The sequence below is a fragment of the Halichoeres trimaculatus genome, unplaced genomic scaffold, assembly GCF_033239565.1.
Source record: "Halichoeres trimaculatus isolate MK-OKI-2021-1 unplaced genomic scaffold, fHalTri1.1 fHalTri1_scaffold_12, whole genome shotgun sequence".
NCBI classification, from domain to species: Eukaryota; Metazoa; Chordata; class Actinopteri; order Labriformes; family Labridae; genus Halichoeres; species Halichoeres trimaculatus.
In genome coordinates, this window is record NW_027437190.1 from 18,117,634 (window position 1) to 18,189,722 (window position 72,089).

At 38.4% G+C, this 72,089-nt stretch overlaps 2 protein-coding genes across 2 annotated transcripts; both read left to right on the forward strand.

The window, feature by feature from the left end:
- Positions 1-27,078: 27,078 nt before the first annotated feature.
- LOC141800602 (uncharacterized) lies at positions 27,079-34,672 on the forward strand. The gene is made up of 14 exons (XM_074683265.1): positions 27,079-27,221; positions 28,277-28,338; positions 28,502-28,784; positions 29,045-29,208; positions 29,303-29,585; positions 29,828-29,991; positions 30,078-30,360; positions 30,608-30,741; positions 30,967-30,970; positions 31,717-31,746; positions 32,140-32,406; positions 32,645-32,808; positions 32,903-33,185; positions 34,501-34,672. The coding sequence occupies exons 1-14, from the start codon at positions 27,079-27,081 to the stop codon at positions 34,670-34,672; spliced, it is 2,436 nt and encodes an 811-aa protein (XP_074539366.1).
- A 666-nt stretch (positions 34,673-35,338) lies between these two features.
- Positions 35,339-41,641, forward strand: LOC141800603 (uncharacterized). Its single transcript, XM_074683266.1, has 15 exons — positions 35,339-35,444; positions 35,536-35,818; positions 36,045-36,208; positions 36,324-36,588; positions 36,806-36,969; positions 37,061-37,340; positions 38,446-38,609; positions 38,726-39,008; positions 39,237-39,400; positions 39,489-39,771; positions 39,993-40,126; positions 40,250-40,532; positions 40,691-40,836; positions 40,973-41,255; positions 41,464-41,641. Exons 1-15 carry the CDS (start codon positions 35,339-35,341, stop codon positions 41,639-41,641), a joined length of 3,180 nt encoding a protein of 1,059 aa, XP_074539367.1.
- The last annotated feature ends 30,448 nt before the right edge of the window (positions 41,642-72,089 follow it).

Below are 72,089 nucleotides of genomic sequence, written 5' to 3' on the forward strand. Positions count from 1 at the left end.
TAAACAATGCAGCCATGGTTACATGTAGGATCTCCAGACAAACACAGGAGAAAAGTAGTAAAAACTACCGCCGAAGCCACAAAAAGTTTGGTGTCCGTGACCGACAATGAACCATACAAAGTGATGATCCACTCCAAATACAAAGATGACGAAAAAGAGACGAAAAAATTAACAAGAAACGGACAAAGACGAGAGAGCTGCTGCAACAGGCAGCTACTTGGGTACTAGTACAGTACTTGGTATAAATGGATGTATTTGATTTATTGCACTGGATTTAGTTCAGAAACAGCATAATAATACTCAAATTAGAAATATACTCTGGCAAAATGCGTATTTGGTCTAAATGGAATCACCATGTACGTTTAAATTTAGTTAAATTGTTGACTATACTACATGTTCAGAGTCTCTGTGATGTCCATCCATTTCCTTCAAAAGAGCTGTCTTTAAATCCATCATTGATGGTCTCCACATTGGAAATGCTGACTCAATCCAACTTTCAGTCAATCTAGTTTAAGACAAAAAGAAGGCATTGAGGCAGGCCTTGAGACTTTTCACCAACAGAGTTTGTATGCTCACCTGTCAGTCAAGTAAGCCATGACCTTAATAAGAAAACTCATAAGCGTAACATCTTAACTAGGGCTGTCATTTTAACGCATTAATTAGATTAATTAATAACACCGCAAATTAACGCGTTCTAAAAATTAATGCAGATTAATCTGGATCCCAAACCCGCGAGGCGTTCAAAGACGCACTTATTTTCAAATGTCTAGCATTTACAAACTGTTTGTCCTACATGGAAAAAGTGGTGTTCTCGTCAGGTTTTCAAATTTCCGACGGTCCCTGAATGTATCACACCTGACATCAGCAACATGCTTTGGGAAGAGAGAGCGCTGTTAAGGGGACTGCCGTCCACATCTCGTTTATTCACACGTCTTTTTTGAAAATCTACAGAAAATCAACCGTTTGCTCTAGCTCAATCCTGTAAAAAACAGGTAATTTTACACTCTTTACTGCATCAAACAAGCTCTGAATGATCGATAAATGTTTTGTATTTAAATCTAAAGAACTCTTTGAAAATTTCCTTCCATCTTCCTGGTGTCATGTTTCAGCTTGGGGCTGCTCTGCACCAATGAGCAACAGTTTGTGTGTTCACAGCATGTAAAACTGAAAATAAAGTGTTTTGTACATAGTTCCTCACAGTTTTTAGCCTTTAGCCCTGGTTCTCCTGACCTCAGAGAAGTATAGAAGTTCATATTGCAGTGAAAATTGAGTCCACATCGAGTAAAAATGTGACAGAAGCAAAAACTGTCCTTAAAATCAAATCAGCTTATCTTAGGTGCAGGACTGTGTAGATTTTGTAAAGATAGAACCATAACACTTTTTTCATTTGTTCCTTATGCCTCAGGGTACCTAAAAATGTGTTGTATATATTCCCACCTTATTTTTAAATGTTTTTAAGGTCTTTTAATGTAATTTTAATGTCCTGGAATTCAAATCCTTTATTTTGGGACCTTAAGCAGATATGAAATTAAAATGCGATTAATTAGATTAATTAATTACAAATCCTGTAATTAATTAGATTAATTTTTTAATCGCCTGACAGCGCTAATCTTAACATATGACAAGTACAAAAAAAATGCATCGGGTACAATTTGTGCTATTTTGAATGGGTGCGATGTGGTTTTCAGAGCTTTTGCTGCCACCTTTAAGTGGACACTTGATTAACTTACAGTTTAAAAAAAAAAAAAAAATGCATTTGATTCATGTTTCGAGACCTAAGGTGGCTGTTTGAGTTCAACTCAAGCAAACTATGCCCAGATTTAGTGCACATTTGCACTTTCTTCTGCTCACCACAACTGATGTTACCAATAATCCTATGTCATGACAGAAGACATAAAAACTAATTACTTTTATTACAGTTGCCTTGATTTGCAAGCAGCGACCTCCGGTCTAAGAATATGAGACAATGTAGAAGTGCTAAAACCTGCTGTTTTTCGAGTGTCTGCTTGAAGCTATCTAAGTATGGGAAGTCACATTCACACCAAGCCAAAAAATGATGTTTTCACAGCAGAAATAAACCTTTTTGCAGCCTGGTTTAAAAAACGTCTCCTGTCTGAATCATTCATTTTACTACCCGCACACACTGTATGGGGGGTGAATCTTTTTCTAACTTGACAGTTCAGAGGATATTAAGATCACAAGCTCGCCCAATCAGAGGCACAGCTCAGCTCACGTGACTGACAAGCACTCATAGCTGTACTTGAAGCCCCCCTCACTTCCAGTATGGCTGCTCTATTCGATTTGCTTTAAAAGACTGTATCAGAATATAAGGGGGACGTCAGGGAGTCCATTAATTATACAGTCTATGATTCAATGTACTTACATTGTTTCAGCTCATATCTTGTTCTGGAATGTGTTAAGTGTCAACTTTTTTAATCCTCTTTCAACATAGCCCCTCACTCTGCTGTTATATTACTTGACACAACTGCATGTGTTTCTTCTTAATGTCCTTTTGAAGAGTACGCCCAGAAATAGAATGGCTGAGGGGATTTGGGCCACAGGTTCAAGACAGAGCATGTGCACGTTAAAAGAGAGCAAGTGTGTTTGTCTGTGTGCTTGCATTGGGTTAGTATATGTGTGTTGTGCGCCCCAGGGAGTTGGACTCAGACAAAATTACCTGTCAGGGGTTGACATCACCTACCCCCCAGCCAACCATACACAGAGGACAACTGGGCCCTGCTCCAAGGCTCCTGTGATCTGTCAGCTTTGCTGGCCTCTCCTTCGGTTTCTCTATCTATCTGAATATGTGTTATTTCTTTCTTTATTTTCTTACTCCTTTTTTTCTTTTCCAGTTTGAAAGTATAGGTCAGAAAAGTCAGGACATTTCTGGACAAAAAAGATGCCCAATGTCTCCCTCTGGTGCTTGTTATTATTGCAGCCTGTTGCCACAGGGGTGCTCAAGACATATAAATGCTGGTGTCTCTCTCTGACTCACAAACCTGGAGGAAGATGTGTCAGGGGCCGTTGTACCCTCAGGTCTGATGGCCTCCAGGCTGTCCCTCATCATGCCACTATCACCAGTTGTGAATGAATGCCCCCAGACATGCAGATACTCATTCAAACACTGAGATACCACAAAAATTGCCCCCAAACTAGAGCATATAAATACACACACATAATTGAAAACGTCACCCATAAGCATAATAACTGCACAGGATGATACACAGCTCTCTTTCTCTCTCTCTATTTTAGGCTGGGGCTCTCTTTCTCATGCACACCCCATGACCCCCACGGTCACCAGAGAGTGAGAAAATGGAGCCTGAACCAACATGTCTGATTGGGCTGCACTTGTCAAAACAGCGGTAGAAGGCAGGGAACTGGGCTCAATGTTCTCAAGACTCTTCTCTCAAGGTCACAGTTTTTTTTTCAACTAGACTTCCTACAGGGAAAAGGCTTGACTGACTACTGCCTGTGCATACAGTATGTGCTGTGTATAATGTATTTTTAACACTACAGGTCAAAGCTGGAGCCAGATATACTCGCCTGTGGTGAATGCAATCCTGTCCAAGAATTGCATGGGGTTTTTTTTCAGAACAGACTTCAGTAACTTGCTTCAACAATCTGCACTAAAACCAACAGCCAAATTGTGTTCTGTACATAAAAACCTTAGAAAATGCAATTTGATATATTGTACAATAGCTAAAAGTCTTTGTGAGGATTGTTTCCTTAAAACAGTATACCAGAACACTGTCACACACTTCTATCATTTCTGGGTAGTACTGGACAATAATGAAAACTGTCAAGATAAAAAAGTGTCAAACGAGTTGATATCCATAGTAATCTTGAGTAGTATCAAATCAATACTAAACTACTTAACTCCAAAGCCAGACTTTCATCTCACTTCTCAAATCCCCTCTTTGTTGTGTTGTAATAGTAAGCACGTCTTTTGAGTAGGATACAAATGTTTTTAAAGAAGTTTTAGCAAGTAGACCTTTATTAAAGTGGAGCCAATTTGTATAGTTAAACATAAATTGTGTTTTGTTGTTATCAGTTTTTATTTTAAATAGTAAAGTCTGTTAAGGGAATTAAAATATATATATATTGAAAGCTACTTTGCTATCAAGAACTTAAAAATTGTGGATACTTTTAATGTTTTGGGGCGTTTTCAAAGGAAAAACGAACAGTTATTGTTGCCACCAGCTGTTTTCAATGTGTAATAAGGGTTAAACATTGACCATATTATCATCAGAGCTGAGCACATGTCTTACAATCTGTTAATCGTTAATATATAGTATACATCAAGATCAAAATGTATTCTGTTTGATTAATGTAAAATAAAGACACAAGTATTAGTCATGGGTCAAGACATTACAACGGACAGCTGTAATTGGGCTAGGACCATTGGTTTTGAAATTCATTATAAAAATGAATGTATTGACTGTTATCCTGCTTGATGCCCTAGTGAACTCCTTAACAGTTAATATAGTTTTAAAAAAATTATCAACTTGACTCAAACTGCAACCACCTTGGCTTACCATGAGCAAATCAAGATTTTTTGTGTGTTTCAGAAGGGCAGCATACTTCTTATTATTTTTACCCGTCACCAGTTTTGTTGTACTTGATGCAGTAATCAGAAAGGTCTATCTTTCAATCCATCTTTCAACTGCTTTTTTTGATGGGGAAAAAAAAAGAAAAAAAAAGTTGTTAATGGATTTTGGCTTTCCAAAGCTGCTGCATGTCTGGCCATCTAGTATCACATGCTTTCTGGAGGAAAAGAGAAGAGAAGATATTTGTTCATCTCAGAAGCCAGTGGGAGTTTGTGTGATGTCACTGTAGATATGGCAGCCTTCGCTCTGCTCCCTTGCTACAGTTATTTGCCTTAACAGGTTAAAGTTTAGGCTTGTACTAAAATTTGTCTCTGGACTCTTTCATTGCACTTCAATGAAAGAATAAAGAATGAAAGAATGTCATTTCAGCTATGCCAACAAATTTAAAATAAACTTTAAAAAAAAAAAATCAAAACAAAACAACAGCAACCAGAGTAAGACTGGCTCAAGAATTACAGTGTTATGACTGCAGCGAAAAAGGGAACTGATCATGGGTTGGAGTTAGGGTTTGGAGAAAGACATTTTGACAACCCATCTGAGTAAAACCACCAAGACACATCCTCCAACCATTTTCTTTACAATCACCATCTCTGCACTTTCTCCAGACACCTTGGACTCACTGACTCACTCGTAGCATCAAGTTTCATCAAACGTGGACCTGCAGCTTGTTGCTGTTGACTTCCTTTTTTAACTGTTGTCACTCTACCATGTCATTATAAGATCCTTCCTGACTCATGGCTCACTCGATAACAGAATTGTGTGTTAAAATTTGCTTTATCAAGAAATGATAAGGTCATGATATTAGAGAGGTCTCAGCCTTGACTGATACTTGAACTAATACCAACTTTAAAGTTCCAGAATATAGAATAAAAGGCATCTATTTGTGGCATTAACATTTGACAAAGACATTAATCATATTGTGTATTAATTTTTCGGACTGCCTGCCATTCTACAAAACATATTTACAAAACAAAGTGAACCCAGTTATGTTTTCTAAAAAACCTGTGATTCTACACTCAGGCTAGATTTATGTAGCTACAACTGTACAAACTCTGCAGGGTGATAATGCTGCCGAAATACAGTAAAAAGCCAGGCAAAGGTCAAGACAGAAAGAAAGATAAAAAAATCACCAGAAGAGCCAAGGGAGAATTAGAGGCAGTGTTAGAGCAGAAAGTAGAGGAACTTCAAACCTTACTAGTAAGATCACTGGAGTTGTCTGGGATATGATGTGGTTAAAGTGTAGTATTTTTCAAAACCTGTCCATTAATAGCAGCATATGCAAACAAGTAAGTTGAAAGTAAAAGGGATAAAATAAATAGCACTTTTTTTTCACTAGGACATAATACTATTCACTTTAATAATAATAATAATAATAATAATAATAATAATAATAATAATAATAATAATAATAATTTCAAAAAATGCATTTCTTAATCGAGAAATTGCCCTTTTAATTAAACGTTGCATGTTGAGTTTAAAATTATCCATACAATCTTTTTTTTTTTATTTAATAGTGTCTCAGACAGTTTTCACAATGTGTTTATATTGCAAGCTAACACTTCAATCTTTTTCTTAATGTTACTTTTGTACTTCTCTAATATGATTACTTTTTTTCAACTCTTTTGATACATACATAAGAAGTTGTATGTGTAAAAGGCAAACAGCCTTTAAAAGAGGAGGATACTTTTTCAAGGCAGTAGAGCAAAGCAAAACAAACACCTAAGCTTAATAAGGGATTTTTGCCACACTACTGATATTGCCTGATAAATCAACTCCTGCATGCACACAGAAATGCATCATCTGATTTATCCAACCACCGTGAAAGACGGAAATTGCTTTTTTCCTGTGTGACAACACTCCTGCTCCGTGCTGAAGGGCTTCTTTTAAGACCTAGGAGCTTCAAACAGTTTTTTCGATGTGTCAGGATTTCTATTCATTTGGAGTCCAGGCATGTAAAACCACCACAGGCTCACCCAAATGTAAATGCTGTCAGTACAAGTCGACATAAACCTATTTCCAGCCAGGGACCGCTGGACTTAAAGTTATTTAGTGATGCTGTCAGCCGATTTATTCCTACTTGGTCCAATTTACATGGGGCTTTCTCCGTCTTGAGCTCTGCGGCTTCCTTGTTGAGACTGTACATGTTGGGGAAGATCCATCCGTTTAAAGCAGACTGGAGTTTCAGCATTGAGTCTCAGATTGACTAGCTGTCACCAGATATTGATTTCCTCTCGCCTACTTAGTTCACAGCAATAAGCCAGGGGTAAATCCCTGGGTACCACACAGCCTCTGCACGGACAGGAGCCTGCAATTCACTAATGCAGTGTTTTGGTCTTATTTTTATCTGGTGATGTAAAATCCATGTAACACTAAGGAACTGTAACTCCGCCTGAGCGCTCATAACTTCCATGGCACAGGAGGTAGGTATCAGAAAAAAATAAGTTGTAAAACAGACAGTGAGATTTTTTTTTTTCTCTCTCTGCACAGACTGAACAACAGAAATCCAGAGACATGACCAGCTTTTATGGCCTGAAGCTGGCAGTACACAAACAATTAAAGGTTTACAATTAAAATGTCATCAGGACAAACAAGTCTTACAAGTTTCTGAATTATGATGTTGTAGTATTCATCAACTGATTAGCAATCATGATTGGTGCGATCCCAGTGGTTAATCAGCTCTCTAAAAGAATAATGAGAGGACGCTTGTTAGCAAGCCAAACACCTGCAAGGGCAGACGCTCTGACTATGTCTGCGTGTGCGTGCGTGTGTGTGTGTATGCGAGGAAGAGAGACAGAGAGTGTGTGTTTGACTGGACGTGGTCCAACTGGAAAGCCGATACCTGCCCTCGTGCCACTTTAATAAGAGAATCTGGCACCGACACTGCTACAGTCATCATCAACAGCAAACAAAAAAATATTTCTGCCACATTTATTGCTTCTTCTTTTTTAAACCATGTGATACACACTGCGAGCCTAACACAACCATTATTTTGTTCTGAATGAAGGTTATTAAAAGGAAAAATACACAAGCTGTAAAAAGGAAAGCATCAACAAACATAAAAGAGATGAACAAGATGAGGGATACCTTTAAAGATATATATGTTATCACCTTGGCCTCCTAACCCAAGTGCAGTCACATAGAAAGAAAGAACAGGACATGGAGGGAAATATTGTAAGCAGTGTTTTCACTGTTGTGGCAGCTCAGCAGGGGGGCAATAATTTTTCCTCCTAGTGTGAGCCTGGATGACTAATAAACAATACATACAATAGTGCATGTGCACTTTTCTGTGTGTCTGTGTGTTTGCACAGTGGGGGTGATTTGTGTTTATGTGGTGGGGACATAGTTATGTATGCAGGACCACTGAGTCAGATCAAATAGATGTCTAGCATCCTCCAGATCCATTCTGCTCCAGTCAGGGAGCTTCCTCTTCTGGACGGCAGCAGTGGTGTATTTAAACTGCCCAAGGAGAGAAAGACCTCAGTTTTACACAATCTTGGCATCTTTGAAATCTCCATGAAGGATGATTTAAACCTAAGACATTAAAAAAAAAAAAATAGCCACAGTACAACCTCCAGCCTTCCCAGTGTCGGTTACTGATCTGGAGCCCTCTTGGCACATGGTTTCCTAAGGAAAGCCCCTTTTCTGCATTGTTTCCCAGTGAATGTCAAACCAGATTAGGGCCAATGCAGAGGGACAGTGGAGGGTGAAGGGGTGTATTTGACGTGCATCATGGGTCGGGGCAGGCAGACCCCCTGCCGGGTGGCCTCGGCTGTCGTAACCTTTAATTATAGCTACATTGACAAGGTTGCAGATCTGCTGAAGAGGAGGAACAGACGGGATAATACATACAGAATCATATCTTTCTTAACCTCACTTCCACTATGGACATCTTTTATTTTAAAGTAACAGTATTTTTAAACACCACCCATTGTGCTTGCTTTATCTATACAGCCAGAAGAGAGAAACAGTATCTCATTTTTTTGTATGCCCTATTTGCGCGATATGCCCTGTTTATATAGAAAATGAACAATAAAAACCTTAGAATACTTGAATTGAATCCTTGAATCCTGATATAAGAGGTAGTAGAGGCTTTCCTTGTGGTATTCAATCCTCTCTTATTGTGTTCATGTTGATTCTTACTCTATGGAAGAATGATTCCACTTAGTGTTGCCCAGTTGTTTTGGAAAAAAGACTTGTTCTCAAACTAATTCACCTGACAAAAGAAGGTGAAAAAAAGAAAAACATTTCAAAGTTGAAGAAACCCGAGCATTAGACAGAACATGCTTGTGTTCTTCTTATGTACATAATTTTGCCCTAAAGTGCAGGGTTTTTTTTTTCTTCTTTCTCTTCTCGTATAAAAACCGAAACGGTACATTCATGCTCCTGACAGCTCCTCTTCTCTCATTCATACAAACATTCGTTGTGCTTTCACTTCAATGAGATGTTCGAAGAAAAATCTCCCAGTAATTGATGTCATTACCATGCATCACCTGTCAGTGCCTTGCTTAATGCACAGAGACAGAGATTCACCTAAATGGCAGCGGGAAACTGTCACAATCGGAGAAGGTGGAACCAGACAATGGAGTGCTCTTGGATAATAGTATGCATTTGTGCTTTTGAATCACACATTGAAGTGAGTGAAGACAGAGAGAGAATGAAGCAAAGGGGAGAAAGACAGGAAAGAAACAGAGAGGAAATGCTAATGAGAGAGAAGAGAGCAATCATTTCTTCAAGTGATTGCAAAGATGAGGGATAATTCATTATGAATGTGTGCCTAGCTTCCCTTGACTTAGATGCATTAGCTTTGCCCTCACAACTGTTTCTCAATAGATCGCTGGTGTGGCAATTTAGTCCCCCAGTATCATGCAAATGGCTGCATTGGCCAGCTCCTAATTCATAGATTGCACTCAGCAGCCCCTGGCCACACCATTGTCCTATAATTAATGACTCTTTTCCACTGCGCTCCTCCAGTCTGGTTATTGCTATTTACAGTTTAAACCTTGGAGTGGGAGAAGGAAAGAAATCAGAGACAAAAATGAATTATTTCACTACAAATAAGCAACACAAATATTAATACACAGTGATAAAAGAGAGATTATTATGGTAAAGTGTTTCACTGTAAAGTCCCTAATAATCTATATGAAAAACAGCCATGTAATCAACACAGTATTATTTCAACACAAGTAGATTAGCAGTTTATGAAATGATGCATCCAAGCAAATTGAATTATACCATCTGTGGTTTATGTGGTTTTCAAGGCTCAAGGGACAGCTTAGCTTGCTATTGACATGTCGCCATTATGGTAGCTACAGTATGTCTGTACGTCTGCTCTGTATTCCAACACATATCTGGAGACATTAACATATTCACAAACACATGCAACTCTGGCCTTTAAGGAGTGTAATATCAGGAATTAAGGATTTTTTTTCTTCAGCTTAACCAGTACAAAAAAAATGAAAACACATGAAGTCTGGTTTTAGGTGGAGCACACTTCACTCTATACCCACAGATGGGTTGGCATGGCTGTAGAAGCAGTTTTGCCACTAAAAGTGTGACATGCTGAATCAAATTCGCTCTTTCTCTATCTTTAACAGAGTCTCTCACATTTACTTCTTCTTCCCCCCAAAATACGCCTGCTTTGCTTGAAGTATGTGCATCCGGTCTGGGCCAAAAGCCAGTGCTGTCTCACATATTTGCAGAGTCTCACAGGATTAAACAACACTGAGTCTACAGTAGGAAATGGTCCAAGCAGAAATCAAATCTACCCCTCTGAATAAATATCATCTCTCTGTCTGAGGCACAAGCCTTCAAGATAACCTGTTCGCTGAGCACAGCTGCTCGACACACATACACACATGCATGCACACGAAAGCAAAATATGTTGCTTATATATACTTGCATGTGCACCCGCGCGCACACACACACACACACACACACACACACACACACACACACACACACACACACACACACACACACACACACACACACATCTGAGCTGGGTGAAAAAAATCAGGACTTGGACATGACAGGAATGCAGACAGACAGCCATGTGTAAAAATGCCTATCCATCCATCCATTTACCCATCCACTTATCCAACCATCCATTTGTTCATCCGTCCATCTGTCTGCCAATTCGTTTATCGGTCCATCGATCCCCCCATCCATCTGTCTGCTCACCCATCCATCAAACTTGGTTTAGAATTAAGGTCTGAGGCTGCAGCTCTAGCCCAGAGGCCAGGGTGATGTGGCTGGTTGTCTCAGATGATGTCCTGAGATGTGAATAAGGTAAAAGGTATTGATGATTTAAAAGTACATTGTCGTTCCTACAGTGTTCAAATAACTGCTTTCAGCTTTATGAAACCAATAGTGATTGCTTTGGCTTGGCCCATGTCAATCCATATTGTAAGCATTAGATAGTCAGATGTTAAAGGTGAGCCTTAGTCATGACTTGAATTACTGCTTCACTGTGAGTCGAGTAAAGAGGAAAGTAGGAAATTAGAAATGAGTACAGATCGTTTTGCCGTCTTGGCAGGTGCAAGAGATCTTTTCGTTCAGTGTTTGGAGCTAGGTTGACTGGTGCAGAGAAAGAAACTGGACATACACCCCTCAGGTATTTTATATAGAAACCCATAACAGCTAAAACCTACTGTAAAAAAAAAACTGGTGCATCTGCTATCATGTGTTTCATAATGGACGAATGATCAGTGCACAAGTTCATGGCTGTAAAATGGGTTGTTTCTGAGCAAGCTGTGTTCCGATACATTGTGTTCTGGCTTTATTTGACTGTGGAAGGAATTTTCTAGTCTGGATATTTTGGCCACAAGCTGTCAATAGACAAGTCAACTAAATGATGGTGTGAGTATCTGATGAAAAACCAAGTACTGGCTGTGTACAGAAGTTCAAACAGACTGAATTAGAAACTTGGAAATTGCGCGTTACGAATGTTCCAATTATGTATGTGTGTGCTGCTGAAAAGTATGTTCTTGTGATACAACTCAAGAAAAGTACAATTAACTCCACTGTTTCTTCTACCTTAAACTTTTTTAATTGAAGATGAGAGAGTTTAAACTTGTTACAAGTGATTTCTTTTGTTCTCTGAGCTTTACAACTTTCTTTATAACTTGTGACTAGTTAAAAAAGAAGTAGTCGTAATCTGTCCTTCACACTGTTCAGTTCACCGTCAGTGAGGTGAGACTAAAATCAAGAATCAATGAACCATTTTAGAGAAACATCCCAAGTTCCTGAATTTATCCAAAAAGTGCTCTGCAGGCCATTTTTCGATCTACTGAATGTTTTCTCTCTTTTTTTTTTAGTCAGTTTAGTACATGTTGCCATTTTTGTTTTTCCAAGCAAATACTCATTTATGCTAGCAACTTCCTCCTTTTTTAAAGCATGAGTGAATGTTCTCATGTGTGTGTTACAACATAAGTAATAGTCCCTGAGTTATTCACTGTCAGAACAAATGCATCAGGTGTAAATTTGTAACACTGGCTGATACAACAAAATCATTCAGTCTTGGGCCAAAAAGCAAACTTTGATAGCAAATCTCACTGTTGGTTAAAACAGTGTGGTTGGTTTCACTTTATGACTGATTAAAGATTTCTGAATTTAGCTCCAAGCATGTGACCAATTTAAGATCAACATGTCAATAACGTTTGTTCTGAGAGCCAGTCTGCATGTGGTGCCAGGTCCATTCATGAGAACAGCTTTAGCACCAATAAAAGGAGCTATTAGGAGTCAAGACAGGTTAAGCCAAAGCCCATCTATTCTCTCTCTTTCTATCTCTCTCTCACACACACACACACACACACACACACACACACACACACACACACACACACACACACACACACACACACACACACACACACACACACACACACACACACACACACAGTACATAATGAGTGTATATGAGTGCCTGCAACAGAATATGTGTACACTTGAACATCTTGTATACTTACACACACACAAAGACATGAAGTAACCTGCCCACAGCCAAGGTCAGAGGACTGCAAAATAGATGAGCATATTTGATCAAACTGGGAGAGGTTATGCAAATAGGATCCACGCAATTAAACCAAATTCATGCATAATACATAAAGCCTCTGCACTGATCTGTGCATATGTGTGTGTGTGTGTGTGTGTGTGTGTGTGTGTGTGTGTGTGTGTGTGTGTGTGTGTGTGTGTGTGTGTGTGTGTGTGTGTGTGTTGCAAAGCTTGACTGCCTATGTTTTGATTCCTCAGGACAAAAAGGGGTGTGTCAACTTTTTCCAAGTACAGTACTGACATGCAAGATAAATGATTTGAGAACCTGTGCACACTTCAAAGTTTGGTCTGCGCAGTTCAAGACCTAGACTTTTTGTGTGTACAGCTAAAACCTACAATAAATCTGGTGCAAAACAACACCTCTTAATTAAATACACCATCCACCTCAGATCCACCTTTGACCTTTTAAGCCCAAAGGTCCCCTAACTGGGGGAATTTGAGGTCACTCCGAAACAAAAGGCATCAAACAAAGCACTTGTGTCATGTCTAATATACATATTACATATCAGAATAAACAGGAGGAACTTAGCTATCAAATGCCTTCCAGTTATACTTCAACTTCCTGTTTGTTTGAGTCGTACTCTGAGCTGGTGATATAAATACCAATACTGACACCTTTGAAAATAAAAAGTGTTCTCTTAATTACAATACCGGAACGAAATAGACCTTGTAGATGCAGAGATACACTCTGCTAGAAAAATGACAATTGAACAGAGACCCAAAGAAGAGGCCGGGGCTTAGAGGGTTAACACAGCATCATGAAACCTTCTTACCTAGTGAAAACAACTTCTCGAATAGATGTTTATCAAGTGAGGAACACAGAACCTTTCAACACTCTGTCAAACAGATAACGCTGTATCAGTCTCACAACACATGAAGTCCCAACTTATATTTAACTCAAGTCTGTGTTTTATTGCAGCTAAACTCAAAACCACAGCTGACAGCCACCTATCAAAAACACCCCAGGACTCGACAGTGTTGGCTGGTAGCGTTACTTGAGTTTTGCTATCATAAGCAGAAATCAGCTCACAAATTCCTCACAGTATTAAAAACTATTTGTGTTTATGGTGGCCCAAGTAAAAATTACCATTTGACTGTTTAGCTTGGGCAAGCAGCTGAAAAGTAAAGTAAATATTGTTTAAAAAAGTTTTGTTTGTTTTGTTTGTCACTTGTAAATGTGAGATCAAAGGTGTGTCACAATGACAAGTTTTAACCAAGCAGAAACCATATTGCTTACTTGACTGGCAGGTGGGCACATAGTTGCTGTCTGTGGCAACTGGCCTGTATCTTTATGTCATCTTAACCAGAACAAAACTATGTTGAGTCAGCATTTTCAATATGGCCCCTGTCGACAATCTGCTTCAAAACTCTGCATCAGAAACAATAAGATGCCTTCCCGTCAGCATGAAAAAGATGCCTTTCTGTGTGCTAGCTCTGCCTATGCATACTTCGAAAGTGAGAGTGAGGAGCAGCAGTGTGGGACTTGAACAATCCACATGAAAAAAAACTGTCCTGTTATGTTAAGTCGATGTTTATAGATAAAGAAATGACTGACAAATACTGTAGTTTTAGCGGGAGCTTGAAAAAGTCCAAAAACCTGAGCAGAGCAGGAAGATGAGATCATCGAATTCCCTGAGACTCATAAGAACAGCCATAAAAGACAAAACACTGAACATGATCCAGACTGTACAGTCAGTCACTGATCTTTAACTTGATTCAACTGGTTCTCAATATTTCAAAGCAAAGTCAAATTGGAATGCCTAAAAAAAAGCATTATCTTGGTTAAAAAAGATACTTTATAAGGCTTTTGTTGATTGATGATAAAGGAGCGAAAGTGGCTTCAAGTGCAGACAGAATCATAGTTTGGCACTGAGTAGAAAATGTATGCAATTTTATTTTATTTGTTCCTTTTTATTAAATCTGTGAAGACCTATGATCTGTTGCATCCTGTTTTTAACATCTCCCTTTTTTTCCTCCACTAAACAAACTTCTCTCTGCTTACTGATATGATTATTCCTGAGCAACAGTGTGTTCCTCATGGCAACTGTGTGCCAGCAAGAAATAAGAGACCAAATGAAACGTAACAATGTAACAACCAATCAGAATCCTGTGCTGAACACAGCCATGTAATAAGAGGTGTTAACAAGGCAGTGGTGTCATCAAGTGTGGGAAAATAAAGTTAATTTTATTCCATTAAATTCATACCATCCCTATAGTTACATTTGTCTCATTTGGTATCAATATACTTGATTTGATTTTTTTGACAGGGAAAATGCGCCAACAACAATATTGTGTTTTTTTTTTTTTCTCAAGGTGTTCATAGTGCATAATGCAGAACTTGTTTTAATTGTAATTTAATAACTGTGTTGTGGTTTGACTGTTTTGGTTCATCTGGCATTATAGGAGGGTTAGCAGGTGCAAAAGAAAACAGTGTGCACCTGTAACGCAGGTACAGGTGAACACTAAACAATCAAACTGTTGGGTGTTTACTGTGAATGTGATGCTTGTGGACAGACCAGGAGACAAATTGTAAATAGAGGACTCAACAGTAAACAGTGTAAAGTGTTCTGTGGTCAAATTTTGCAAACATCCTTTTTGTCTTTGTACTCATGCAGACTTTTAAATTGCAATATGTTGTTGATTTTTCCCTAAACACAGTTATAACTCCACATCTCCTTTGGTCATACGTGCACTTTGTCATTAAAACCAAACACGTTTACATGTCTCTCGAGTGTCTGTCTAAAGCAAACAGATTCCAAACCCAACAGATGGGATGGATACAAGATAATTATTTCTTCAGAAATTCAGCTTCCAAATCAATTAGCATTGTTTAATATGCATATACTTAGAAAATACTTGAACATATAGACTACCTTGGGTGAGTACTCACATCAGGCCATATGCTGTGTTAAATCAGCTGAAAACCCAGTTCACTTCATTGAATGTATGCCAAGTCAAGTCAAGTTGAACAGACTTGAGGCTGACATGTTCACATGCATTATGTAGCTCTACTGCACAGAATGGTGTTACTATAAAACAATAAGTACACAAATATAACAAACTGTTTATCAGCGAGATGCAGAAGCAAACCTTTGCAGTTATTTGAATGACGATTAAAACAAACAATCATGTTCAAAAGTTAAGACCTAAACAGCAGAGAAGTGATATAGAATTTATTCATCAAAATATACAGTTCATGTTTCAGCTGTAAATTCCACGCAGACTGTTTACAGTATCTGTCTGGCTGGGACACTCGCTTACAGACCTCCACAGTCCCTCACTGCCTGTCTATCTCTCTGTAATTATGCTTATCCTCTTTTGGGGTGACCCCCACTCTTCCAGCCCCATTTGCCCCTGAAATCTTTATGGATCCTGTGCCGGTTGTCATGGAAACAGGGAGTACGCCAGGCACATGGTCCCCCCCACCCCTTTGAATACAATTAATATGCAGCCTGATTTATCCTTCTTTCTTAGGAAGGGGTGCAGGGAGGGGGAGATGGGAGGAAGAAGGGGGGAGTCTGGTAATTGGGGTAAGAGAAAAAAAAAGAGGAGAGGGAAGAGGGGAAATGAAATTAGCAGTTTTTTTATTTAATGCATCTGATTTTTAGGGTGTGAGGATGTGAGGCGGTGTGAGGATGGGTGGGTGGGAAGACTGATGGGTAGGGATAAAAGAGGATAAGGAAGTGGAATGGGATGATTTTATATCAGTCTCTGGCTCCCTGCAAAACAGGTTTTTTTTTTCCTCCTTTCATTTTGAATATGTGACAGTTGTGACAATGTAAGAATGGGCGGGTGGTTAGCTGGAGGAGAGCCGGTAAAAAGAAGGGAGTATCGTCATCCATCTGTACAGCTTCTTAAAAAAGTGACTTTTATCCGTAGCTTAAATTTTTTGAGTTGTAGGCACAAAAAGAGTAATGCAGATATAAGAGGACAAAAGTCTTGGTTAAAGTAAGAGCATCTTTACAAGGAAATAGAGCTCAGTGCTTTAACTTCCAGGGTCCAAAATCCAAAACCAAAGAGATCATTTTACCAGAGTGTGGATGTCTTGTTTATTATTATTTTTTTATTGACTATTGTATGTTATTCAAGTAATTTCCATTTAGCTTGCGTGTTGGGCTGTGCTCTTTGAGAATAATAAAAGTTAACTGTGACACATTTTGTAAAACTGAGAAAACCATCAATTTTTGTGCATCAAATACCTACATGTATAATGCTTACATTCTTAAATATGTCTATTCCTGTTTCTCTCTGTCTTTCTCTCCCTATGTCTGTCTGTTTCTCCCTCCTACTCTGTCTCATCTTATACACCCATCACCTACAACAGCACACATTATCCTCCCTTATTAGACGCAATGTGAGAGTCCTTCAGCTGCAGCTCAGGGCTTGATCTTACAAGGGGGCCTCGACACAGGGAGCAAAGTGAGAGAAAAAAGGGGGACAACCATTGAAAGAGGGAAAAAAAGGGGAAAACAAGGAGGTGGGAGAAGGTTGTGAGAGAGAGAATGAGAGGAGGGTGGGGTAACCAAAGAAAGAGAAGTGGGAGCGCGAGCCAGGTGACAGCCACACAGAAGCAGTCGGGTGGAAAGAGCCAAACGCTGGAGCCAATTAATTCCCTCCACATGTTTTGAGACAAAAGCCTGTGCACTTGACCCTCCTGTGAGCAGGGGGAAGAGAGGGATGGGTGTGCATTAGGGAGGAGGGTGGGGGTGACTAACTGTAGAAGGGGGGACAGGATCAAGAGGCTAGAAGAGGACGATAGCAGAGGGTGACAAACAAATGAAGGGGAGTAAAAAGAGGCTGTGTAGGAGAAGGAGGGGGGGTGAAGGGACACAGATGTACAGAAGGAATAGAGGGATTTTAAGGCTGTTAAAGTAAAAACTGTATCCTACTGTACAGACAAGTTGTATTCTTTCAATAGATAAAGGACTTTTTTCAGTAATTATTCCCTTAAGATGTTTTTCCCCAACATACAAAACTGTTTTCAAATAATCAGCAACACATTTCCTGACCAGCCCACCTGAAAGTCTTTGAAAAAGACCATACTGCAGATATTGCCTCTTTTGAAATCCATGCCAAACTTGAACCTAAACATCTGGTTTTATAGGGTTTGCACGAGTTTAATTATTGCAGTTGTAAAAATCAATGTGGCTGAAAAGTTCGTCCAAATGTTCTATGTCTGACTCCAATTTAAAAACTATGAAAAGACAGTGTGAACTGTTGAGAGTAGCAGGTTAAAAGTTTTGAGCATTCATTGTGAGAAATGCGGGAGGGTCAAGTTAAGGGCTTCTGCTGTTTTATCAGGCCAACGTTGAAACCTGATGTTCTTTATGTCATGATTTCACAATGTGCTCAGCTAAAATGACTGAACAACAGATCTGTGACTCTGATTACAGCAGATTAGTGAAGAAATGTCAGAGTGACGAATCAAAAGTCATCATACTAGCCTCATTTTATGCATTAAAGAGTTAGAGTGGCTCAATAGATATAAAAATATTGAGATATATGTACTGTGTAAAGAAATGTAGCAAAAAAATACATTGCAAAATTAGTCAGAAGCCATACCATCTAGGGATGTGACAACTTCTGAATATCACAGATGAACTGTGCTTTACTTCATATGGTACTGTTTGTTAAAATCTATGGATGCCATAAGTGCACAGCTATACTCCAAATTATTTAACCCCAGTTGCAAATTAGACTCATTGGCAAATTAACAAACTTAAAAGTGTTTATTGATGGTTACATTTGCTAGCACATTGAAAAGGTGCCTAGTACAGAGACTTGTCCAGGCGGTTCAGATAAAAGTTTAGTGCCTAGCACAAGAGAGGGGATATACAATGATCTCAGACAAATGTATCTAGAGAAACAGCTGAAAGCTTAGGTGGCAAGTAAAAAGTTGAAAGAACATTAACACATTTGTTTCGTTTAACTTCAAGACACTTTTTTCTGCTGACCCTCAATAGTAATAAAAGTCAGCTCCAGCATGCAACATATGCATAAAACACATACATAAGCAGCAGACGTTTTGAGAGTCTGTTTTGTGGAGCGATGACAAAAAACCCTGAAATTTCTAGGACCTATGATTCAGCAGCTCAAGTTGAAAAGAACACCATACCTGCAGTGAAGCATGGCAGTTGCTTGGTGATGCTCTGGGGCTGATTTTCTTTTCTTGGCACTGAAATTCTGCAACATGTGCAGCGCAAGATGGTTACAATCAAGTACCAGGTAACTCTAGGAGAAAATGGCATGCCATCTGTGGGGAAGCAAAAGCTTGGGTGTCTTTGGACCTTCCAATGGGACAATGATCCCAAACAAACCCCAAAGTCCTGGAATATTCTAGAGTTGCCATCATAGTCATCTGACTTAAACTCCAAAGAAAATCTGAAATGGAACTTGAAGAAGGTTAATTCTAACAATGAAAGCAGATATGCAACATATATAATGGATTCAGAGTAGAATTTATGTTAAAGTTTGTTTTGTCCAAAAGATAGAGTTCAGATGCTGATTTCCCCAAGTTTGTTGATGAATCCTCTAGCTGTGCTACTTTGTTCCCTCCTTCCTTTTCCCTGGGTTAAATCCTTTATTGTCGCTCCCCTCAGAAGAAGAGGTACTGTGAGGACAAGTCCTATCAGTGCTAAATTGGCATTTAGTCAGCCAAAGAAGCAAAAACAAATCGGTTTTGCTTGACATTATCGGCTCTAAAAGGTGATTTGCTTAATCCAATCAATCTGATACATTTGGAAAGGAAATGACATTTAAAAGTTTCAGAAATGCCACATAAGGCATGAAACCATCTCTGCTACAATTCAGGTTCTATGCTGGCGATTTGGATGACTGATTGCTGCCACCAGGCTCAAGCGGCTGGAACAACAGCCACAATGGCAAGTAAGACTAAAGGAAAAGGACAAGACAGACATTTTAATGTGGTTTTTGATTGCTTTATGTGATGTATATAATCAGAAATGCATATATTTAAATGGAGTCATGAACTGTTGATGTCATAGACTAAACTTAAAGAGAGCTCTCAACAGATAGAGGTTACAGCTTTGATTTTAACTTCGTTTAGAGTTTCTTGGGTGAAATGAGGTTAAATTCTGGTGTATTACATCACCGTATAAAATTTTCTATTCCATTTTAAGAATTAAAAAGGAAAGAATTTAAAAGGAAAGACCAAAGTGTCTTTATACAGACAGAAGTACAAGTCCTGCAGAGAGGAGGAAGAGCATTGGTATTCAGGTCTGTGTAAAGGTGAAATGTAAGACAAACAAGTTGAAAATTTCCCAACAATCAAAGAAGGTAATCCTTATGAACCTGATAGCAACTAACGTCAGGACCTGTTCAGTGTTATTTTTTTTTTCATTCATGCCAAGTCTTTCCATTTTCTCTTGCAACAGAAGCCAGAAAAAAAAAAAAGGATAGAGACGCGCTATCAAAAATGATTGGAAGAGAAAATCCTATCATTTGATTGTCTGAGAGACTGCCCCCTCCCACCTCCACATGCTCAACACCCCATTTTAGGAACAGCTCTCTGGAAAAATAGACTGAAACAAGTACTCTAGCAAGGGGAGGCAATCTGGTGCTAGAGATGTCATTAGAGGGGACCTGAGAGCAAGCGATTGAGCAGAGAGTGCTTCCCTGGAGAGCCCGTGTAGAGTCTGTTCTTTCACTGAGATTCCCTCTTAACACCCCTTTTTATCCTTCTTTCTGTCTTTCTTGCTTGCTTCTGTCAAATATGTGGTGTCTTCGCAGATGCAACGAATACATTCTGAAGTATACGAGCACACCGTAAGGAGTCATCCTTTTGAAAAGAAAGGCTGTTGTTGAAAAGGAGCGGTTTTCTGCGCTACTGAAAGATCTAGTTATTACATGTAAGAAATATCTGCACATATTCAACTGAAACAAACTCAAAGAAAAAGAAAAAAGAAAACAGTAATCATATTGTAATCAACCTAGAATGATCAAAAGACTATGTAATGAGATAAATGTTGCTTGATGAAGTTTAAACCCTTAGCCCTTGTGTCAGAGGTGAGTGTGCTAACTCAGGTTCATTGCCAACCCTTTGGTTAAAGTACTGTGTTATGCTGTACATTTAGCTCACTGGTTACAGGCCAAATTGGATATGACATGATGTGCTTTTGCTCCGAAAAACTTTCCTTAGAGATAGATACAGTTAATAGACCACTAAAATATTTATTTATTCATTTTTATTCTGTTTTATTTTAATCAATCAAAATATCTACACAAAGGCAGAGGAGAGGGTTTGAGGCAGACACAGACACTGACACACATGTAACGAGGCCCAGAAGTGATGATTTAGCAGGTTTATTTCTAAATTGTTTAGTTTTCAGGAAAATCCTGCAAACTACCTACAATAATTAATTAATTTTTTTGTACAAGAGAAATATATTCATGCAATGGGCTACCTCTCTTTTCTTTTTATTTCAGCATGTGGTGAGGCTCTATTCAAAAGAAAACAAGTGTTTTAAATAAATGAAGGTTTATCAAACCACTTGATCATCTTGAGTACCTTTGGATATTTTTTATTCTTCAAGAGGCCAGGTAGGGTGTCTTCTTTTGGGGTTTTCAAATTATGGTCAGCCTATGCAGTGGTAAAGTATTTCAAATACCATATCCCATTCTCAGTACTGACCCCTCAACAGTGAAAGTAAAACGAAATCTAGTTTGACTAAGCAGAATCAATGGAACTGATACAGACTGAAAACTTTATACCAACATGTCCTTTAAAATCAAGTCATTCAAAATTTTAACGCAATCCAAGAATTAACCATTAGTTGTTTAGAATAAGAATTTTCTGCAGTTCATGCCTGACTTTACCCAAATAAATAGATCCATCTCCACTCATTTCTAGTGCCACGTAATGTGTAATGACGTTTCCAGACTGTGGACAAGCTTGTAGGAAGGGACCAGATGGTGTGAACATTAACCATATCACAGACCATTTTATTACCGCCCCCTTCTGTAACAAGAGGTTAAGTACTCAGAGAAAGCAGTCGATGTGGAGTCCCTTATGGAAGACTGTCAGGCAGTGGACACAGCAATGTCTGGGTGATTTGACTGCTCTCTAACATGTGCCAACGTGTCATATAGACATTCAGGTTTATAAAAACTTTTGTTATCATATGCTTATATATATATATATATATATATATATATATATATATATATATATATATATATATATATATATATTATATATATATATATATATATATATATATATATATATATATGTGTGTGTGTGTGTGTGTGTGTGTGTGTGTGTGTGTGTGTGGGATATCTGGGTCCCCAAATAAAGACTTTGAATTCTAGTAAATTACAAAATTGTAGTGCATGACTAATCAAATGAAAAGACAAAGAAGAGAAGATTTATAAATCCACTTTTCTTTTTGTTTCAGTGGCCAATATTAAAGTGTCTGCCTTCGCTACCTTTACAGTGTCTATAAAAGTAAATCATGTTTTTCAGTAGGGGTGAGAGAAATGCGCTTTTTGTGTTTGGATGAGAGATCAGCATGGATATGAGGAAGAGACGTGACATGACAGAGGCATAGCGAGACGCTGTAAGTCAGAAAAGTTTGCTGTGTAATAAATATATATCTATATCTATATATCTATATCTATCTATCTATCTATCTATCTATCTATCTATCTATCTATCTATCTATCTATCTATCTATATATATATATATATATATATATATTAAACACATGTTTAGAACTGCTTTTGGGGACCCTCAAACCCCCAGTGATCTTTAAAAATGGGCCAGTTGCTGTTTATGTTGAAAAGTTGCACATATATTGAGAAAAGGCAGATATGGTCTAAAAGCAAGTTAAAGAATGTATTTTAGATAAGTGAGACGGAATGGGAAGGAAATGCAGGACAGAGGTGGTCACACAGGATGCTGAGGGGACAGGGTAGTTCAGATGTTAGATGAAGGAAAAAATTGGTGGATGGGGTGTAGCCAAAGACAAGAGGGTGCTGGAGAAAAACTTGGATAAGGGGTACAGGGGTAATGGTAAAATCAAAGCAGCTGGTGCACAGAGGAGGCCTATTCAATAAAAAGAAGACAGCCTTTCACAATTTAAGGTGTTGCTTTCTCTCTAAGTACTTGGCCAAGTTTATCTGGAAATTCTTTGTATCTTATTAACTTTTTCTGAGACATGTCTAAAAATCATTTGATAAGTACACATCCTTTCTCTCCTGCAAATGCAAACAGTCTTGTTCAGTGCTCTCGCGTGTTGTTTTTAACATGCAGCTGGAAATACCCAATTTCATTCAACTGTAACAATGTTGGTTTTAAACGTCAGACTTTTCTCATGAAGCTGCCCTGCTGTCAAAACAGATCTTGAAAGAAAGCATTAAGTCTTGAGTTGTGTTGAGGGGAGACTTAATGTAACAAAGTGCTGATAGGAAAAGTCAACTGAGGAAGAGATCATGAGTGATGGGATGAACCAGACTGTGTATTTTGGGAGGATACATGTGGGGAAGGGACAAAGAAGTGGAAACGATCAGGGCTTTCAAAAGAAAAAAAGAAGAAGATCTAAATCAACAAATGTGTAAAGCAGTTTAAGTTAATATTGTGATTCAAAAGTTAGCTGCCAAAAACAGAGCTTTGAATTAAAAATACTGAATTTGATTGGTGCAAAAAGTCATAAACTAAGATGTGCAGAGTTTCTGTAAAGAAAAGTTTATTCCACTGAAATGCGTAAACACTGTACTGTACATTATGTACTTTAATATCTGCGTTGTATATGAGGGCTTGTGAAAACCAATTGCCAAAATGCTTTTGGGGACCCTCAAAAATAGAGTTATCTTACCAGGCGGACCTCTTGCTGTTTAAGTTGAAAGGTTGCACATATTGAGAGAAGTCAGTCAAGCTCTAAAAGCAAATGAAAGGGTGAATGATATATTAGATAGTTGAGACAGGATGGGAAGAAGAGGCAGGGATGCTGTGGAATCGGGCCAAAAAATAGCAGAGCTGTTGATAGGCTCATGCAGTTGCTATGGCGATTTTGGGGATGTTTTTTTTAACCCCTCAACATTTCTGAATAGCTAATGGGTAAGATGGAGTCAGTCAGACTGCATCAGAAGGAGAAAGAAAAAAAATCCTTGCCACATGTTAATTTTCTTCATCAATATTATTCTCAAGTGCTACATATTCTAAGTGTTTATTAGCTCTGAAAAAAAAAAAAAAATCACAAGATACCTCCACGCTCTATAGTATGTTCAGCAATGTTATTTTTAAACATTGATTTCCAGTATGACACAATCTGTAGCAAAGAGGACAGTGGTCTGCTGGCAGCTCTTTATTTGTTCTGGGAAACACTGTAATGACATTTCCCTGTTCTTTACACAACAGGATGTCCTACATATAACTCTCAAATTCTGCAGTAGTGGTTGGCAGATATTGGTTCTACACCTACCCATGACAAAAACTAGCTAGCAGGCTGGCCAATGTCTGTTATATTTAATGTGAGTTAAATTAAAGACCAATTTGAAGACCAACTATGACACAGTGGTGCGTCGAAGGCTGTCCCATTTGAAAGGCTCCTCCAAAGTGCAGCCGCCAAATGTGGCCCCCTTTGAGGGTGCCACAAAGGACGGGTTCGATGAATCCTTCTTCGTCTCACATAACCCAAGATTCACTTTGCTTGAATACCAAAGATGATGGACATAGTCAACCTCAAGAAGGAGTCCTGTTTTATCCAGTTGTGAAGGATTTCTGGCAGCAACTATGTGATTGTAGTTCTAAAACATTAAAGAAGACTTTGTTATACTGTGGAAAAATGTGTTGCATAGGGTCTTTTTAAGTAATATACTGAGGAAAAGCAGTTCTTTTTCATAAATCCTATGATTATAGAAAAATTCTGTGTTCATAAATTTAAATCCTTTGAGGAAAAAAACATAGCTATTAATGTCTTTGAAAAGTAGTGTAAAGGTCACTGCACACTTTTTTTTCGAGTGTGTCATTTGGATCTGTTGTCCGAAAAGAAAACTTTCACGCACAAACACTTTGCATACTGAATGAGATGCATTTACTTTGTGAAAACTGTGAAAACTCACAGCACAAGAAAATTTGAATCTTCAAGCAGTGATCAAGTAATTGGTCTTGAGCAGCTACTGTCAGTATGTTCGAGGTATGCACAGCATGCACACACACACAGGCAAGCAGACACACCGTCTCACACAAATTTACACATGGCTTCATTTATCATCTAAACATTGCCCAAAATGTGTCCAGAAAGTATGTCAGAAATGTGAAAATGTGATGTTGCAGGTAGCCTATAGCATCTCTGAATAGTCAAACTACCCAGGAAATGAGCTGGGCGGATGAGAAAAATACATGAAACCAAACCTTTTCTGACAAAAATGACAGAAGAAATTTTCAGAGCGAGTTTGCAAATTGACATAACATAACATGGGATCAAATTTATTTTTTAACGTGTGTAAATTTTGGCGGAAACGTACTCAGTGTGCAAAGGACTTAAGCCTGGCCGATGAGGGTGGCGCTGTGTGTTGTCGAGAGTGATGGACAGGAAATGCTCTGTTTACCAGACCGTCTCAATTGGGAGACAGATTGTGTTTCTTTCTTGTGAGCTGATTAAGCCCACCTGAGTTGAGGGTTCTGCAGTTAGCAGAGCTTAAGCCTGACTAGGTAGCCTGATACATAAGCTTTGAGCCAGAGGGTTTCTGGTTGGCCATATCCTTCTGTGGACTAGGAGAAGAGCCTTTACTTCTTCTCCTGTGTAATGCATTTTGCTCCAGTTGTTATAAAATAATTACTTGCAAACTTTGAATTTTGGCTGGGATAGCTTTGTTTTCTCACTCTAACTGCATGCACCCCACATTACAACAGTGCATATTAAAACCCAACATTCTTGATTATCTTAGCCAGTGACATATTTTAGATGGATTTTTCAATATTCATGACAAAAAACATATTGCAATGATTATGCTATTAGCATAATTTGACTCGTGTTGAAAGACTCGGTTCAACAGCAGCCAGACTGCCTACCCTGCCTACAGTGTCTGCAAGTATTATTTACTTTTTATTTCTTTTTTTTTTCTTCTCTTTTTTGTTTTGCAAAGTCATTGGTCTAAGTATTTGAAAAATTAAATTTATCAGCTGACCAATTAATCCCTCATTACCATTATAATGTGCAGCTTCTTGATGCATCAGGTCAAAATACTCTTGGAACTCAAACTGGCTGTTCATCAGGTGATCAAATTCTTCTCCATTTCTGCAATTTTAGTTTTTTTTTTTTCTTCTTGACTATTGATGGAGTTAATATTGATTCTTTGGGTGTGCACACTGTAACGTGTCAAGCTTGTGACATTTTAAATCCTGGGACACTAAAAAGATTTACTTGACCAGAATGTTTCTTACAAAAACAACTGCCAATCATGCTTTGCAGAACACTATAAAACACTTGCTCTTACTCATACAGATGAACACTGTATCCAGACTGACTGCATGATTCCAGGTAAGCATTGGCTTTGTCTCTTTATTATTTAACACTTTGTCATGCAGAGAAAAAAGCTCAACAAATATTAAGACAAATAGAGTGCCCACAATTGCCAGTATATTATGCTGAAGTTGTACTCTATTTTAGACATGTGGACACTGACAAAGCAATTGATAAAAGTTGTTAAGAGTTGCACAGCTTAAGATCTGGGTAAGTTCTTCTTTTTGAAGGTAATGTTCAGATACAAGTTAACATTAACTTGCTGACATCAAAAACTTAGTCCGTGTAGAAGGAGATTAGTTACTAAACAAAATACTGAATCAAGATAAGCCAAAGTCACACTTCAGACAAGAAAGGTCAAAACAACACGATATGCATAGGCTTTACAAAAAATGTAGGGCTGAGCCTAAAAGAAAAGAGAAGGGCAAACTGCTATCAAAGTACCGGACATACAGAGTTGGAGTGCAGCAAACAGATAAAAAATATTAACAGGAAACGTGTTGCTTAAGCAGGCAGCAATGCACAGTGTCATTCAAAGGTCAAGTGTGAGTGTGAATCTATATGCTCTCAAAGAAAGTAACAATGTTTCAAAGTTAGTTTAGTCTTTTGTCAGATTAAAACACTTTGATGGCGGCTGCTTCGTGTCACGATCATCAGGGAAACAGTTCCGACGGAGTTATGTCCAACTTTTCTAAACATTCTGATTAAAGGTGCCTTCACCTTTGCGCATGCAGTGAAATGAAGGAGGAGGGAGAGATGTGCCAGAGCGCTTGTGCGTCTCCATCAGTACGGTCTTCGCATTCCATTAGCTGGAAAATTTGTTCAGTGATGTGGTGCAGACAAAACATAATGGTGTGGTGGTGGACTTCAGGAAGAACACAGTCCATCCTGCTCCCTTTACCCTGTGTGATTCCCAGGTTAACACTGTTGAGTCATGACCCAGGACCTCACCATAACCATTTGGTACACTGCTGCCATGGTTAAAGACAGGGGCAGGCTGCAGCACATCAATTGTTTGGGAGTGAAGGTGATTGGCTTCTACGTGCCATCTCACCCTAGACACATCAAACGTTTAAAGTAGGCTGTGGTCCATCAGGACCAAAACCCTCACACAGGGGAAACAGTTTCTTCCTGTCTACAGCTACTCTCATCAACAAGGCTTTTGACCCCCACTGATCGCCCAAGAGACACTTGCCATATACATGATACACTGATTTTGATGTTTTAACAATCAATCAATTAATGATTTGAAGCACTTACAGAACATGCGATTAACGTAACATTCAATAAGATGTCAAGACAATCTGAGTGTGAGGTGGAGAAATTTAGAGGAACTTTGCAGTTGGGTCAGAGAGTGACTCAGCGTGATCTGTGCCCTAAAAAGAGGAACTGTGGTGTTACCTGACACAGAAGAGGCAGGGAAATGAATCATCTACATCAACTAATAATCCAATCAAATGGTGTCAGCAAAGTTAGTAATGATCCAATCAAAGAGTTAACAAATAAGAACTCCACCAAATAAGGAAAACTCGATGGATTTTAGGTGGCTACAACAGTGACCTTCTCTATAAAACAGGAAAAAACCCCAAGTATTATGAGGATTCTGCAAGGACTCTTCCAACGGTCGTCTCAACAGCGACAGTTTGGACTTACCCTGCAGGTTGGACCTTAGCAATAAACTGCTTCCTTGACAGGAGTTTGTGTTAGAGAGCTTAGAAAGGAACACTTTCTGCAACTGAACAACTTTCAAGACAAAGCTAAAAAGAATTGAAGGTGATCTTACCACTTCTCCTTTTAAGTTGTAGATTACAGATTACTATCCAAGAATTAAACATCAAGGTTTTCCTAGTTCTCGCTGCGTCACAGAAGGCTGAGAGAACTTTCCACATGTCCAGGGACCTGCCTAAGACCAGGCTCCCTTGTGGTCTCAAAAGGTGGAATGCTGGCCAGCAGTCCCCTCCCTACTCCTCCAAATTAAAAGGACTGAAATAGGACTGATTTCTTACCACTTCTTGTATCATCTAAATGCTCATGAAATTGCAGTCAAACGTGAATACTGTTCTGCTTCTTTCATTAAGGTTTAAATGTTATTACATCTGTGTCCCAATTAATGTGCAAATATGTTTCCACAGGATGAATTTAGCAGTGGTCTTTGTGTTTCTCACTTCTCTGAGACTGGCAAGTGGCCAAAAGGGTAAGATAACTCTTTAAATGACTGAGTAAGAAATTCCCAGATCACAGAGAAAAAGTTTTCAAAGTCTTGCGTGACTAGGTAGATAATGATTTCTTGATGAATTCTTTATGTATACTCATGTTTGCCTTGCTGCACTCACTACAATATTTTAAATCTTATCTAGTTGCCAATATTGCAAGAGGTAGGAATGTGGCGCAGTCCTCCGTTGGATACGGAGGTGGTCCACAAAGGGCAGTTGATGGAAATCGTGCAAGCAACTGGAACCAGAGGTCCTGTACCCACACGAATAAGGATAGACGTCCATGGTGGAGACTAGACCTCGGAAAGAGGTACAAGATAAACACTGTCACCGTCACCAACAGAAGAGACTGCTGTGGCAACAGGCTTAATGGAGCTGAAATCCGCATTGGAGATCGTCTCGATGACAATGGCAATGCTAACACCAGGTAGAATATCACCATATTTATCTCCTTTGTAGGGTCTGATCTAGGGTTGGGAGTGAAACAGTGTGATAGCCTGATTATTTGGTTTAGCCATTTATAAACTGTTTTACACCATTGTAAGTGTTACATTGCCAGTTGAGAAAGTTTTCTAAATTACAGTGGAATTATCAGTGACTTAATTGAATGGCTGCTTGCTTCAGTAAACTATACTTAAATGAAAGTTGTTTTGAACCATTCCTCGATTATCTGCCTCTTTTCCCTAGATGCACAGTGATCTCTCACATCCCTTGGGGGCACACTCGAACCTTTCAGTGTAAAGGAATGGAAGGGCGCTTTGTGAACATTGTGATTCCAAACAGAAAAGAGTATTTGACTCTGTGTGAGGTGGAAGTGACTGGTGAACCTGCAGGAAACAATCCAAGACCAGGTGACTAAAATCCTGTACCCATTTATTGCCAACCACAGCAGGTTTTATCTGCAACAAAGTCTTTCATTTTCATCTGTCTGTTGCTTTTAATCAGTTGTCAATATTGCAAAAAGAGGGAAAGTGTCTCAGTCATCCATTGGATTTGGAGGTAGTCCACACAGGGCAGTTGATGGAAATCGTGCAAGTGACTGGCACCAGGGATCTTGTACCCACACAAATAATGATAGACGTCCATGGTGGAGACTAGACCTCGGAAAGAGGTACAAGATCACCACTGTCACCATCTACAACAGAAGAGATTGCTGCAGCAACAGGCTAAATGGAGCTGAAATCCGTATTGGAGATCGTCTTGATGACAATGGCAATGCTAATACCAGGTAGAATATCAAAACATTTATCTCCTTTTATAGCCTAATTGCATGATTGACTTAAAAATGAAATGATTTATGCCACTGTGGGGTTAAATTAGAAGTTAAAATAATTTTCGCAATCAAAGCATTTTTTTTTAAATTAAAGTAACTTAATTGAATGGCTGCTTGCTTCAGTAAACTGTACTTAAATGAAAGTTATTTTGAACCTTTTTTGTTTTGTTGTGTTTTAATCTGCCTCATTTCCGTAGATGTGCAGTGATCTCTTCCATCCCAGCCGGATACTCTCGAACCTTTCAGTGTAAAGGAATGGAAGGGCGCTTTGTGAACATTGTGATTCCAAACAGAAAAGAGTATTTGACTCTGTGTGAGGTGGAAGTGACTGGTGAACCTGCAGGAAACAATCCAAGACCAGGTGACTAAAATTCTGTACCCATTTATTGCCAACCACATCAGGTTTCATCTGTCTTTCATTTTCATCTGTCTGTTGTTTTTAATCAGTTGTCAATATTGCAAAAAGAGGGAAAGTGTCTCAGTCGTCCATTGGATTTGGAGGTAGTCCACACAGGGCAGTTGATGAAAATCGTGCAAGTGACTGGCACCAGGGATCCTGTACCCACACAAATAATGATAGACGTCCATGGTGGAGACTAGACCTCGGAAAGAGGTACAAGATCACCACTGTCACCATCTACAACAGAAGAGACTGCTGCAGCAACAGGCTAAATGGAGCTGAAATCCGTATTGGAGATCGTCTTGATGACAATGGCAATGCTAATACCAGGTAGAATATCAAAACATGTATCTCCTTTTATAGCCTAATTGCATGATTGACTTAAAAATGAAATGATTTATGCCACTGTTGGGGTTAAATAAGAAGTTTAAATAATTTTTGCAATTAAAGCCTTTTTTTTTTTTTAAATTAAAGTAACTTAATTGAATGGCTGCTTGCTTCAGTAAACTGTACTTAAATGAAAGTTATTTTGAACCTTTTTTGTTTTGTTTTGTTTTAATCTGCCTCATTTCCCTAGATGTGCAGTGATCTCTTCCATCCCAGCCGGATACTCTCGAACCTTTCAGTGTAAAGGAATGGAAGGGCGCTTTGTGAATGTTGTGATTCCAAACAGAAAAGAGTATTTGACTCTGTGTGAGGTGGAAGTGACTGGTGAACCTGCAGAAAACAATCCAAGACCAGGTGACAAAAACTTGTCCCCATTGAATGCTTTCTTTAAAAATAAATAAATAAATAAATAATAATAATAATAATAATAATAATAACAATAATAACAATAATAATAATAATAATAGTTATTATTATTATTATTATTATTATTATTATTATTATTATTATCATTATTATTATTATTATTATTATTATTATTATTATTAGGCTAATTTATGTGCATTTTTTAAAAACAGCATTTTATACAAAGTGCTTTGACATCATACAGGACACAACAAAGCACAGGGAACAAAGCATACATAGAATACAAAAACAAGATCCTAGCAAAAAGCACAAGCCATTGAACCCATAGGAACCCAGACAATTCAAGAACCGTGCAACATAAAATGAGACCATGAGGACTGAAACAAAGGCTTACAACCTTTTTATTTTAAGAAAAGAAAGAAGGCAATAAAAGGCAGTTAAAACAAAAGCAGGACAGCAAATATGAAAAGATGAAATTAGAGTGATGATAAAATAATAAATAATAATATTTAAGCGAAGATACATTAGAATAAGCAAAGGATAAAATAATTCAGGCCTCAAAGGATACAATTAAAGGGATTAAAAATGAAACAAAGGTGAGTTACAGATAAGATGAACTTTGAATAAAAGAACTTACTACATTAACATGTTAACATAACATAGGAGTAAATAAAAGAATGGATGGACTTGACGTTGTGGGAACTAAGAGATAAGAGAAAGTCTAAAAGACAGTCAAGCAAAATTAGACAAAGATAAAGATGAAAGACGGCATCACATTAAAGTCTGTCTGTAAAAGTGAGGTTTTAAAAGTAACTTAAAAGAAGTGACCCTCTCTTCACGTTTTATCTCTTCTGGCAGGTTGTTCCAAAGTCGAGGGGCTCTGATGGCAAGAGCTCTATCACCTTAAGTTTTGAGCCTTGACTTTGGAACAACCAGGAGACCTTCGCCAGAGAATCTGAGGCTGTGAGCCGGCTCATATTTAATCAGAAGCTCAGTAATGTAGCTCGGAGCAAGTCCCAATGGCACTTTAAAAGTAATCAGTATAATCTTACAATCAACTCTAAAACTCACAGGAAGCTAGTGTAGGGAGGCTAAAACTGGAGTGATGTGATGCCATCTACTAAAACCAGTTGAAGCCTAGCTGCTGCATTTTGGACTAGATGGAGGCTTGGAAGGGTTTTTTTAATTAAACAAGAGAGGAGAGAGAAGGGTAGTCCAGTCTTAAAAACATGAAGGCATTGATTATTTTTTAAAGATCTGGAAGGGTGTGTACTTGTTTAATTAACGTCATAAGGTTCTCTCAAACATAGTCTAATAATGACATTTATTTATTTGTTCAGTTGTCAATATTGCCAGAAGTGGAAAAGTGTCTCAGTCATCCATTGGATTTGGAGGTAGTCCACACAGAGCAGTTGATGGAAATCGTGCAAGTGACTGGCACCAGGGATCCTGTACCCACACAAATAAGGATAGACGTCCATGGTGGAGACTAGACCTCGGAAAGAGGTACAAGATCACCACTGTCACCATCTACAACAGAAGAGACTGCTGCAGCAACAGGCTTAATGGAGCTGAAATCCGTATTGGGGATCGTCTTGATGACAATGGCAATGCTAATACCAGGTAGAATGTCAAAATATTATCCCCTTTTATAGCCTGATTACTTGATTGACTTAAATATGAAATGATTTATGCCACTGTTGCGGTTAAATTACAAGTTTAAAAAGTTTTTGAATCAAAGTGGTTTTTTAAAAAAAATAAAAGTAACTTAATTGAATGACTGCTTGCTTCAATATACTGTACTAAAATAAAAGTTGTTTTACACTTTTTTTTTTCTGTTTTATCTGCCTCTTTTCCCTAGATGCACAGTGATCTCTTCCATCCCTGCTGGATATTCTCGAACCTTTCAGTGTAAAGGAATGGAAGGGCGCTTTGTGAACATTGTGATTCCAAACAGAAAAGAGTATTTGACTCTGTGTGAGGTGGAAGTGACTGGTGAACCTACAGAAAATAATCCAACAGCAGGTGACTTACAACCTTTACCCATTGATTGGCCAACAACATGAAGGTATAAATCAAACAAAATCGGACATTTACATTTGCCTTTTTCTTTGTCCAGTTGTCAATATTGCTAGAAGTGGAAAAGTGGCTCAGTCATCCATTGGATTTGGAGGCAGTCCACAAAGAGCAGTTGATGGAAATCGTGCAAGTGACTGGCACCAGGGATCCTGCACCCACACGAATAAGGATAGACGTCCATGGTGGAGACTTGACCTTGGAAAAAGGTACAAGATCGACGCCATCACCATCTACAACAGGAGAGACTGCTGCAGCAACAGACTGAACGGAGCTGAAATCCGTATTGGAGATCGTCTTGATGACCATGGCAATGCTAATCCCAGGTATAATATCACAATATCTATCTCCTTTGTAGGGTTTAATCTAGGGTTGGAGTGAAACAGTTTTACTACTGTCACTGATATAATATCCTGTCACTTAATGGATTTTGCAGTACTGTTATTATTAGGGTAAAGCATTGTTACTTGGGATGTCCTGATCATGTATTTTTTCCCCTACAGTCCGAGTCGTTTGATTTTGAGATTCTGCTGAAAACATAGGGAACATCAATTTAGGAAAACTCATTGAACAACAAGCTAGTCATGTTAGTTTTAACAAATTTATTGGCATCCAAAATGTTACAAGTTAATTGCTCACCCTTTTTAATCAAAATGTAAAAATGCATTTTTTTTCTGTAAATATATTTATTCCTCAGACCCAGTTTGCTCACCAGTATAGTGCACTTTAAGTTTGAAATGGGATAAGCTACTCTTCCAAAAACATTTTGGGCAAAGGCCTTTTTCAATCACAGTAGTAGACATTTTCTACCTTCTACGTAGAAGATGTACACTTATAACACAGAACACTTCCAGGATCATGTTTGAAATGACTTCCCTTATTTCATGTTGGAAAACTGTGATATAATACCGTTATTACCAGTGTTCCCCCTACCACTATATGGGGTGGGGGGGTCAAGTTAATATTATTTTCCATATAGCACCAGAGCACAGCGAGAGTGATTCTGAGTTAACTCTATCATAAACCTGGTTGTAACTGTTTTTTTTTTTTTTCAGTTTAACAGACTAAAAACCTTATGTGATTCATATAGTTGACATGACAGCATGTCATTTGTATGTTGTCGCATTTACATTTATCCGTGTGCTTTTTTGTGCATTGCAAAGTTACGCCCTGACACGTTCACTGATACACAAACACGTGGGTGCATTGACACACAGAGACAAGCAAATTCCCTATAGCAGACATAGAGCTAGGAAAACCACCAAAAGAAACATTTCCCAGTGCCTGCCCAGTAAGGATGCAACACTCCCTCTCCTACACTCCACTCTGAACCCCTCCAGCCTGCAACAACATTGCTGTCCCCCTAAGCTGTAAACCTGTGTAGGACACTGATCGCTATTTGAATAAATAAAAAAAGATAAAAAATTCACTTCATATGGCCAACGCCTCCACTGATCATTTAGTTAACTTATTGATGTTGAGTTTTGCAGCATGGGATGTGAACAAGTGATAGTTTAAAAAGTTTTCTTTATTACAGCAGGCTTATCAGAGACCAAATTGAATGGCTGCTTACTTTGGTGCACTGTACTAGGGTGCAAATCATTTTTACCTAACCCTTGCTTATCTGCCTCATTCTCTTAGATGCACAGTGATCTCTTCTATCCCAGCTGGGTACTCTCACACCTTTCAGTGTAAAGGAATGGAAGGGCGCTTTGTTAACATTGTGATTCCAAACAGAAAAGAGTATTTGACTCTGTGCGAGGTGGAAGTGACTGGTGAACCTACAGAAAACATCCCTACAGCAGGTGACTAGTACATGTACCTTTTGATCACCAACTACACCAGGTTCTTCTTCAAACATAGTCTAACGATGACATTTGTCTATTTATTTATTTATTTAATTTCTGTTCAGTTGTCAACATTGCAAGAGGTAGGACTGTGGCTCAGTCATCCATTGGATTTGGAGGTAGTCCACAAAGGGCAGTTGATGGAAATCGTGCAAGTGACTGGCACCAGGGATCCTGTACCCACACAAATAAAGACAGGCATCCATGGTGGAGACTAGACCTTGAGAAGAGGTACAAGATCAACACTATTACCATCTACAACAGGAGAGACTGCTGCAGTAACAGACTGAATGGAGCTGAAATTCGCATTGGAGATCGACTTGATGACCATGGCAATGCTAATCCCAGGTAATATCACAACATTAATCCCTTAATTAAAGTCTGATTATTCAATAAATCTTTAAATGACAAACAAACTTCATACCTTTGTAATTATAGAATTTGTTTTAGAAAAGGCTTTCTCAATTACTGCAGACATATCAGTGACTTTACTGAATGGCTGCTTGTTTTAGTGCGCCGTGATTAAGTGCAAATATTTGTTACGGAATTCTCGAGTATCTGCTCCTTTCCCTAGATGCACAGTGATCTCTTCCATCCCAGCTGGAAACTCTCAAACCTTTCAGTGTAAAGGAATGGAAGGGCGCTTTGTGAACATTGTGATTCCAACCAGAAATGAGTATTTGACTCTGTGTGAGGTGGAAGTGACTGGTGAACCTGTCGAAAACAATCCAACAGCAGGTAACTTAACCTGTACCATTGATCTGCCACTGAATCAGGTTCTTCCTCAAATAAATCTGACAATTACGTTTGCCCTTTTTTTTTTGTTTAGTTGTTAATATTGCAAAAGGTAGGAATGTGGTTCAGTCATCCATTGGATTTGGAGGTAGTCCACAAAGGGCAGTTGATGGAAATCGTGCAAGTGACTGGCTAAAGGGATCCTGTACCCACACAAATAATGATAAACGTCCATGGTGGAGACTTGACCTTGAGAAGAGGTACAAAATCAACACTGTCACCATCCACAACAGAAGAGACTGCTGCAGTAACAGACTGAATGGAGCTGAAATCCGTATTGGAGATCTTCTTGATGACAACGGCAATGCAAATCCCAGGTATAATATCACAACCTGAATCCCTAATTTTAAGTCTGATAATATATTTGGCAGCGTGTTGAACTGTTTAACATCAAAGGAAGTGTACAATTGCATTGGATAAAAAGATTTTTCGAAATGACAGCTAACTTTCAATAATTAAATTAAATTGCTGCTTGCTTCAGTGCAATGTGCGTAAGTGCAAATCATCGTTACGGAATTCTTGAGTATGTGCCACTTTCCCTAGATGCACAGTGATCTCTTCCATCCCAGCTGGGAACTCTCACACCTTTCAGTGTAAAGAAATGGAAGGGCGCTTCGTAAACATAGTGATTCCAAACAGAAAAGAGTATTTGACTCTGTGTGAGGTGGAAGTGACTGGTGAACCTGCAGAAAACATCTCAACAGCAGGTGACTGGAACCTGCTATCAATAATCACCAACATCATCAGGTTCTTCCTCAAGCAAATCTGACATTTACATTTGCATTTTTTTGTTTGATTGTTCAGTTGTCAACATTGCAAGAGGTAGGACCGTGGCTCAGTCATCCATTGGATTTGGAGGTAGTCCACAAAGGGCAGTTGATGGAAATCATGCAAGTGATTGGCACCAGGGATCCTGTACCCACACAAATAATGATAGACGTCCATGGTGGAGACTAGACCTTGAGAAGAGGTACAAGATCAACACTGTCACCATCACCAACAGAAGAGACTGCTGCAGCAACAGACTGAATGGCGCTGAAATCCGTATTGGAGATCGTCTTGATGACAATGGCAATGCTAATCCCAGGTATAATTTCAGAACATGAATCCCCAATTATAAGTCTTATTTGTTTGATCTTTTGTTGAGCTATTTTGCACCATCTAAAGAAATAAGTTAAATTATTACATTTATTTGAATTACATTAGGCTATTCAATGACTTCATTGAATTGCTGCTTGCTTGATGAACCATACTTAAGTTAAAACCATTTTACAGAATTCTTGATTATCTGCCCCGTTTGTTAGATGCACAGTGATCTCTTCCATCCCAGCTGGGAACTCTCAAACCTTTCAGTGTAAAGGAATGGAAGGGCGCTATGTGAACATTGTGATTCCAAACAGAAAAGAGTATTTGACTCTATGTGAGGTGGAAGTGACTGGTGAACCTGCAGGAAACAATCCAAGACAAGGTTACTATAAACCTGTATCTATTAAATAACCACCAACCTCAGGTTCTTGCTCAAAAAAATCTAAAAAGGCGCTTTAAAAATTTTTTTCTAGTTAATATTGCAAGAGGTGGGACCGTGGCCCAGTCCTCTATCTATGGAGGAGCTGGTCCACAAAGGGCAGTTGATGGAAATCGTGCAAGTGACTGGAACCAGGGATCCTGTACCCACACAAATAAGGATAGACGTCCATGGTGGAGACTAGACCTTGAGAAGAGGTACAAGATTAATACTGTCACCATCCACAACAGAAGAGACTGCTGCAGCAACAGACTGAATGGAGCTGAAATTCGCATTGGAGATCGACTTGATGACAATGGCAATGCTAATCCCAGGTATAATATTAGATCATGAATCCCTTATTTCAAGACTGATTATTTGTTTGATCTTTTGTTGAACTATTTTACACCACGTTAAGTTTGTAGTTGCATTATTGAGAAGTTTTCAAATTGCATTTTGCTTTTCAGTGACTTCATTGAATTGCTTCTTGCTTTATTTAAGTTTATTCAGACAACACTTGTTAACTGAGCGAGAAATAGCAACAGAACAACAAGGTAGTCTGAAAAGGAGCAGCCTGAAGTGGAAGCTTATTTTATCCACCCCCAACACAAGTTATACAGTTTTTAAACCATATAGATGGCTCCCAGTCCATACATCACAGCTTTAACAGAAACTACCAATTCTTTTTTTTAAACCGATATGCATCACAATGCTTTAATACAAGACACAAAACAAAATATACTGCATGCAAAGACTTTTCAACATTTTATTTTATTTTTTTAACAGTCATCGGTCATTCTCAACATAGGAATTTAAAATGTTTTGCTTAGTTTTCTCTTTGAATTGAATTAATGATAAACAGTATTTTTGCTCTGGGTCCAACTTGTTCCAAATATTAACCCCAGCAACAGAAATACAGTGCTGTCTTATGTTTGTTCTTACAATCTGATTTTTAAATATTTCTCCTCCTCGGAAATTAAAAACCATATCTCTCTTTTGTAACAATCCCTGGATATGAACAGGTGACTTATTGTTCTTTATGTTATACATAAACTGGGCTGTTTCAAAGACAACCAAGTCCCTACATTTTAAAGCTTTCAATTTGATAAAAAGTTTATGTGTTCCCAGTGGGTCACTTTTTTTTTTTACATTCTAATTGCTCTGTTTTGGATCACACAAATCGGATCAAGATTAGTTTTATACATATTCCTCCACACCTCTACACCATAGGTCATATAAGGGAAAACTAGGGAACAATACAAAACATATACGTATTTTTTCTTTCAGGAACTCTTTGACTTTAGAAATTATTCCTGGTGCTTTGCATATCTATTCCTAGTGATTTGAATAACTTTGCTTTAATATGGTTTATGTGCTTCATGAACTGTTCTTAAGTGAATAACATTTGATGTATTTCTTAATTTTCTGCCCCTTTGTTAGATGCACAGTGATCTCTTCCATCCCAGCTGGAAACTCTCAAACCTTTCAGTGTAAAGGAATGGAAGGGCGCTATATGAACATAGTGATTCCAAACAGAAAAGAGTATTTGACTCTGTGTGAGGTGGAAGTGACTGGTGAACCTGCAGAAAACATTCCTGCTGCAGGTGACTTGTACATGTACCCGCTGATTGCCAATTGCACCAGGTTCTTCTTCAAACAAAGTCTAAAAATGACATTTGTCTATTTTTTTTAAATTTAATTTAATTTTTTTTTTGTTCAGTTGTCAACATTGCAAGAGGTAGGACTGTGGCTCAGTCATCTATCGGATTTGGAGGTGATCCACAAAGGGCAGTTGATGGAAATCGTGCAAGTGACTGGCACCAGGGATCCTGTACCCACACAAATAAAGACAGACATCCATGGTGGAGACTAGACCTTGAGAAGAGATACAAGATCAACACTATTACCATCTACAACAGGAGAGATTGCTGCAGCAACAGGCTAAATGGAGCTGAAATCCGCATTGGAGATCGACTTGATGACCATGGCAATGCTAATCCCAGGTATAATATCACAACATTAATCCCTTAATTAAAGTCTGATTATTCAATAAACCTTAAAATGACAAACAAACTTCATACCTTTGTAATTATAGAATTTGCTTTAGAAAAGGCTTTATCAATCACTGCGGACATGTCAGTGACTTTACTGAATGGCTGCTTGTTTAAGTGCTCCGTGATTAAGCGCAAATCATTGTTACTGAATTCTCGAGTATCTGCTCCTTTCCCTAGATGCACAGTGATCTCTTCCATCCCAGCAGGAAGCTCTCGAACCTTTCAGTGTAAAGGAATGGAAGGGCGCTTTGTGAACATTGTGATTCCAACCAGAAATGAGTATTTGACTCTGTGTGAGGTGGAAGTGACTGGTGAACCTGTCGAAAACAATCCAACAGCAGGTAACTTTACCTGTACCATTGATCTGACACTGAATCAGGTTTTTCCTCAAATAAATCTGACATTTACATTTGCCTTTTTTTGGTTTAGTTGTTAACATTGCAAGAGGTAGGACTGTGGCTCAGTCATCCATTGGATTTGGAGGTAGTCCACAAAGGGCAGTTGATGGAAATCGTGCAAGTGACTGGCTAAAGGGATCCTGTACCCACACAAATAATGATAAACGTCCATGGTGGAGACTAGACCTTGAGAAGAGGTACAAGATCAACACTGTCACCATCACCAACAGAAGAGACTGCTGCAGCAACAGGCTTAATGGAGCTGAAATTCGCATTGGAGATAGTCTTGATGACAATGGCAATGCTAATCCCAGGTATAATATCACAACCTGAATCCCTAATTTCAATTTTGATTTATTGTTTGATCTTTTGTTGAGCTATTTTACATTATGAAAAGTGAAAAGTTAAATTGTTAAAATGTTCAATAAATTACAACAGGCCTTTCAATGACTACACTGAATTGCTGCTTGCTTCATGAGCTAACTTAAGTGCAAACCTTTTTAGATATTTCTTAATTATCTCCCTCTTTTGTTAGATGCACAGTGATCTCTTCCATCCCAGCTGGAAACTCTCAAACCTTTCAGTGTAAAGGAATGGAAGGGCGCTATGTGAACATTGTGATTCCAAACAGAAAAGAGTATTTGACTCTATGTGAGGTGGAAGTGACCAGTGAACCTGCAAAAAAAATTCCAAGACCAGGTGACTAGAAACCTGTATCTATTGATTAGCCACTACATCATCAGGTTCTTACTCAAATAAATCTAAAAAGTCATTTTTTAAACCTTTTTTCAGTTGTTAATATTGCAAGGGGAAGGACGGTGGCCCAGTCCTCCATATACAGTGGAGCTGGCCCACAAAGGGCAATTGATGGAAATCGTGCAAGTGACTGGAGCCAGGGATCCTGCACCCACACAAATAAGGACAAACGTCCATGGTGGAGACTAGACCTTGAGAAGAGGTACAAGATCAGCACTGTCACCATCACCAACAGAAGAGACTGCTGCTGCAACAGACTGAATGGAGCTGAAATCCGTATTGGAGATCGTCTTGATGACAATGGCAATGCCAATCCCAGGTATATTATCACAACATGAATCTCCAATTTCAAGTCTGATTTTTCTAAATTACAACAAGTTTTTTAATGACTAAATTGAATATCCGCTTGCTTCAGTGCACTGTACTTTAGTGCAAAACATTGTTACAGAATTCTTGAGTATGTGCCCCTTTCCCTAGATGTGCTGTGATCTCTTCCATCCCAGCTGGAAACTCTCAAACCTTTCAATGTAAAGGAATGAAAGGGCGCTATGTGAGCATTGTGATCCCAAACAGAAATGAGTATTTGACTCTGTGCGAGGTGGAAGTGAGTGGTGAACCTGCAGGTAACATTCTGTTAGTAGGTGACTCGAACCTGTACCTACAAATTGACACATCAGGCAACATCAGATTCTTCTTGGAACAATGTCTTACAACTACATGCATTCCTCCCTTCCTCCACCACCCACCCCCACCCCCCAGATTCCAATATTGCAAGAGGTGGAAAAGTGGCTCAGTCCTCCATATATGGTGGAGCTGGCCCACAAAGGGCAGTTGATGGAAATCATGCAAGTAACTGGAGCCAGGGATCCTGTACCCACACAGATCTAGATATGAGTCCATGGTGGAGACTTGACCTTGACAGGAGGTTCAAGATTTACACTGTCACCATCACCAACAGAGGAGACTGCTGTAGCAACAGGCTTAATGGAGCTGAAATCCATATTGGAGATCGACTTGATGACAATGGCAATGCTAATCCCAGGTAGGGAGATGCATTATTCGATCCTTTACATGGTCCGATGTTGTTCGATGATCCATGTTCGAGGTTTACAGTGATACATTTACTATAGACCAGATTCAGCACCTTTGTAGCAGCTATCAGTTTCCTAAATTCAACCACCTGTGGAACCAATGCCTTGCATTTTTGGTGTTACATGTCTAGCAATGACAATTTTCTCCTTTTTCTTCAGGTGCACTGTGATCACTGCAATCCAAGCCGGGGATTCTCAGACCTTTGTGTGTAATGGAATGGAAGGCCGCTTTATCAATATTGTGATTCCAAACAAGAAGCAGTACCTGACTTTATGTGAAGTGGAAGTGAGTGGGGATGAAATACTGGAAGAAACTGATGTGTTGGAATGCAACTGACACAACTGTTGCTACCTAAGTCAGTACCTTTGTCACATTGTGCCTAATCAAAAAAAGACCATATTGTAGTGAAAATATATGTTTTTATTCAGAAAGTAGGCACATACGTTTCACATACAATAAGTTGAAGACCTCTTGATAAAAATGTAATGATAAACGTTATCAACTCGAAAAGAGTGAAAATGACTAGTACATTGATTGACACAAGCTTATCTATCATCTATCGATCTATCATAAAATCATGCCTTTTTCATGCCTGATTCAGGTCTTATTCATGCCTTTTTCTTCAAAAACTATGTCTTCATGTACTTGAGATGAGTCTTAACACATAGGTTCCATTGCATTTCTGACTGTTTTTCTTTTTATTATTTTTTTGCTTATGAAGAGTCCTTGTGATTTTGTTGGGAAAGAGTATTTCAGTATAATCATCTGAATGTTCTGATACTTCTAATAAAGCTAATTCTGGTGCAGTGAGAAGCACTGTGTGTGATTTTTAAAAAGGTTTAAAGTGACAATGTTCAAAGTTGATCATGGGTGGCAATAGATGTATAAGCTAACAGTTTGGTTATTTGCTACTTCCTACGTAATATGGATGTTAAACAGAGAGGACTCCAATGTAACTGCAGCCTGGAACACATATTGCAGTGAAATGAAATCTCTTAAAGGTCCAATATAATGCTCCTTTTCTGCAGTTTAATATGGATCATTGATGTCATCATGAAATGGTACTAACATGTTTTGGTTCAAAAAGCCAATAAATCAAGCACAGCAGCATTGTTTCCAGTCTCTCATAGCCCCTCTGTTCAGAACAGTCTGATTTGCCCCTAAATTCCACTGCTCGCGCTGTGCAGCGTCCCGTTGCGCCGTGCCCTTGCGAAGCACTTAGATTCCATTGTAATCTATTAGGCAAATTCCACTGCAAGCGCTGCTGAAGCGTATTTTTCGTGCCCAGGCACAAGCAATACGCTTCAGGTCTATTTTCTGCGTGGCCACATCCAAACCTCGTAAATTCACTGTCGATAAGAAAGCACTGGACAGGAAGTCACTGTGTGAAGTACCCAGAAGATTCCAACTAAAACACAATGCATCTCTCAAACGTGAATTTCCCCCATATGTTATAAATGCATCACATCTGGAGGCACGTGCATCAGGTAAACAGTCGGTCAGAGGGTCCCATACACAACACCAAGGCATGGATGAAGAGAAGCTGATCTTGGATGTGGAGAAGTTCAACATTCTGTATGATCCCAAACATCCTTTTTATAAGGATACAGGCAGAAAAGACAAGGTGTGGACTGAAATATCAAAAGTTATGGGAGTGGATGGTGACAGTGTGATATTGCTATTCATACGGGAGCCTGTGACTCTCCAAGGACCAGCCCCCCCCCCCCCCGTACTGAGCAGCGCAGCGCGCTGTTTCCAGTAAGGTTTGACAATCGGAGCAAGACCACTGCGGTGGAATTTAGGGGTTAGTGGGTGTGACCTTCATATGTAAATGAGCCACTGCTGATACCCCCCCGCCCTTCCACATCACTGAGAGCGGCGCCACATCCATGACTACTGAGCTCCGAGTGCACAGTGTTTAGAAAACAGCGAAGCTCATTTACCACAACATCACAGGCTAAAACAACAGGCTGACCGCAGCTAAAGTTAGCATCCCGAAGCTAACACGGAGACAGGGGACACTGAGGAAAAGCTCTTACATCTGCTCCAGAGCACACAGCATTTAAAATACTCACATTTTCAGGGTCAGAGGTTTGTTGGCGGATAGTTGGTAATGCGCCTGGATTCAGGACCAGTCTCTGCGCTAGCCCTCTGTTGTACTGTCCAAAAAAGGAAAAGCAGTCGGCTGTAAAGTGACTAGCACACAAGCGCACGTTTTTACTGAGTGTAGCTGGCACATTTCCTTGATAAATGAACTCTTGCTACTCAGTCTTGTCTTCTTCAGAGATGGGAAGCTTGTGCGTGGAACTATGTGGCTGTTTAAAAACAGAGCAGTGATGGCCCTTCAACTTCAGCATTCTCCTCCCCTCCAGCAGCAGGGTGGGGAGTGGGTTGGGAGGGTGGGCGGGGGTTTCTGCTCTGGACCAATCAGGTCAGACTTCCTCCTGATTGGTCAAAAAAGGGAATTGCTGATGTCGGCAAATCCAAACAGCTCGATTTAGGTCAGGATTTTACATTCACAAGCACTACTAAGTACAGGATTTGTCATTAAAAATCACATTTTGTGGGCTGGGAGGAAACCCAAAGACCCACAAATTTCACTAAAACACTTAATAAAGTGATTTTTGCATAATATGGGACCTTTAAGATTATAATTTTTTATTTGTTTTTCATTTTACTTAGGTGATCAATCAAAATGAAAATTACAAAGAGAACACATTCAACTGAACTAAAAAACACAGGGGCACATCATTCTAAAGAAATAAAAATGTTACTATTGGTAAAAAAAAACAACAACAGGACTTCAAAACAGAATTGTATGAGAAGAAGTCAATGTTTCCCCTACCATTATAGGATTTGCAATTTTCATGCAATAGGCCCTCTTAAAAAGTCTGTTAAATATTTTTGTTGAATTTAATTTTGTTTTATATTTACTCTGATGCCAGTAATAAAATGAAGTGTGATATCGTTTATAGTAAAATCATGAAAGGTTTAGTAAAAAAGTAAAACCTGAGCAATAGAAGAGACCTCTAGTCTCAATAACTTGGGATGCACCTTTTGACAGACTGTTTCTTGCATTCATACTACTGAAACACTCAGATTAATGGTATATTCTACACCTTTCTACAGCCCTTACTGCATATCATTGAAAATTCTTTTTAGGAAAAGTGTGATCTATTACTTTAGGCTTCAACCTCTAACAAATCACAACCTTTTCATTGCACATGCTCAATGTCCAACGAGGACATTAAGTCATTACCAATCCATTAAGTAATTGCAACCATCTCTTGTGACGGCTCTTATGCCCTCTGCTGCCAGTACTTGCCCTCTCTATGTTGCATCTCCTCTCCAGAGACAGTCCAACCATCCATTGTCTTTTCAGATGACCATGACGGAGCAGGGGTGCCTTGGTTAATCCTTAGTCTGACATGCATTGAAGAACGTAAACTTAACCATTATGTTTGACTTGTGTTTGAAAAATAATCCATTAGCTTGTTTGCCTTTTTTCTTGGATGAACTCTTATTGAAAAGAAGAAACAAAGAGGCAAAACTCTCTGCTCCTCCAAGAGTCTCTGAAACTGATGAGTTGGGTATTTTTGTCTCTCATGCAAAAAGAACATTTGTGACAAGCAGTGAGTCTTCCCACAGCTTTAATTTGTAAATATATGCAACCTTAAGGGCATAAATGTTTTTATAATTCAGTACATGTATCAGCATTTGATTGCTATAACCTTCCATCACACAGATGTTTTTTGTTTTTAATCCACTGAGTTAGAGAAAGAAGTATCAGGGGACATCTCCACTGACCGTTAGAGCATTGTGCTTCACATAGCATTGAATCACTGCACTGGGAGAGTAGACATCAACCAAAGACAGCTTTTCTGAGTAAACGTGTCTACGGAAAATATGACCATGGAAAGGTAGGAAACCACTGTGATGGGTAGTTCACAAAGCTGCAGTGGGGCTTCTTCAGGACAGTTAAAGAGGGATAAACAAGAGAAGATTCAAATGAGAGGCTGTGGCTTGGTGGAAGAGTGGTGATCACTCAGTTTGGAAGGCAGGGGGTTTGATCCCTACTCCTGCTGTCGCATGCATTGAGCAAGACACTAAACCCTGGGTTGCTCCTACTTTTTTTCATTGGTGTGTGTATGTGAGATTGACTCGTACTGATGGTGCCTTACTATGGGTGAATGTGGTGCGGATGGGTGAATGAGACTAGAGCTAATATTGCCATTAGGTATGGGTACCAGATTAGGCACTTTTAAAGGTACCAACCGAACTCTGTCAAAAGTACCGGGGACTGATTCATGTAAAATCAATAAGTACCGTGTTTAGGTACCCAAATGCATCCTTGTGACTGTGAGGGAGTGGAAGAGTAGTTAATTTTCATACTGAACATGAACGCAGCATTGCAAGGTTATATATTGAAGAATAAATATGTTACACTGAAATATATATCTCTATATATAATTATTGAACAAATGTATATTTTTTTCCACACAAACAAAACAAAAAAAAAAAACTGAAATTTGGTACAATTGAAAACATATACCGATTGCCAAGTTCCGGGTATTAGTACCATATTGTCTCAAATGTGAAAGGTACCCATCCCTAATTGCCATCAACTTTTTTTTGTTTTATTGACATCACTTAATCGTTCTTGTCTTCAGTTAGAGTTACAGACATGATAGTAAATATTTTGCAGTTTGAGACTCACTAAAAGTGTTTCCCAGAGAGACAATCAATACCAGGAGAGCCTAAAAAGTGTATTTAAGGGGCATTGTACTGTTATTTATTTATTTTTTAGTTGAATTTGACAATTTACTAAACTAAACTCTCTCTACCTCTCTGCATTGGTGAAATATCAGATAAACTACTTTGTGAGGAATATCCTGCCACAAAATACTGCTAAAAAAAAAAAAAAACCCTGATTGTTACACATAATCATCCATTACAATGTTAACTGAACGCATCATCATATCTGTAACAATTTCTTGTTCAACCAAACATGTTTTGCCCCAAAACCCACATTTACAGGAGCTTATAATTTAACATGAATTTGTGAACACACAGAAAAGACTTGAGGATAAATCAATGCATTTGCATTATCTCTCTACACCAGAGATGGCAAGTAACAAAGTACAAACTCTCCATTACTGTACTGAGGTAGATTTTTCCAGTACTTTGTACTTTTAGAAGTAGTTATTTCTCTGACAACTTTTCCCTGTTAGTGAGTCACATTGTCGATGTAAATATTGATACTTTTGACTCCTTACATTTCCCAAAGAGGCTCGTGACTTTATATATATATATATATATATATATATATATATATATATATATATATATATATATATATATATATATAATGTGTGTGTGTGTAAAACCTAAACCTATACATTTTAAAATTTTTGGCACTGCGACACCAATGTGCGTCATGTGTTTTGGGTTTTGAAAGATGCAGGAGCAGGTCTGGAACTCCGCCCACACCTATTACACCCCAAACCTTTCAGCAGCTAGCGGCGAATGCGTTGCATCTTGTGCAAACCAAAACTCCACAAAGTATTGACATTCAAGAACAGTCCCTCAGACCTCAGGAAACACAAATAGGCAACTTACAATAACACATCACCTGTACAGTGAGAAACAACTGTTGCCTGGTGTGCTATTACAAAGAAGTGCAATTAAAAAGCTTGATTAAAAGTTGGCCCTATGAGCATGATTTGTGACACCATAGTTTAGAAGCTAATCTTGGTCCAAAATTCAGTGTTCAGAAGTGTTATGTGTTAACCTTAAGTGTACAATAAAAAGGCCCAAAGGAATATCTAGGGTCGTACATTAGGATAATAGGCAGTTAGTGTTTGTTCAATCAATAAAATTGCTAAAGTCGATTCCATAAAATTATCCTGTGTTTAATATCTTTGCAGCCAGAAATACTTCTTATTGTTAAAAGTACTTTTGAGTACATTTCAGAGTCTGTACTTTTGACTTTTCCTTGAGTAGATATTTGGATCAGTACTTTTTACTTTTACTGAAGACATTTTTTTCACATGGATACTTTACTTCTACTCAACTGAGAAATCTGGGTACTTTTGCCATCTCTGCTCTATACAAGGTATACAGACATTCCCTCTCCCTCTCACACACTCATACACACACGTACACATACACACACAATCCACAAAGCCATCAGAGCAAGGTCAAGTCTGACAGCAGGCAGATGAAGAGCCACTTAGGAGACCTGTCTCTTGTCTTTATCCTGTGTCTCTCCTCTGAGAGCTCTATGCTCAAAAAGCATATTGATAGAGAATAAACGATGAAGTCATAGTTGCTCTCAATGTCAAATGGAAGAGAAATGAAAGGAATAAGTGTTAAGGTAGAGTAGAGAAGTAGAACATTATGTGTAAAATTATAATTAATCAAAGAATTAATGGAGAGTTTATCATGTTGGATGTCTTTAGGGGATGGTATCTCATCAAAGCACAATAAAGCAAGTTGAAGACTTCAGTAACGGCAGTATGAAGACATGTAATTACTTCTAATGTCCTACAGGAAGAATGGACAATGGAGAGAAGGAGGTAATGACATTGGATAAATCAATAAATTATATGATAATTTATATGATGCAGAAAATAGAAAACAGTACAGAAACTCACATTAAGTTTGATATGGAGTAAAAGAAATAAAAATAAAAACCCAATGAAAAATGTTTGACTGCAACACAAAACCCTGAACAAACCTTCCACCACATCCGTATACAATGCTCCAACTCACGAGAGTTGGAAATGAATGCTTTATATCATCAGAGCTTAGAGGAAGGATTGGAGATTCTTTGTGTTCGATATTGTTGATTCTGCTCCACGGAGCAGGCCTATCACCTCTGAAAACACTTGAGACCCGTTGGTTCAGTGCAGATTATAAATATTCATGGGAATCAATACATATTTGGCAGTGGGGGAGAGAAAAATAGAGAAAAACACAGGAAGAGAGCAGAGGCCCTGCAATGTTCATCTTCATTTATTACAGTCATTTATTCTCTTTCTCTCTTTTCCCTCTGCTGCACATGTGTACACACACACACACCCACACACACACAGCAAGGGAGAGGGAGAATATGTCCAGATCAGCACATTATCCATTCTTTTCTCTCTGACCGTCCCTGTGGGGTTGTGCAGTGTGTAATAGCAAGTGCACTCCTCTGACGATTAGCCAGACTGTATATTTGTCATTTTAGGTTCATGAGGGAATCCAGGGAGCAGTGTGAGACACAGGTACATTCATCTATCGACTATTATCCAAGATATTTTCAAGAAAAATCAACAACTCAACACAGCCAAGATCATTTATTAAATTAGTGAAAATGCAAAGTGTAAATCCATGGATGCTGGTTGTTAAAAGATATTAAATAGGTAGGTCTTGAATTTAATGTTTTGTCTTTGGCATCAAATCTACCAGAGTGGTAACCAGATCTAATTTCCATATATGACCCAATAGGCTTGGCTGTGGAGTCCAGAGTAGTAGCGCTTTATTCACCATTAGTGTTTCCTCCTAAACTTTCTTTCTTTCAAAGATGGCAATGTGACACTAAAGCTTTCCAAGGCACCCTTTAAATAAGTCAAGAAGCTAAACACAATGTTTTAAATCACAATGAAGTTGAAACCCTCAAACTCCTTTTGTATTTTAAATGTTTAACTGAAAACTGTCAAAAGAAAAAAAAAAAACATACTCTCTAAAGCATAAAAAAAAAACATTTCTAAAAGTAGAACGAAGCACAGTTTGTGGACTTTGTTTGCAAAGTGTTTAGCCTCAGCCCAAAGCTATACAAACCACAAGTTTTCAGATCAACTTTAACATTTGTTGAGTTGAAAACTGATAACTGCCTGAGGAAATGATGCTGATTTATGTATATTTATGTACATTATAAAAACCTGTATGGACACCATACTGCTGCTGTCCCGTAAATTTATATCCACAAGGGCATTCCACATGAAATCACTGAAGTTACACATATTGATTTGTTCAGAGTAAAAAAAGGCCATGACTCGAGGTGCCGAACCACATACTGTTGCAGGACTGCAGTGGAAGTCTGCAGAGTGTATTAGAAACTGTGAGCTGAATGACTATGTTTAGTTTGGAGGAAGTCTTAAAGGTAGACTTCAACTTGAGCAATTGCAGCAGCAGTTTGGTCCGAAGGGAAACATCTACTCTTCTTATTCCTCTTTATGACCAATAACAATGGACCTCCCTGTCCTGCTCCAACGCCCCCCATTCGTTCTGTGAGCAATTTGCAGCATTTCCGTCCATCAAATGCCTCCATATAGACTCAAAGTGTGCCCAAATGACCTCTATACAACATTAACATTTGACAACGGAGAGTATAAATGCACGTTTGTGATATTACAACTTATCTTTGTTTAGTAATTGGTGACACTGGGTGGTTCTAATATAGCCCAAGGGGTCATTTGATACCGTAATGATAGCAGGTTGTCATAAAGGCCGGGTTGGTCCTCACTCTTCTCTATCAGTCATCTCCTAATAGTGTGGAAAACTGAAGCTTGCTTCGTGGTAGGAAGAATGAAACTTCAAGCTGTCTGTTCTTGGTTAGATTAGATATTGAAAATATGTTTGCCATTTAAGAATGACTAATAATTTTGTTTGTGATGAACTTTGATTACAAGGGAGAAAAAGTGATGTTATGAATGGTTGAATGTTAGTGTGTTACCTGGGCTCCCACCCTGATTCAAGAACACCTTTGATGTGCTTTGTGCTGCTGTATTTTCAAGTTGAAGACTGTGATAAGAACATTCACTGACTTTGTGTTCCATTACACTCATTCAACTACAACCAATAGGTAACAAGGACAAATAAAACCTTATCGTTTCTGGTTACGATGATGGTTGCAACATCTTCAGGTAATTGTGTTAGATAAATGCATTCATTCCAGCGTTATTATTCTTTATTGTATAAAATTGTAAACCCTGTCCCTACACAATGATCTTTATATGAACAATGTGTGTTCTGTGGCATCTCTGTACATGTATCTAATTAATTCAGTGTGCTTTCTGGGAGCACTTGGATGTATTCCAGTGAAGTAATAGAGTATTCACTTTCCCCCTACTCCAACTCTCCCTTTTCCTGTTTTAAGTCTTTCCTCTATCTTTTCCTCTGCTTTTCCTTTTTACTCCGATGTTCTTCTCTCTTATCTCCTCTTATCCTCTCTTTTAATTTCCATTGCCCTCACTAACCACCTCTTATTCTCTCTTCCCCTGGCCTCCTAATAAGCTCTAACACATTCAAGCTATTGGCTTTTTAATGTGTTCTCGGTATACACCAAACAGGTGCATCATTAATCTAAGCCCTTTGTAGTGCTGGCTGTGTAACAATAACTGGATAACACATTGTTTCCTGTGTGAGCCAGGGCATCCATATTATCTACCATCACTCCTTAATAAATTACACCTGGAGATGTGGCATTTTGTCTCCGTGTGCCAAAGCATTGTGTTGTTGGACTTCCCTGGTGTATGAATGAATGCAATACAACTGTGTTCCCTAATTACCCCTACTTCTCTCTTGCTTACACCTACACATACTCTCTCTCTTTCCCTATCTCCCAGGTTAGCCCCTGGTTGCACTTACTACACATAAAATAATGTGAAGAAAGGCTTTTTATGTAACCAAACAGCAATCAAATAAAATTAAACAAACTGGAAAAAAAAATCATCAATTTGCTTAAAAGGTGTTCTTTACCTGATTTAATGTGTGCATCTATCTTACACATGATTTTACAAGGTAATAAAAATACAGGTAGAAAATATAAAACTTTGAAATCTCAGAATTTGCCCAAGATGGATTCCAACATTTGGGTAAGCAGTCATCAAATCTAAAGTCCACCATGATTGATTTCAAACAATGGTGTAATAACTTGTTATAACGTCTCCTTGTTAAAACTGGACCAGCAACTTGTCATTATTTTAGTACAACCAACTTAATATTTTATGGAAGAACTCCAGTACTGGAGTGACTTGTAAAATAAAGATGACTCTTGTTGTCTTTGGTCCAATTTCAGGTTGTAGCCCCAGAAACTGAACAGCTTGTGCCTGGTAAGACCACAAAAGGACTTTTAAAATAGTTCACTTTCAGCTTTAAACCCGAGCTACTTTCCACTGTTTATAGTTGAGCTGTGGATGCAAGGTGATTAAACCAGGGCTAATTGGAGGAATTTAAGGGAGCTACTTAATCCTGATGTGTTTAATACAGTTACTTACAGGATTGTTTTTGTTTTTGTTCTCTTTAACTCTAAACCTATCATTTGGCTGGAGTGCAACTGCAGGCTTCTCACAAAGACCTATCTTTCAACTACATGGTTAAAAAGTCCAGTGATCTTGCTACAGGACTGCAGTAGAACTAGTGTCCATAACGGGACAAGCCATGCATTAAACACATACTGTATAATACAGAGGAAACAATTAATAAATTTACTGTTTCACTTTTTACCCAAGTCTCAATTACAAACAAACAAATAAAACATTCTGGTTTCTCAGGGTGTCCTTTGTTATCATTCCTTCATTCAGTATGGAAAAAAAATCATGGATTGGCTTTGACCGAACTGTGACAATTTTTAAAAGCTATATCTAGTCATAAAATGCAGGCTACCTTTAAACCCTCTTTCTATTGCCCACACTAAGCCAAAATGAAACTTTTATTTGACCAGTAAACATGACAACAAGTCCATTTCCAAACATAACAGTTCCTTTAAAAGACATTCTGAAGGGTAAGATGTTTAAACCTGCAGTGATTAGCTGTGATCTAAGCAGATTGTGTTATGGGCTCTTTAACCTTGCACTCTTTACAGAGGTTCATCTGTCCCTGAGCGCATCACAGAAATGTTCTCATCAGCCATGTCATCTAACTACATCACTCCCCAGAAATAAATAAAAATTTATAAAACACCATCTGGAGGAATTTGGTTCTCAAAGTGACCCCAGTGAAACAGGAGAAAACAAATTTTAACATCCGTCCACCTGTTTCCTTTTTCATTGAAAAAACACTGGATTTTTTTCTGCTCCTGTCCTCTATCAGTGCTTAATTTCCTGTATGCCAATGGCGTGTAAAGAACCTTTGTCTTTATAGGCAAACGGCACCCCGTGGTTTTATTTATGTGGGGTTTAGTAAAATATAGGGTCTATAGCCCCATGGTTCTCCCAAGATGGGTTGCTGCTTATTAATCTCTGTCATATGCACAGTTAGACACCTGGGGTACTCACACGTGCACATGTTTCCTCTTAATAACCACTTTATACTGCTATAGATGTATAGGTGTGAACATATAGTAACATAGCTAGACTGCTTGAGTTTTTACAGAGGAAAAAGGAATAAAATTAATCATTTAATTTTCTTATTCATTGGCAATTTAGAGCATATGCAGAATTATGGGAGATTTTTACATTACTACTTTATTTTTCAGGAGGTTTGTTGAAAGGATGAGATACCTCTACAATCGTATGCAACTAAGTTTTAAAAAGTAAAAACTAAACAGACAAAATAAAAACCAAACAAGAACTATGTATACTTTATAAAACTGAAAGTTTGGTGATTTGTCAGAGCATCCAATACCCTCTGCATACACAAAACTATAACTGCATATTCCAAGCCTGCAACCAACATAGTGCAACAAAAGTGTGTGTGTATTCCGTCTATCTCTGTGGTCCTCATATAGTGTACACAGAGCACCACACTCATGCACACCACAATGATACAATTTGTTGTACCAGAGCCAAGTCCAGGGATAGCCTGAGGAGGGGGAACAGTTGGCTGCCACATTTGGCTGGTTCCACACTGTTAGTCAGATATGGGCTCATGTGTACAGGGGGAGCAGTGTCTTAAATGATACCTACCCCTCTGTCTGAGTTTGTGCTCACATGTTTGTGCAGTGTATGCAAATGAGTAAGAAATACACACATACTGTACACACATACATTAATGCATATGCATATGTTTGTGTGAGGGGTAGTGTGTTTGTGTGTGATTGTGATTATTTGACAAGTTTTTCCCTCAACATAAGCAAGCTGTCCTACCCAACTGGTCCATTACGCCTGGTAGTGAAAATGTGTGTGTACTCATGCAGGCTTAATTTCTCGATTCTCACATCCCCTCTTTCACCATGACTTTTTTCTTTTAATAGATCTGTAAGGCATTTCAAGGAAAATGAAAATGTGCGTTAATGGTTACTGCTTTGCAACTACCACTATCATTAGAGAATTCTCTGATGTGTTGTTAAAACATTCCTTGGCCCACAGCATACTCACATTGCCACGTTATTACCTTTCTTCATTTGAATATTTCTGTACAACACACAGGCCTCGTTTCTGGTGGTAAGACCACTGCCTTCTTATTTACTGTTTTATTTATTATCTGTTCTTTCAACATTCCTCTCATACCTGTCTTGAGTTTCTTTAACCTCTTATTTGATTAGAAAAACAGAAAAAAAAAATACATAAATTGGCAAAAGCATCACTAGGCCTCTTATATCTCTGCACCCAATCCATGTAATAGTATTCCCTTTTTTATTCATGCAACCCTACAGAATCTGTCCTTTATGGTCTGACTTGAACCTTCTTAAAGAAGTTAACATACCTTAAAACAATGCTGACTGCAAACTTTGTGATTGGTCCGCTGGGTAGCACTGTACTAACTATGAATGGGAATTTCAAGCTAAGATACTATTCAATGGTCATCTTTGCAATTTTCTAAGTTTCTGGATCTCAAGGCATAATTCTTATATTTCCAGGGCCTTTATAAACATTTCTCTTTTTTAGCTATTTGAGCACTTACTAGTCTTTTTCTCCTGTAAAGTAATAAATATTGAATGTTTCAAAAATCATGGCCCATCCCTATTACTAACAATGTGCAGTAAACTGCTCCATCCTCTGCGCTCACCAATTGAACGACTGTATATTTCTCCACCTCCAACGTCTCATATTTTTTCTTCTTTGTGACAGTTGAATTGGAAATGCATATCAACTGCATTTTTAGCATAGTATGCTTAAATTCAGTATGCTTGTTTTTTGGTGCAAGAGGTCCTGCTGGCTGCCACTGTGGCCTCAACTACAGTGTTGAGTGAAGTGTTAGGAAAGCCAAAGGATTTGTGAAGTCATTATCTATGAACTTATATATTTATATTTATCTCAAACTTATTTTGTCAGATATTTTCAAATTATTTTCAGAAAAAAAAAAGTACAGTTTATAGCTGTGACAGCCTGATGACATGCAAGTCATAACATACTGTAACAAATGTGCAGTTTTACTGATTAAGTTAACTATAAATAATATTACATTTTTTCCAGTAAAGTAAAAGAAATGAGTCTATTTTCTTTTCAAATTCTTTATTGTGGGGTACTGTATAACAAAAGGTGCTTAATTGTTCTATTTAGAAGGCTTGACCTTGCTGGAATCTAATTAATTAGTGTGGTATGAAGGTTAATTAGTAACGAAGGATGTCCATGCATCATAAAGCCCCTTGTCTTAACCCAGTGTGGCAGTGAGGCAGAAAAACAGTCATCAGTCATCCTCTCGGTGAGAAAAATGTGAAGTGATAGTCACACATTTACATGAGAGTTCATTTCTTTCCAGCTCTTGCTCATTGACCCTCTCTGCCATGAAAGGCAAAGGGTCTTCCAGGTGGGATCCTGTATTTAAATAATCAATGGCTTAATGGGATGTCCCTGTGCGTTTGATGGATGAGTTTTGTGGTGTGGAAAGTTTAAGCTGAGGCAATATTTAATGAAGGATCTTGCAGAGTGAGAAATTTATTGAAAGTACTTTGATATCTCCATCACTAAGGAATGGTTTTTAAAAAGACAAATTGTATTTATTAAAATGCTAAAATATCAAGGATATTTGTTTTGGCTTCTGTCAAGGAAGGGTTCAATGTTCCTTGAAGAAAATGCTGCACTTTAGAGCTAATAGAAGTGATTTTTTTTTTTTAATACAAAATAAATTTGGCACTGTTGTATTACCTTGATATTTTTTATGGCCTGCCATTTTTGTTGCTTTTAGTCTCAAAGGTCAGGGTTAGTGCAAGACCAACAGGTTTTATTTAATTTTACTAAACCTTTATTTAACCAGGGTGGTCCCACTGAGATTCAGAACTCTTTTTCAAGGGAGACCTGACCAAGACAGGAAGCAGTAAAAAAAACACAAAGTTAAAGACAGGAAGCACAAAAAGAGACAAAAAGCACAGGCAACAAAACACAAGGTTATGGATTAAAATCCTGTTCTAGGAATCAATGGTTCAAACCAATGTCTGCATGATAAAAACACATAAATAGTGGAGAAGCAGATCAAGAACTGCCCTATAGATGAAAGTGTACCAATGTGTGAGCCTCCGGGTCGCCAAAGCTGGTCATCCAACCTGAGAGTACAACTCACAATGACAAGTCAGAGGTTTACAGTTTGTTATGAACCTCAAGGAGGCATGGTTGGCATGGTCAACCATATGGAGACACTATGTAGGAACATACATGAAAAAGATCTCCATAATCCAAAACAGGTAAAAAGGTTGCAGTCCAGTTCAAGCCTCAGCTTTTTCACTAGACACAGCACATGTGATTTAAATTCACTGAGTCATAAATCAATAAAACAAGGTATTTGTAACAGTGTACAACCTCAACCTCCTTTCTATCAAAGTCACTGCAAAGTCCTGAAAAAAGTCAAAATTAAACATGTATGTAGTGTGAATGTGGCACATGAGACTCTGATTTTGTGCAGTTCTGCATTTGTCATTCTTTGCCACAAACTGGTTGTGATCTGTAAGCAGGAGGGCTCACTGACAGTGTCATACCCATAAAAGCTCTGATTGCTTTATTAGGTGGTGTATCACTAGCAGGTTAATGGAAATCAGTTGGGTTTTTTAGTATTCATAACCTTATGCAGGCAGGGCAGTACATGACAAACATGCTCTGTTATTCCAGCACGCAATGATGTGTAAATAAGCTTCCAAACTAAAAAGGTTATTATGACAAAAGAGGAGATTTCATGGCTTGTTCCCTGCGGATTTTAAATCATCAAGTGAACTTCATGGGTGGTGGTAGACGGTTATGAAGGGCTGTGATGATAGATGCTGAACACACTGGTCCATTCATAAAGCTGTAATTGACTGTCAAGTAGTGAGGAAACAACTGTGTCGTGGGCAGGGCTCCAACCTCTGTCTGTGGAATCAATGTCAATTAGGTTTAAATACACCGAGCCGCCACTGAAATGTAAATAGGGACAAACAAAACAATGGCAAAGTAATTGACATGGTAATGAATCCAAGTTAGCCTTCTAGACTGCCATTGAGAGAGGGCTGGAGTAGAAATATATTTTATGTAGGCAATAAAGTCATAGCTATTTATTGTGCTGCCATACAGAAATATACTGTGAACATTGTTTATGGAGTTGGAAATAATGATCTGTATCACTGCACAGTGCACAAGTTGATGTATTTGCCATGGCAGGAGCTCCTCAACATACTCTTGTTGCATCGTACATTTCCACAATAATGAAGCTATTTTGAGTTATAATGTCCAAAATTTCAGTGGACACTAGATTTCCTGTTTGCAAGAATTAAGTATTTAAGTTGTTTTTTTTTTTATTATGACTTTTCTTGAACTTTTACTAAAGTGCCTTTGATTCTGCCTACAGGGAAAGGGGTCATTCACCAAAGCCAAGCCTTTCACATGTTTCTCACTCCTTTAATGGTTCTTTTCCAAGAACTACACTTCCTTTTTTTGAATGACACAGCATTTTATAAAAGACATCAATTCTTTTGTGGTTACACACTGTTGATGAGAAATAAATGGGTCTTTTCATTTGAAATGTACAGCGCTGGTAAAAGTCCCTTTTTAATCCTTCAGCTTACCCAACATAAATGCTTTCTGTCCTTTTCTTCAAACCCACTTTATGCTCTCCCAGGGTTCTTTTTTTTTCTAACTCCAGGGCCTTGTTATGTTCAGTTAGGACTTAAAGGCAGCCATTTGTATGCCCTTACATCCCACGGGGAACAATCCTCAAAAGCCACTACCTCAAGCTTTTCATATGATTTTGCAATCAAAACCTGGGGAAATACTCAAGTCGTGGTGGCTCTCATAGTGCTGATATGTGCAGTTTTCCAGCTCTCTGTGGAGAGATAATTGACAGGAAAGGTGGGTGAGAGGAGAGAAAAAAGGAGGGAGTCTTTTATTTCTGTCACAGGTGTGGGATTGCGTGCCTGTCGCTGAGTCTGCATAGTGGCTGCAGTGATTGGGGCAATTCAGCCCTGGGAATAGGAGATTTGGAGGACATGTGGATGGATTGCCTGTCTGTCATTGCATCTTTACTGTACATGGTGGATCTCTGATTGGGGCTCTTCAAATAATACAAAGGATTTGGAGTGGTGTGCCAAGGACAATACATCAACGGTACAAATTTGATGCTTTTTGTGCAGAATGTGCGCTTTTCCTCCATCATTTTGGTGAGGGGACCAGGGAAGTAAATCATTTTAATGGTGTTTACAAATGAAACAGATGCTTTTCCCACGAGGAAGAATTGTAATTTTAATAAATGGTTATGAATAAGTGCTCTTGAATCTTTGGTGACTAAGTGCCAAATTTAAAGATCTGAACGTTTTTTTTTTTTTTTTTAACTCGGTTCCTCACGCTACATCCTATCTTAGAAAGAAACTGTTGTGATCTTTACATAGTGTAAACTCTTTTTAACAAGATTCAGTCTTAGAAAGTTATTATACAATGTATAATCTAACATTGGATCCTTTATAAAACACACTTGCTGATAGATGATGCTAAGGGTTTCAAAAACCCTCCTCATTATCAAACTCTCTTGCCTGGGGAAAAGTAGCAAATAAACAAAAGATAAATTCCAAAACTCTCAAATCAAGATTAACTAAACAAAGTAAGGTGCAGTTCTTTCAAATTGAAGGACTCTATCCTTTTGCTGCCTCATCTTCCATAGTTTTGCTGTTACATGTCAGATAATCTTAAACGCCAAGCAACCAGATGAGGAGATAGCCTTAATAGATATTTACCGGGGAGGAATCTTTGAGGTTTCCTCCTTTTTGTTTGAAAATCTAAAACTGGCATTAAATAAAATACATTTACAACTTCAGCAACAGATTTATACTACAAGTGTTTTTGGTTCACCAGTTTTGGTAAATGCAGTGTAAGAAGGGTGATGCCGTATGGAACTGATCAGAGCATTCTGACATTTCTGAAGCCATGAATTGTAGGTAACTTAAAATGTAAGTTAAGCTCAAAGCTATCATTTGAGGAAATACAGATAAAAAGTGAAAAAGGCATATTTTTTCAGTGGAAAAATATCAGCAGCTCAAAGAAACTACAGTGATCCCTACACAATGTGGACATCAGTATTTTTTTCTCTCTTCACAACAATAGTAAAAGGTATAGAAGAGATCGAGATTGCTCATGCAGCTGCACACTTGTTGGTGTCAGCCACTGACACATTGACACTGTGCACTTATCTATATTTTTGTACACTGTTTGTGTCTGCAACCTTGTGAAATTGCCTGTGTACATGTTCATGTTCACATGTCAGAGTAAGTGTGTGTGAGAAAGAGACAGATTATTTTTCTCACATGTATGTGTGTGTAGGTGTAAAGCAGAGGGAACCCAAGGAATTGCAGAAGACTTGCAAGTGTTGCATGGCGATGGGAACAGGGACACTAATTCTTTTATTTGATGTGCTGTAATTACGGTGTCCACAGTAGCCAGATTTATGCTCACCTTACCTGTACGAGGTAGAGCGTGTTTCTGTGTGTGTGAGAGAGTAAGAGAAAAAGGAGATAAAGCAAGTAAGAGAGCAAAGAATGAAGCTCAACAGGCAAAGAGAGGACGAGGAGTCTACTGTCTTTAATCCCTAGCAGGAAGTAGGTTGTGATTACTGTGAGATAAAGGTGTTGGTTGGATATTTTACACATTTTTGAGGCAAATTCACCTTTTTGGAACTTAAGCCATTTGAGATTTTAGTGTAAAGAGATGCTATACATGTGTTTTCATAGTTTCCACCCACTTTTAAACAGAGCTATCTTTGTGCTTTATTTCTTGCTCACATATCTTGTTTGCCAATGAAGCGTATATCACACATAACAGTCATACACGCAGGGCTTTACAAACCACCACAACTGCATATCAACCCACTCTTGCAAGTCCTTTCATCTACATCCCAGAGGAAGAAAGAGAATGGCCACTTCAATGTTTTAAACATCTTTCTTTTCTTTTTTTTTCACAACTTTGAAGGCAGTCAGCAAATCATTCAGAAACCACATGGGATCTTGAACCAGTAATGTCACTTTGCTAATGGCATTTAGTCATATTGATTTTCTATAAAAACACGATACATCAGTGTGACAATGATATTGAACATCTTTTCAGCATCAAAAAAATCAATAGATATCTTAATGTGAATCAGGCATGTGGCCTAAATCAACATTTGAGCAAAAGTTGACCTAAATGTTTTGATATTTTGGATTGGAGAATAAATGTTTTTTTTGTTTGTTTTTTTTCTTTTTTTAAATAATTAGCATAAAGGTTACTATGCTTTGATACAAATAACCGAAGAGCAGAGGCTTTACCCTGAGTTTAAGATGTTCCATGTGTTTTCTGTGTGATGTAGTTGACAAGGGTGTCTGGGTCGCTCTAATTCAGTGACCTGTAAAGGTGTCTCTTCACACACAGTTTCCCACACACAGAGGGCAGCAGCTTCAGCTCTCTGAGGAGCGACAGCTACAAAAACAGGATCAGCTAGCTCCTGCTGCATGAGCTTAATGCTGACATCACCTTGTGCTTCTTCTGTATCCAGAAATTTCTTACCATATCTACAATATAATTCAGTAGGTTTTTTTTTGTTTGTTTATTTGATATTTTTTGTTTCAATGCGTTTCATAATTTCAATAAAACAAATATATTTATTATTACTCTTAAAAATCCCTTCTTCAAAAGTTGGCACATTGTTTGTCTTACTAACTTCAACTATCCACTTAACTTAAATCAGTAACCTTTAAAATACATATTTACTTTGACATTTCAATATTGCCATGACTTTTTTCAGTATTACATGAAACCCAACCCACTCACTTTGGTGAATGTTACTACAGTTTAAAAAAACAATCGTAAAAGCTGTCCTTTGCTGTCCTTAATTACCAGGGGACATTACGGCCTGTTTGTTGATATTGTAACCTACCTCTCTCCTGACCTGTGAGACTTTTAACCCTTTTAAAGATGATTTATTGCAAATACGCATTCTTTTTAATTATCCCCGCGGCTAGGTGTCCAACAGATTTGTAAAGCCATTACAGAAAATCAATACTCAGCTTTTAGGTGATGAATTAATTAATGAAGTGTGAAGTTTAGCCTGAGTGAGGGCCCATTGATGAAGAGAGAAAGACAAAGAGAAGGAGAGGGAGAAAGAAAAGAGGGGGTAGTGGCTGAGGTGACTCCTAATGATTCTGTATCAGTTGGTTTGGAGCATTTTAGCTCTCCGTTAATTGCACTTAATTTGTGTTTTGATTGAAATCATTTGAGGGCAGGGCTGGGAAACAAACATTTCTCTGCTGGAAACGGGTGAGTAATTTCCCCCTCGTGCCTTTGGCAGCCAATCTCCCAGACTGGCTAAATGGATCATTATCCTAGTACCAATTCAACTGAAAGAATTTACTCTTTGAAGCTCCAATGATTCTTTCATCCGCCTGTTGTTTTCTTCAATTTGATCTATGTGCCCTGCTTGCTCTCTTTCTCATCCCAACCCTGAGTCTGAACGGCCCTTTTACGGAGTGAATAAATAAATATGTAACACAAACAACACATGCACCTATTTCTGAGCACTCTTTAACTTGTGACCCTGAATTAAAATCAATGACATGGCTACTGAGCTCTAACAAGGGCTGGTTTGTTTGAAACCTTGTGACTCATTCATAAAAAAGCTGGAGCTGCTTGGCTGCTGTCAGATTATTAAGGATGGTATATCAGTGTAAAAGATGAACCAGGTAAGTGTTTGTATGTAAAACTGTGTCACTGCTCAAACATAAACAAACAAAACATTTTATGTGCAAGTCTTAATTGTCATAGATAAAAATGACTGGAGCAAACAAAACCCACTCTGCACCCGTGGGACCTTGAAAATCCATGTGAGGTGTGTTTTTTGACCTAGAGCATGTTCTACATACAACTGTATATGTATTTTTAACATATGCAAAACATTTTGCAAATGTCTCATGCAATGCCACATCTAAATTGAACAAGCCCTGCAGCTGAAATCACTTTTCTTAGAGTGCACTACCTTGCACCTAATAGTGCCCATTATTCACGGCCCTACAGCAGAGGTCACTGCCATGGGGTTTACTTCTTTTTTTTTTTTTTTACCTCTCTAAATTGGAAGTCAAGAGAAAATGAATCGAGACACCCACACATGGAATGAGCTATAGGTTTGACTTTGACTCGTCCTCAAACTGCAAAGTGAAAAAAATAGTTTTATATACGTCATGTGGACTGGTAGAGATTGTGCTGGAGGTCAGTGTGGCTGTTGATGTCTGGAGGAAATTTGGTTGAAATATTTGCAGGGTTTTTCCCGGCTCAAAATGAAGCTGGGGTGGTAACCTCACACAACAACATGCTTTAATAACTAAACACTTCAATATATTTGGAAAATTTTGATATTTGTATAACCTGAGACAGAACAATATCATATTAAAGAATTGTAAGTCAATAAAACAGCGCATATTGAATTACTCTGTTAAAGAGGTTATTTAGTACAGGAGTCCTCCTACAGGTAATTTTGAACATCTAACACTTGTTTTCTTGTATTTATACAATTATAAAATTGTGATCAGTCATAGATGTCTGATACTTTCACACTAGGAAAGCCCTATTGAAGATTTTGAAGTCTTCAATCCAACCAAACGAAACAGCTGATTAGTAGATAACAAAAGCGTTTTCCTCAGCTCTTACTCTGATTCAGAGTCTGATATTTTTGAGGTCCCAGGGAGAAAGCTTTATGAAGAAATTATTCACCTAAAGCACTGCACTGACCAGAGCGAGTGTTCAATTTTCCACAACTGCCAGGAGCAAGTTATTTCTGATAACACAGACATCTGATAAATTGGTGATTTTAACGACCAGCAGTTGAATTAAGGTGATGGGTGGAAGCCTGAAACTGTTTGTCACCTTGCAAGTTCAAGGTCTGGCTTTTTGAAAATGGAGACATTTTGCCATAAGATTGAAAAATCCTTTTTAGCTGATGTTCACTTTGTCAAGCTTGACCTTTTCATCTTCCAGGCAGGAATATTATGTTATCACACAGAGGGGCAGAGTTATCTGGCTGACTCTGGTACAAATACAGACAGCTGGAAGATGATGTTTTTCACGAGCAAACCCAGGTTTTATTCAAGCTCTAAAACACTGGGAAAAAAAAAAAAAATTATCTTTGAAGGTCCTACATTTTAATCATATTTTTCTTTAAAGTTAAGAAGTGAACAAGGAGGTTAAAACTATAGGGTCCTTTATATTGCAATTACATATGACAGACATACACACATACACACACCTGACATACATAAACATGCCATGGCTTTAAAATTCTGACAGACACCTTGAGATGCATAATGCATTGCTCATATAAAACTGTACTGAATCAATTAGAATCCCATCCCATTTCCTGCCCTCAGTGTTATGCACATTTGTCTGTTTCATTATTTTTCTAATTACAGGCGAATGGTGGACTCTGATAGGATTTTATGTCTTTCAGTAGCTCCATTGTCTGTCAGGCAAGATGGATTCCCCCTAGGGGTGAGCAATATATCAACTTTGCAACTCAGTATATTGTCTTTAGCATGAGGTAATGCAGCTCTGATCCATCCAGGTACTCTAATATCAGCATGTTAATTTATGGGGCGTTCAACATAGCAACCAGGAATTCCCTGTTTATGGGTCTCCTGTTCAATCAATATTTGATGTTTCCTTTTCAGGAGAGATAAAGGTTGAGGGTTTTAATATGGCTCCACTGTGTAGTATACACTATTTCTAGGTTTTTTGTTGCCTGTGCTACATGAATTGCTTTTCTTATTATTTAGTGAGGTAAAGAAAAATAAAACATATTTTACATCCCTGTTTTCCATGCAACTTTTTTTTTTTTTTTTTTTTTTTTGAGTTTTCAAGAAAACTCAAATTAGACCCTTTACAATTCCTGAATTCCTAAAACTGAATTAGATCAGCTAACAGAAAACTCCACTGTAGGGGGTATGTTCTTGATTTGTATCTCTTTCAATTCACATTTTATGAGCTCAATGTGAATGCACCTTTTCAGATTCAACCACTGTCTATTTCACGCTTGTGTACTTCCTTTCACAGCTCCTTAATTTGAAAACATCCTGCCACTGTTCAGCACAGGAATGTAAGGATTTGAATGCTTACCTTGAGGACAATGGTGTCTTTGAGAATATGATCTGTCACAATTCAAATTAGAAAGTTAAGTGCAGAGAGGTGAAACATGTACCATTAAATTCCAGCTAGTGATACATATGTTTTAGGCTAGGTGCTGTAATTTCAAGGATTTTTAAGACAGCATATGTACAAATTAAAATCAACGAAAAAAATAGTCTTTTTTTAATTACTTTTTTTCTGAGAAAAAACTGACTCTTTTCTCAGGAAAATGGTATTTATTCATTGCAGATGTACAGTATGTCTTTGTAGGCTTAACAACTTGAACAAGTTGGCTTTTGGTTCCATATTTCACACAAGTTATAACTCCTCTGGATAACCTTGGAAATGTAAAAAAATAAATACCTAAAGCATGTCGTAATGAGATCAAGATCTGATCTATCTTTACCATCAATGGGTAGTTTAGTTAAATGCTGGCCAACACTTAAATATTTTTCACCTTCAATAGATGCTCAAAATGTGAAAGACTCAACACATGATGAGAAATAACTCTCGAACTTAATGTTGTATTCCTTGAGTGTGTGAGAAACATTTTGATGAGAACAGCACACTACACAAGAACAGACTCTATTCAACATTAAAGTAAACAAATATGACAGTCAATTAACTGGACAATAAGGAGGCAGTTCAGAAGGTGCTCCCTCGGCTGATTTGGGGGACTCTACAAAGACAACAACATCTTTACAGGTCATCCCAAAGAAAATCTGTCAGACAGCTGCAGCCAGTCCAGAACACTGCTGCATGACTCCAGCTCTGAAGTCCTAACCTAGGTCTCCGTCTGTCAGTGAATAGATTAAAAAAAAAACCTGTGCAAGTCTTTAAAGGAATGAATGGTTTAGGGACAAAAAATATACGTGATCTTCTTAGTCAGTATGAATGATCAAGACCACGCAGGTCCTCTGAACTAGGTCTACTTTCAGTCCCAAGAGTCAGACCCAAACATGGGAATGTGATGTTCAGTTTCTAAGCTCCAAATGTCTGAACAAACTCTCAAAAAATATTAGGTCTGCTAAAACTTTAAGCTCATTTGAATTCAGGGTGAAGACTTATCTTTTTATAGCTGCCTTTTATTGGATATTTTAAAATTTTATTTCAATATCTATTTTATTGCACAACCCTGCACTGTAACTTTTATGCTTGCATTTTAAAATCTGATTTAATATAATTTAACCTTCTGTTTTGGCCATTTTGTTCCAGCCTGAATTGTAATACTTCCTTTTAATTGGTTGTAAATGTTTTCTTTAGTGTGTTTTGTTGACCTTTTACAATGTTTTTTTTTTTACATCTTGTGTGTAGCACTTTGAGTTGCCTTGTGGCCGTAATGTGGTATACAAATAAAATTGCCTTGCCTGCTTTGCCCAAGAATATCAGACCCTAAATTCAGATCATGTTTGGTATTAGTTAGTTGAAAGAAATGCTACAACAGTGTTTTCCTCCAAGTTTAAAAGAGCTACAAAGTTTACCCTGTTAGCATAAAAACTCAATTCACGTTTAAATTATTGCTTTGCTTTTGTGAACAGCTTGGTGAAAAGTGGGCTGAAGGAAAGGTTAGACCATGTTTGAGTTTATGGCTGATTATGTCCAAGTATTTCTTTGACATGACTATAGTCTGTTTTACTATTTCTAGATTTAATGTTACACATATTTTTGCGCAAAAAAGTTTTGGGCTCTAGTCATAATTGGAGTTCATTTCAGTGATATTAGATTTTAATGTTTGGGTCCCTAAATGCAACAGATGACCTGCTCAGACTCCATCCCTGTCATCACTTTTGTCCACTTTTTTTCCTCCTTCAAGTGATTCTCTTTTCTTATTCTTTATTTCTACCTCCTTACTATCTCTTAAAATTGTAAATAAATTTATGATCAGGTTTGTAAATTTACAAGCTTTTTCCCTGTTCTTTAAGACTTTTGAAAGGCATCACCCCATGGGATAATAAAGGCTGAAGAAAATGAGGCAAAACATAGACAGCCGATGTATTAATGTAGATGGTATGGACAGACAGGTAGATGGACAGATGGACAGACCCAGTGAGATCATTCCCCGGGTTATTCCCTAGTTTAATATCAGCTCTGATTCTAGTATATATTTATGAAGCTTTCCTCTCCACACTGACATCCTAGTTACCGAAGCAGCAGGTGTTCGGTCGATGTAGTATACAGCCTCACTCTCAGACAAGCACACACAAAATGGAACACAGGGATGAAGCCCAGCATATTACTTCAGGACACACACAGACATGCACACATACACATAGAGTCTCTCACACACACACTTGTTTCTAGCATTTCCTAGAGGTTGATGTGCTTCACTTTTGCTTCGTCCAAGGTCAAAAAGAACTCTATGTCTCATTACAATCTACAGGTGCTAGTGGAATCCCAATGCTGGTGTGTTTTGTTGTGTTGGTATGTGCAGTACGCGTTGTACGACTGTGTGCGTGTTTATGTGTGTGTTGGGATGGAAATGAGCCCTTCAAGTATGGCTAAAGGGCTCTCACCCTCTCTCACAAGATAGATAGGATCTTAACAAGCATGAGAGCAGAAGGGAAGTGTGTGTGTGTGTGTGTGTGTGTGTGTGTGTGTGTGTGTGTGTGTGTGTGTGTGTGTGTGTGTGTGTGTGTGTGTGTGTGTGTGTGTGTGTGTGTGTGTGTCCGTGTCCTCTGGCTACAACATTTTTCAGATTTCTATTGCATCAAATCACAAAGACGATTCCCTTGATTTTCTTGACTTGTGGCATGGCCGGTGGTGAGCCGAGAAAGCTTTTCTATCAAATATTTACCAGTATATATCCTGGCTCACATCCCAGCCACTGTTATTTATGTTGGTGGTGAAAGAACAGAACCTGTATTTTACACTGACAGGGTCACCTGAAAGGATAGAGCCTCTGTCACCAACACAATTCAGATGATAGAAAATAAAAATAAGACTTTAATTGAGTGTGACTGAGATGATCTCAGGATAATACATGTGCAGCCAAATATTTAGTTTCAATCTATATAAACTTAGGCAATAAAAAAAAACAACAACATTAAATTAGAAATAAAGCTGGTGGCTTCCAATTAGTAAAAAATCAAAACACTTGTGGTGCATAAAAGCCCCCAACAAAAGGGACAGGTCAACCGCTGAGCCATAGTCTCTTTGTGAATGTCAATATGTCTGTAGTTTATTGCATTTTACAGAAAAAAACTAAAGCCCTGTTCCTACCAAGCAGTCCAGTTTGGATCAGTACAGTTTGGTATGTGTTGGATCGGTTAAGCCTGATCTTGTTTGCTTTTTCACAGCCAACCATGCCCCCTCATGGTAGACAACGTGTAAGCCGCATGCCAATAGCCACATCAGTTATGTAATGACATGATGCCATATCAGCACTTCACAGTGTACCTCACTAACAAATCCAACAAAGAAGAAAAACGCGACACAGTAAACAAAGAACAACAATGGACATGCAGCGATTTGTCTTCTCTGTGATTGCCACAAAGCTCTTTGTAACGACAGTTGCACTGTCTGGGGTTGGATCGGTTTAGTCTGGCACCCTAAAAAGTGGGAAGGTTTGTCTCAGTTTTTTGGGGATCTGTCTTGGGATTAGTCAGTGGAAATGCCACAAAATGCGTGCCATACTGAGACGAACTGAACTGACCCACTTGGTGATAACGGGGCTTTAGTGAAATTTAAAAGAATATGTGCACCACCAAGCCATGGTAGCAGATTCATTTAGGAAACACAGCAATATGTGCAAATAGGTTGTCGAATTTTGTACTGTTCAGTTAAATGAAGTATCTTAGGCCTTTTGTTTCTTTGTTTGTTTTTGGAATAGTCCACGAGTGTTTCCCTGTGGCAGGGGCTCACCACTCTCTAACACTAATATTTTGGGGTCACAGGATGGAAACTTTTGAAATCCCTTGATTTAGACAATGTGAAATCTTTCTTTTTTTTCTTGTTTGGTTGGTCAACTATACTAAAAGCTGTGTGGAAACATGAGTTGATCATTGAAAGCTTCATATGGCCCACTTTGATTTTTCTACAGTCAGAAACAATGGTCATTTCTTTTTTAAATACTTTCTAAATCTTTACATCTTACCTGGCCAGAAAGATAGTCCTAGTGATTTAATATCTAGACCATATTTCACATCACAAAATATCCACAGGACACTTTATCAGAGAAACTGCATTAGATTGACTATTTGCAAGGAGTTTGACCAAGTCCAATCAAAAAAAAGTCTTTGCAGTATAAACAGAAAAACAACAAGAAGTCTCGATCTTTCATAACCACAAAGCAGGGACCTTGACTGTCTGGCTGCAAATCTATGTTTTATTTCTGTCCTAGTTTGGATGGTATGCATGCATTTAAACAATTGAAGAGATTTTCTGCTTTAGACAAGCAAAAAGGTTTAGCCTATATGGAAAGCTGTTCTTTATGTCACACATATTTTCAAATTATCAGTGTAAACAGCATTATTCCTCTTAACAGAGAGAACCATGGAAGCATCTGACAACATTTCATGGATGCATGTGGTTGAAGTTTTTTTTTTTCCAAAGGCTGCTCTATGCCTACTTTAAGGGTAATATTTACCAAAAAGAAGAAAAAAACATCACATTCTTGTTTTGAAATTGAACTGCAACACAGGATAGTAATCCCACATTCAATTTTGTCTGGTAAAGTGAATTTGCAAGAGGGGTACCGCCAAAACAACTCAGCGCACCCTGATGTTCACTGGAGTGGCACAACACAATGTGGACGGATGAAATGATGGAGCAGGGAGAGAATAGTTGGAGAAGGGAGCAGTGAAAAAGCAGAGGAGAGCCGATACCCAGGATGTATTCACCCTTCATTTAACAGGAAAAACTCTCACCACCTTACAAGAAAGTAGGAACATACTGCATCATTTGACTTGCATGAAGTGATTTCTACATGCACAGAAAAAAAAAAAAAAAAAAAACAGGGCTGTATTTTTTGGTATTCTGTCGGCCCCACAAATGTCTTGCTACAGTGCTTGTTGAAATTGTGTTATATTTCCCTCGTGCATTAGCTCCATTTCACATTTTTGAGAATTCCACTTGCTGGGTATGGGAGAGAGAATCCTCACTAGTGGTGAAGTGTGGAGTGATGGCACAGCATTGGTGGTTCACTGCACAGTGAAATAGCTGGGCCAAATGACAGACTGGATTCCAGTAGAGGGGAATGTGCAGCTGCTGACACATCCACTCACCTTCTTTGGCCTGGGGTTTTGTTTTGAACTTGAATACGTGCTAAATATGATTGAAGTGCATGCACTCAAGTCAGACATTTGTTTGGTACCTTTCACAGTGCTTTGGTAGCAAATTTAGTTTGCAAGAGCTTGTCTCTTTCCTACAACTGTAAAGATGGAAAAAAAATGGAGGAACTCTAATGTGTAGACCCTGACAATAAAAGCAGTCATTAACAGTGATAAGCATGTTTACATGCACAAAGCAGTCTGAGGGTATAGCTTAAGCATAAAGTCACAGAGTGGGATCTGCGTGTACATGCAGGAAAGAGAATTCAACTTCTGGCCAAGATCGTCTCACTCCGCTTCAATAGGCAGCGTTGTGTCCTCTTTTGAGAAGTGAAGCTGCATGTGTTTCAAACTAGTCTGGTTTACCCGATGAAGAAGGAACATTCTCAATATATGAGACGGATGCAGCTGTAGATCTTTATGGTTCTTACATACTATAATTAATTATAATTTATGTTAATTACATTATGTGGTGTTGTGTTGAAGTACGGAGACCCCATTTATCAAAGTCATTTACTTCTTCTTCTGGGTGAGACCTGCTAAGAGTTGCCGAATCCAACCACAGTCCATAGTAATTGCATTATGTCGATTGGGCTATGCCCAGTCCATTCTTGGTCTGACTAAGCTGTTTACATGCATTTTAATTGTCCGATCTCATGGTGACTAACCTCATTGTCCGATTTCTTAATCTGCATGCAAAACTCAGATATATTGCCCTTGCAAGGAGCAATAGTGCATAATATTCCATGTGCTTTGTGTTGTATGGTCAGATCTTGTGCCACAACCTACATTAGAGGTGATACTCCTCAGTAAGGTGACAAGCTATCTTGTAAGACCACTTCTTAACACCTTTTTTTTCTTTTTTTTTTTTTTCTTAATATTAAACCCAGGTGGGTTGCTTCAGAGTAATTTCTGCATTGCCTTCAGCCCTTGTTGGAGTCTAATGATGTCTCCATGAAGAATAAAGCTTTCCTAGGACAGCACTTGAGGAATTTGTTGAACTGTAAGAAAATGTTTCCTTAAACCTGACAAAGAAGTAGGATTCCTCCCATAATATGCTTTGGATACATAGACTTTCTGTATCGTTTTGTATCTTAAAATCAAGAAAAGAGGAGTGTGCTGCAATGTAAACAGGCCTCATTCAGTAGAAGATGTCTGCATTACAAATCTTTGATGCAGTTACATATGCTCTACAGTATTAAGCAAATCACTGATAGCCTTTTTAGCAAAACCCTTTATAAACTCTTATAAACTTTAAGCGGTTTAAAACTCATATGAGGAGTTTTTAGGTGACAATGAAAGGTTGAAATCAAACCCTGTGTTTCTTTTTTTTGGTAATTCTACAGGCAAACAAGACAACAAGAGACAAAATTATTCTATTAATACGCAGAATTGTAACACAAGACAGAGGAGGTGGTTGGCAAAAAGACCCTTTTTCTTCAATTTCATTTGCAGATTCTTAATAAGTATAATGGAAGAATGGTGTTTATTTGCCCCAGCTTATTCACCAATGGGACAAAATCTCTTGAGAGGTAAAAGATGCTGCTTTTCCACAGGAGGTATCAAAATTAGTGACTTATTTTCAACACACCTCACTTATTGAAAACAATGCATAAAAGTAAATATTAGTAGCAAAATGCTCTTTATTACAGATACTCCCATCTCTCTGCCTGCCCCGTCTTACTTTCTCTCCAATTCTCTCTGAAAAACACTCATCAGGAAGTACAGTACATATTCCTATTTTCAATTATTCTGGCTGAGGGCGATATGTTTTAATGATGAGCTGATTCTCTGAGTGCAGTCTCCAGCTTTGCCAGCCTGAGCAGTAATGCCTTTTGCACATGTCAGGGTCGGGGCCTAGTTGTAATCTGAGGCTCATTACAGCTGGTGAGGCCAAGAGCAGAAACGGAACACAACTTCTCCCTGCAGCGCTGAATTACTTTTCCACCACCGGGTTCCCCTCTCCCTCGTTCAATGTTTCTCTCCTTGTCTCAGCTGCTTCGCTGTTTGTCTTTGATCTCTCTCTTTCCTGTCTTATTCTCTCCCTCCCAGTCTCTCGCAATCTCAATATCTTGTTCTCCCCCCATCTGCTTCTCCATTTATTTCTTGATCTCTCTTTCTCTCTGCCTCTCTCCCTCCGCTGTGTCTCGACACTCCTCAGGGAACCTCGCAGAGTGCAGTGGGCTCGGAGTTGGAGGCTAGTTTTATTGAGTTTGCTCAGGGTCCTGGAAAGGCCTGTTTACCAATAAGGTCATGATGAGGTGCATCAAGTCTAAGAGCAAATCCTCAAATCCCTCTCATACCAGCCTGTGTGTGTGTTTATGTATGTGTGTTTGTGTGTACGTCTTGTGTACTCTCATATTTTGGCAGTGCTGGGTATGAGATTTCAAGATCTTTAATAGAAGAGGGCTTATCTTGCATATTGAGAGGTGAATGCTGTATTGACAGAACTGTGAATAACCTTGTTAAATGGATCTGGTTCAGCATCCAAAGTACTGTACTTCAACCTTTTTCATACATAAATTGAAGACATAAATCCTTAAAATTGGAACTGCTTCAGCTAGTTTTCCTGTGGGGGCTCTATCACATTAAACAGTGTGGGCACCATTCTGAAGAGGTCAAACTCTACACTCCCAATACTTATACCGTAATGCAATAAAAATTACAAATCTTGAGTAATACAAGCAGAAACTTTAATGTACGACCTCACAGGGACACAGCTGAAGTCAGCCTCTGGTCATTGATTGAGACATGAACTACTAGCAACCCAAATAAATCTTTTTTTTTTTTTTTTTTTCTAAGCAGAGGAGACAGACTCACTTAAGATAACTAAAAATATGGTTTCCTTGGGGTCATCTTCTCTCATTATGTCAGATATTAAGGCACCCTAAGCATAGTTATAAAGAAAATTGAATAGAACTTTAGAACTTTATTGAGGTTGTAAAAAGTACAACTAAATTGAAGTCACAGCAGCAATCAAGAAAACAGAAGTAAGAAAGTGTATAGAAAGTGCAAAAAGGTCCATAAGAAAATAGATGATGACAGCTTGTCCAT

Excerpts from the sequence above, each read along its gene's own strand:
- LOC141800602 (XM_074683265.1), top strand. The coding sequence starts at position 27,079 with ATGACCCAGGACCTCACCATAACCATTTGGTACACTGCTGCCATGGTT. Across the intron at positions 29,209-29,302 it reads AGGAAACAATCCAAGACCAG|TTGTCAATATTGCAAAAAGA; the intron begins GTGACTAAAATC and ends GCTTTTAATCAG. Across the intron at positions 30,361-30,607 it reads AATGGCAATGCTAATACCAG|ATGTGCAGTGATCTCTTCCA; the intron begins GTAGAATATCAA and ends TCATTTCCCTAG.
- LOC141800603 (XM_074683266.1), top strand. The coding sequence starts at position 35,339 with ATGGAAGGGCGCTTTGTGAACATTGTGATTCCAACCAGAAATGAGTAT. Across the intron at positions 35,819-36,044 it reads AACGGCAATGCAAATCCCAG|ATGCACAGTGATCTCTTCCA; the intron begins GTATAATATCAC and ends CACTTTCCCTAG. Across the intron at positions 40,837-40,972 it reads AGTGAGTGGTGAACCTGCAG|ATTCCAATATTGCAAGAGGT; the intron begins GTAACATTCTGT and ends CCCACCCCCCAG.